We start from the raw sequence: 72,089 nt of genomic DNA, 5'->3' as shown, positions 1-72,089 counted from the left end.
TTTTGTCCCAGCCAAATATAGACCTATACCAGTGTGTTGTTTCCTGTGTTGAGGTGTGTGGGTGGGCTGCAGTGGTGTTTGGGAGAGTAGATAGGGTGTTTTCCAAATTACTCATACGCTCAAAGTGATCATTCATTTTGCCAGGACATGATATGACTTCCACAACCACTGAACCACGAACTATAGTCGTCCTGGCAAACTGTATTCAGCATTGATTCTCTGAGTGTTTTTTCATCCTCCATTCACGTCCGGGCCATGCTTTGTGATCCCAGTCTAACACATATATGAATGACGGCAATGCAGATTCCATGAAAAAATAATTATTTTGTTTTTTTGGAATGTACTAATTAATAAAGTATGTCTGTTTGCAGCTATCAATAAGCAAACTAGGTATTGTCATGTAGTCCTTATGACACAAGTAATATCTGCAATGAGGCTGGTGAGCACTGTTTGTTTACATCCCATATAAATGTGCAAGTGAGGATGGCCAACAGGATAGCTCCTATCCCGCAGGCAGGGCCAGCATAGGCAGCATAGGTGACAACCATGGACGCTGTCTGTCCTAAAGGTCACACAACAATAACAAAATCACCTGCTGTAGTTTCTTTAGTCGCCAACTTTCCCATTAACACATTAGTGATAATAACACTGAGTGTCCCAGCGTCCATCATCCGGTCTGTATGTCTTATGAGTCTTTAAGAGCCTTTAGACCTTTAGTGGCAACTCTCTCAGAAGACAGGTTAGTGTGGTGGAGGGGGAGGGGCAACTCACACAAAGAGTGCAACCTACAACAGCAACAACAAGAATAGGACTAGAGAGAAAGGGCATGAAAAAACAGCAACAGACAGACATTTCAAAGGGATGTTCAGGGAAGAAAGAGAGGAAAAGTGAGCAGTAGAAAGAAAACAGCTACCTTTGCCTAGTACTGAAGCTATAACTAGTTAACGATCCTTTTTGTGAGTGTCAGTTATTCAACTTGAGCCATATAGGTAGTGCTGTTTTAATCCTTTACATTTCCCTGCCTGATTGATGATGGATAGAATAACTGATCATTATTCATTACTGAAAAGTGGGATGACAAGTGAACTTTTATTATTATTGGTATTATTTTTATTATTATAATTAGTGGGCTAGATGAAAGCTTGCACACTCATTTACACTATTTTTATTTATTTATTTTATTTTATTTTTATTCCAATTTTTTTTTACTTTTATTACTTCCACATACTTTCAGTTAGAGACACAAGCTTTAAAATATTCAGGTACTTTAGCAGATGTGGATGTGTTCCACTTTTTGATTGTCATCCCTTTATTTTTCCCCATAGATATGAATGGTGGAATGTTCAGAAATGCTAGAGTGAATTGTTGCATCATCGGCTGGCGATGCAACAATTCACTCCAGCTGGACAGATTAAATTCATGGTAGTTAGTGCACTTCACAGACTTCCACTACTACTGCTCCTACTACTCCTACCGCTATCACAACTCCTCCTCCCTTCACTCCTCCTACTCTTACTAATATTCCAACTACTGCTACTGCTAGCTACTCCTCCTTGTTCTTTTGCTATTCCTCCTTCTACTGCTCCAACTACTCCTCCTCTTACTAATCCTCCTGTTCTGTTACTCCCACAACTACTCCAACTACTCCTCCCCCTCCTTCTGATCCCACTACTCTAAGTACTCCTCCAAATAATCCTACTGCTGTTTCCGGTCGTTCAACTACACCTGCCGCAATACAGTGCCCCCTAGAAACCACATTTTAACCATCTACCCTAGTAACCAATCAGTAACCACCTAGCAACCACTAGTAACAACATAGGTGGGGTTAGCCTAACCCTAGCCTAACTCTACCCTAACCCTAACCCTAGAAGCCATCTAGTAACCACCTAGCAACCACCAGTAACAACCTAGCAACCACCTATTAATCACCAAGTTACCACCTAGCAACCACTTAGCAAGCAAATCAAGTGGTTAACCTAGGGTGCCATGTGTATTAGACAGCATAGACTGGATAAGTGTTACTTATTTAACTTTTCTCCATGAAACAGTTTTTCCCAAAACTCAAAAATATATATATTGGTTTTGTTTTTAGACCAGATTCTAACATCATGGAAGTGAATAGAGAATGAACCAAACTCAGAAAATCAATACTGAATATGGTTCCCATGGCCAGATTATTTTCTGCGATTCACTGTTTTAGTTTGCTAAATAGTTCACACTAACACAGAATTGTAGCAAAGTAAAACAACACATTAAGTTGGCAAACTATTCATCAGCATTTCCAAATGAAATGTATACTATAACCTACCTATTGTACCTGTAGATATTTTTGGCTAAAAATCTGTAAATTTGGTAGATAGTTTCACAGATTCTGTCTGGATTTTTAATACAACATAAGGATCATGAGGAAGTTACCAACATGTATATGCCTTTTCTTCAACATAGTATACATACAAAACAAGAAAGATTGCTAACTAGCTCCCTGGTTACCACAAGAATTTGCATAGCAACCGATTAACCATTGCTAGCTGTTCTTTATGGGCATTAACAGCTCAACTGGAACGCGGCTTTGACCAATCAGATTGCTTGGCTGAAAGTACCTGTCGTATGAATCTGAGTAACATAATGTTGAACAGATTTTTGCCAGCAAGCCAATTTAGTCCAAAAAACAAGGGATTGAATACTTTTGTAAACATGAAACTGTAACATTTTTCCTGTTTACACCTTCACATGAATGTATAAAAAAGGCTGCAAAATCTGACCTATTTATTTGTTATGGCTGTAACCTCTTGTGGTCAGGTAAATGTCGAAATGATGGGTACCCAAATTGAAATCAACTTTTCACCCACTTGTCCTCAAGCTTATCACACAGAGATAAGCTTGATAGCCCTAAAATTGTTATATTTTTTTATTTTAACACCAAAATTACTAATAACATTTTGAATTGCCACAAGTTCATATTACGCATTTATGGGGCAGTTTACTGTTAAGTCTTTGCCCATGCAGTATGCATGATGTGTTGTTCACCATACATGACTCTATTATGATCTCTATTATGATACATCAGGTTTGAATCCCCTATAACAATCATATTTTGAGACATTACACATAAAAAAACAATCTTAAGAAAAATACTTTCTTTTAATATTCACATGTAGCATATTATGCTGTTCTTTGAGACTTGATTTGCACTTAGTGGTCAGATATTCACACAGCGGTCACTGATGATTCTTCAGTGAACAGGCCTATCTACTCACTCCTGAAACACGTGTTTTTCTTCCCATTAGACACGTTTTACAAGCAACATTCCTCCCTCCTCAACAATTGGACTGCATCAGTTCCTGCTATCTCCCCATTCGAAGAAGGTGGCGAGCGAGCTGAGAAGGGGCCAGCCTGTGCAGGGGCATTTGGGTGGGGGGAAGGGCATGTCTGCTGGCAACGAGGGTGAGTAGATCAGTGCGGCTCAGTGTCTGTGAGGCAGCGATAAGATTCCAGGATTTTCCCAGTGTGACAGGCCTGCTCACCAACCCTAACACCCCTCTGCATAGAGACAACCACCACCTGACCCCCACCCCCTGGGCTGCTACACCTCACCAGTCAGGAGCCACAGTCACCTGCAGCCACACCCAGGTCCTCTCCACTCTCATATGATACATAACTAATTCAAATTCATTTGATGCATGTCCTGTTTTGTTTTTGTTCTTTCACTGGTAAATGTAAAATAAAAGTACATCAATGAAATACTACGTCCACTTTACAGCACATTTCCTCTGCTCCTACACCTTCCACAATCGTGCCCCTCTCTCTCTATCTCTCTCTCTTTCTCTCTCTCTCTCTGGCTCACTTCTCTTTCTTTATCTCTGCCTCCTCCGTCCCCCCTCCCCATTCCCTCTCCCTTGGATGGCAGGTCAGGCAGTGAGCTGTGCGGGCTCAGAGGAGGTAAGGACGCCGCGGTGCACATTAATAATGAAAGGCCTCAGCCACCCCCCCCAGACACACACACACACTCACACACACACACACACACACACACTCCCCCCATCGCCATGGCGATGGCACTAGCCCAGCACTGTCACCAGGGGGGAGCTGGGAATATAGCTACACTCTCCAACCCTCCGCTCACCAAGCTGATCACGAGCTCGTACGCAAGCCCACCACACTGGGCCTTTCACCGCGGATATTCACTAATTAAAAACACTCTGCGCTATGGCTACAGCAGAAATCTGCATCTACTTCCCCACCTGGATATGAATAAGTGACTATGAAACTGTGAAAAAATGATTGAGAATCACCACTTAGCAGGAAATGAAAATTCAGTGTCACAGACCTGAGGCATCTTAGTATCAGTAATGACACTACAACCCTTGTGAGATTGACCGCATTAAAAACGGGTTTCTAAATTCAGCACCATCTCCTTTCGTTTATCCATGTTTTTACTACCAAATTTTACTCTCCTCTTCTTTATGTATGCATCATGCTCATCCATATGTACCACCGCTAAACAGTGAGAACCCAGCGCTCTTTCTCATGGCTTCGTCACAACAGCCTTCTTCTTCATGGCTTAGTTTGAAGACAAAACTTCCCATCAGTAAACTACAATTATCAGTGATTCATTGCTTTCTCTGTTTTTTGTTTTTTTATCTGTGAATGTCATGGAGTAGAGTGAATAAAGATGGAGAAAATGACATTTGGAAGGGTTTTCAGGGGTTTCAATGCAGTTTGAGGAAACACTGCAATCAAAAGTGTTGTTATTCAAACATTTTTTAAATAATTTTGGTTACATTTTAGCACTGCAAGGCTCCATCAGTCACTCCACTAAAGGACGATATTACATAGACTGTGATAGAAATATCTCAATAAAACCAAGGACATCATGGTGATCCATACCACTGCCTGATTTACTTTTAATGAGTTCTGCTTGTGTCAGATTTTTTTTTCTTATATTACCCAATTATATGAAAAGGGAACAACTTTTTTTTTTTCAATTTATGGAACATTTCATACGTAATGTTTCTTTGTGTCAAACCAGATGTTTTAGAAAAAACATGCAAATAGACAAGTAGACAAACATCAGAATTGTAAATTTTGACACGAATACATGCATTCCTTTTTATTCACAAAACCAGTCCAATTTTCTAAATGAATACAAAGATTGGTTATTTTTAAAAGCTGTAGCTACCCAGCAACATAACAAAACAAAAAAAAAAAAAATGAAAATAAAACAAGTAAACGAACGTAAAAAAAAAAAAAAATGAAATCTTGTCTCAGTGCGTTCAGTAGGGTAGACTCAGAGCAAGTGCTGTCTCTTAGTGCTATTGCCCTGAGCAGTATTGGCACATGCTCAGTAGGGCCACAGTAACATAAGGCTGCCAGTTTCACTAAAGGAAAAGTTTGGAAATACAGAGGAGGGAAAGGAGGGTTGATTGGGTGATTGGGGAGATTACAGTGATGATTCTGGCGGAAAGCATCTTCATCCCAGTGAAGAGTCTCTGGAATTCTGCCCAATAACATGACTTTTTCACTTTCGTTTCAGTCCCAAATCTACAGTTGTACAGTTTGAAACATGTTCTTTGTTTTTCAAAGACAACCACCGATCTGTTTCAAAACTATATTCTTCAACAAAACGAATCGTAAAATAGACAAGGGTTTTAAGTAACATAATGGTGAAGAATTACAATAATGTTTGCCATTAGCCACTAGTTTTAAAATATAGCTGTAAATTTACATTCTCTACACAAGTACTGTATCTTTCCACACGTGAACAACATTAACACCAAACACAGAAATTAGTTGATTGTCCACACTCAGTCCGTCATTTCTGTTTGGCAATGAACAGTTCCATGTTTAAGCGACAGAAAAAACCTGCTGGAAAAAGGACGAAAGGTACCAAAATGGAAACATATAAAAGGGAATGAAAGTTGCCATAGATGCTTTTCTTTATGCTTCATTTTTGGTTCAAGGAATAAGTAGGTGCATCCATTACCCGATTGATTAATTTTTTTTTTTTTTCATTTCTGCTTTGTTTTTTGTATAATTTTATTTGTTGCTTGTTTGCTTATGAGCCAGTGTCTGTGCCGGAGACAATCCAAGAGTTGGCATTGCACTTGATGGCAGAGCTTTGGGTAGGGAGTGGAGGAGGAGTCCTACTGGAACCACCGGAACGCCGCTCCTGTAGGAAGCATCACCTTCTTGGAGAAACAGAAGACAGGGAGGGAAGGGAGAGGGGACAGGGGCACAGGTTGGAGTTGTTAATGAAAGCAGCTCTTCAAAAAAGGGAAGCAACACATTATTATGACTGTTTGTAAATACATCACAAAACTACAGATTCGGTGAAAAACTACCGTCTCTTCACACCCAGACACAGAGGCGCACATACTGTTACCCTCTGTTCCTCCTCTTCCTACACTCTGTCCTTACTGCTATTCCACTCTCTCTCTCTCTGGATGAGTAGTATGTGTGAAATCTCTGCATCCTACACTGTCTGGCCCATCAACTCCCCCCCCCACCCCCCCACCCCCCTTCACTATCACAGCAATGGGCAACGGTCCTGGCTTCACACAAAACCCGATATGCCACATTTATTATTTAGTCACCACACACGTCGCTCTCCCACCACCGCACCACACCATCCAAATTGGTGACGCTGCTTTCTGTCCCCCACCCCTCTTCTCAGTGTGCTATCTCTGTGTCTGATTGCGCTAAGCAGGAGTGGCACACATGCATGCAGCTGCAGGGCTGAGCAGCGGCCTGCCAGTCAGGAGATAGAGAGCGGCTGAGGTCCCTGGAGCTGTAGCACGGTTGGCGTCCTGCGAAGTGCAACTCGACTGCAGCACAGAATCTTGCGTTAGCTCCAGCTCTGCCTGGAGCGAGGCAGGAGAAGCTCGGCAAACATTTATGCACCCACACACACTCTCACACTAACCAATATGTATTCAAGTACAGTCACACACCTCCACACACACTGACACGTTAACCAACACTCACAGTACACCCCCAAAATCGCACCAAACACTGAGGCTGTTAAACTAAAATTCTCACACGCCACGGATTCAGATTCACTTTGCCATTAATACTCCACAGCAGAAGGCTTATGAAGGAATCATACATACTGTGAGTGCAAAGCAACACAAATACACATGCACACACGCACACACACACACAAAATTATACCTAACTAATGAAAATGGAAAAAGAAGACATATGTAGCTGACACACATTTTACTTTTACATTCACATTCAGATATGAAGACACTGAGGAGTGGCATTGTAGTATAGCATAGAAACAGATAAGTTTAAGGAAATGTATTCTAATTAAATAATAATGCTTAAGAAGAGCTGTGTAAACTTTATATCATAAGGCTTAGAATCTGTTGGATATTTTTGGGTAACAGAAAGTAAACCAAACAAGTATCTGACTGCAATGTTTCCCTTACAAAGAAGCTGACTCTCTTGCACTGCTGCTATGAGATCATAAGTTTTGAAAACATAGGCTACTCAGAGGCAAATGGCCCATTAGTTCACAGAGGTTAGTTTGAAACCTATATTACTACCAACCCACATTCATTTTCAGGCCCAATTAAACCATTCCTCTACCCTAGAATCAGCAGAACATTGTTCATTTGAAAGCCATTGTTCGTACCAAGACATGAAACTGAATGACAGCTGAGTTTGTGCTCATTTACTTTCGTTTTGAACGTCAACTCCTGCTGACAAAAATGAAACTGTTTCAACTGTTTAAAAAGACATCAAACAATGGAATTATTGTGATGTGTCCAGCCAAATATAGTGCATTGAACTTAATGTGTTAAATTGCCTCAATCTGAGATAATCTGACAGCAGAGACGTTGAAACAGTGATGTTCATAGTCTACATTATGCTTGTACCTTACACTGCAGCTGTGGTGGGAAGAGAATGAGTTCACATCAATCTCTATACTTCATATCAATTTCTCAAATATGTAGCAAACATTGCTTGGTGGATACAGATTTGGATATATTGAACAGATGTTTCAGGGGCTTTTATCAGACTCCTCCTATATTCTTTGTTACTACTGTCTGGTTCTTATCTCAGCTGCTTGTTGGATGTCCCATTCTGATGGAACGGCTGGGAATCAGCTGGCGCGTAGTTTCTCCTAGCCAGACCGCTCTCCATACTTCGTTTTCACTGCACCAGCACGGAGGAACGGTCTGGCAGAACCCATTTTTGAGCTTGGATGGCGCAAAAACACAGTTGGGGTTGTTTGATTATCAAGCAACCAATCGCTTTTGTGGTCAGCGCTGCCCAAGACGCAGAGACAGCGCCTTTCCAAAATAGTGTCGGGGGTGAAATATTGTGGAACCAGCACACGCGCCTGAGAAGAGCCTTTTAAGATATTAACTGAATGAATCGCTGACTTCAAGGGCGCTGGATCAAACTCATCCTTTTCCATCATAAACTTGCTAGTGTTTTGCTGCTAGCTGGACAACTAGCTTTGTTGTTGTAGTTGCTAATTGTAGGGGGATTTTGAAAGAGGGAACACGCAGTGCAGAGTGGAAGGGGAGGATTATCCAAGTGGCCAACATCCACTATGGTAGACTAGCTGCCACGCACCTTCAGCTAAGGTAAAGTATAAAAGTAGCTTGCTCAAAACAAACTACTTTTTTTTTAAGGGACTCATTTATTCTTTAAATTCTATTTTACTGGTTTCATAGGAAGTGATCTGTTTGTTTATTTAGGATTTAGGAAGCACATCAATAAACACTGATAACACTAAAATACATTGTTATAGTCAGGTGGTTTTTGTATGTGTGTGTGTGTGTGTGATACACAATCTGGTCACCGGTAAACCTGACAACAGCACACAACACACATATGTACATAACCTTACATATTCAGAAAATAATTTTTGCCATAAATGACTGGTAATTTTTACATTTAAACATTCTTTCATGCTCCATGTTAAGTGTCTTTAGCTCCTTATCCAGCTCTATGATGACCTTTCTACAGCAGCACTCAGCTGTTAAAAGAGGACAGCAACATCTGGCGTTGCCACCAATGTCGAAAAAATAGTAAGGCTGGACTGACCATGATGTAATTTATGGGAAGAAAAACGACACAGTTCCCTTAATTTAAGTGTTAATGCTATTTTTCTTCATTATCACGCAAGTGTAAAAAAAAATGGACATAGTTCAGCAATCCGTCCTTAAAAACCACTGAATTGACAGATTCAAACATATGTGAGTTGTGGGTGTGAAGTGTCCAACCACTAAAATCAGTGGACATGGTGATTTTCGCAAACAAGTTTGTTTTAGCGCAACATGAAAAGTTTTGTGTGTAGTACACCGCAAAAGTGGAACTGACAGACTAATCACTTCTTCAATGAACTTTGAACTTTAATGAACTTTAATGAACAGCCTAAATTGTAATGGCCTGTTAGAGTAAAGAGAGTCAATTTATGCCCCATGGCACCACTGAGCATTCTGGTTTTTGTTTCACGGCTTTATCGTCGACGGTTGTGAGGATGCCCTTGTGGATGCCCACAAAGAAAAACACTAACAGACACAATGAACACAAAACATTTCCACATACAGTATGTGGGATGTAACACTGTCTCTTTTTCACAAGGAGCAGGAAAGTAAACCTTTCAAACAGCTGAATCAAAACACCAATGACCTCCAGTTGGCATAAACACTCACTGTGTTTGTCTAGCTAAAGGGGGAGGCATTTTCCCAAGCTTGCCATCCCTTCCACAAGTCAATTGTGATTGATATGTAAATATGTGACTGAGACTTTTCTTACTGGACAAATATACACATCTCCTGGCCACGGCAGGAAAATTCACACACACAATCTGATGCATTACAGTCTAAACCCATGAGTCCGGTATCTACTTTATTGTCATATAGCCACTGTTTGGATGTGGTGTAAGGACGCCAGAGTTGATGCTATTTGTCGTTTGCAGGGAGACACTCACTGTTGAGCAGACCATTAGCCTTAATGCTTCACATCAGTTACTTTCTTGTGAACGAATCCAGGCATTTTCACGCTGACCCTTAGTGTTGGTGGACTGCTGCCTGATGTTAGACTAATAATGTCGCTGTCTCTCTCACACACACTACCAGTCAAAAGTGTGGACACACGCATTTTTCTTTATTTTTACTATTTTTCACGTTTTAGAATAACAGTAAAGACAAGAAAACTATGAAATAACACAAATGGAATTATGCAGTGATCAAAAAAGTGTTAAACAAATCAAAACTATCTTATATTTTAGATTCTGTAAAGTAGCCACCTTTCGCCTTTATCGAAAGGCAAAGGCTTTGGAAAGAAATTCACACACAGGCATCAACTTCACTATTTTTATTTGTCTAAAAAAAACACATTTCAAGCATTTAAGCAGAAGCCTTTAGATCAAAATGGCTCAGGTGTGTCCAAACTTTTGACTGATTGCGAATACACTGCTGTTGGCACAATCCAGTTATCAGTTGGCTTGGCTGATTTCCTGCTTGCTAGTCTCTGGGTATGTCTCTCTCTCTCTCTCTCTCTCTCTCTCTCTCTCTCTCTCTCTCTCTCTCTCTCTCTCTCTCTCTCTCTCTCTCTCTCTCTCCCTCTCTCTCTCTGTCTGTCTTCCTTAGCTGCCTCTGTCCACTCCAACTTGTCTCTCTGTCTGCCCAGCAACTTGCCCACAGATCCATGCGTCTCGGTGTCAGTCTGCCCGCCTGTCAGTTTGCATGTGTCTCTGCTGTCCTGATGGTCTGGTGTACGGTGTCTGGGAGGAAGGGAGGAGGATCGAGGGGGAATACGCTGCTCCCATGTCTACATGCCTGATACTGGCAAAGTGGCCCCCAACAGACAGCATGTCCAACACTTGTATGTACAGACATTGGCTGAGTCTGATAACAAATAAGCGTACAGACACAGTCTGTGATGCAACCATTGAATTTCATTACAAAATACATTATATAGGATAGTATAAACATGGAGTTTTATACTATACTATGACTTTTATAAACCTTTAGTTCAGAATTGTTTACATTTGTGTGTATGCATTATAATAATTAGTAATTGTATGTGCAGTAGTGTAAAAGTTACTATGGAATGCTGAATGTTGTTATTCACCAATATTCAATGTAAAAAAAGAGCCTGATCTGTTGTATAATTTATGCTATCATCTTGTCTTACATTTGTTGTATCTGTTGTTTTGTGGTTTGCAAGCTTTGGCAATATATACACATGTATGTCATGTCAATAAAGCTCATTGAATTGAAAAAAGAAATACAAAAACAAAACAAACAAAAACTCAACCCTGATCTTTTTATGTATATTTTATATATATCCTGTTATATTCTTTTAAATATTACACACACACAGAGACATATCCTGGATGGATGTAATAGCTACATTAAATACAAATGAAAACATGTTACACTTCAATTCCCTAACTCTCTCACTCTCTCTCTCTCTCTCTCTCTCTCTCGCTCTCTCTCTCTCTCTCTCTCTCCCCCCTTCTGCCTCTCAGTGAGGAGCAGCAACGATGAGACTGACACCACTGGAGGGTATTCAGACATGCAGCAGAAAGGAACTGCCTCCCCACTTATTTCTCTCAAATGTAGCATTCCCAGAATAAATCCAGACATCTTCAGCCAGTGAGGTATGAGGTGGCAAAGGCCTCGGCATGCTAACTCCCCCTCACTTGCCAATTTTACGCTCCTCTTTGAGCTGCCATGAGCTTTCAATGGAAACCGTCAACACCCTTAAAGTAAGCACATAGCTGCCGGACTACACTTGTATACTAACGCACATACACACACACACTCACACGCACCCACTCACACACAAACATAAACTTCCGTATAAAACAAAACCAAGAAATTTCATCCACTGTTCACTCACATCACACATAAACATGCTGCACAGCAATCAAGACAATGCACCAAACCATTAGACCGGCTGACCGCAAGACACACATTAAAAAAAGACGCCATGCCTCTTTAGAGACCGCACACTCAGTGTAACAGCCACAGCGGACGGAGATGTGCCACTCTATCTCTGTTTGATGGTGGTGGTGTGTGTGTGTGTGTGTGTATGTGTGTGTATGTAACACTCAGGGACTGTTTGAGCTACAGCTGAGGCTCACTGCAGTTCACTGTCCCTCTACAAGCCATGATGATGATCTTCTGCTCTGGCCCAGGTGCTGTCCAAGACGCCCTGAATGTGCAGGAGCGTTAAGGAGAAACAGCAATATCTCTTTAACAGTGGCTCAGTCTGCACACAATACAAAAAATTTATATATATATACATATATATATATATATATATATATATATATGTAGGTATATGTATATAACTGACAATCTTATTTCACTAACTATTTGCACAAAGATAATCCACTCATTATTGACATTTGGGATTTACTGCTGACTCTCTGTCCTCCACTTTCTTCCCTGACACAGCAGATCCTCCATGAATCTCATCATCTGACATTTAGCTTGTACTGATGACATCACGCTCACTGACAGTGTGGTCCGGCCTGTATTCTCTGATCTAATCACCTGCTGAACAAGAGCTGTTGACTTAATAACAAAGCCATTTGAGACAGCTATTGGCCGGCTAATGGGAAATGTATGAGTGTATGAGGACAAATAAAAAGCAGACAAAATTGAAAATGTTGCACTGATGTTAAAGCTCTGTATAGTGAAAGAAAAAAAGGGTCATACAGTTGTATGTACTGTATTTACATCTTTGAGTGTTTCTCACACTAAGTTGGGAAAAGAAGTCTAAAACAGGCTGCAGACCTGTTTCTGCTGGATCCCCCTTAAAGGAGAATACCGGTGTCATTTAGAGTTACAGCCCAGTTACTACTGTCTGTCTAGCTTACATTTCCCCAAACATTTTGCAATGAATGCCATATGTAATTAAACATTTTTAACATTTACTAGTTTTAAAATACAAACTTTACGGTGTCAAACCTAGCTTGACATGTTTTTGAGGGATTATTTCCTGGCGGAGACGTCGATTTCTTCCCGTGGGTGTCAGGTGATTGAGAGTGAGGCTTGGTTCATGCTTTCTGTGTGGGTAGATGCGTGGGAGCTGCAGGCATGCCATTCGTGTACCTTGGCATTCATGCTTCTTGCGCTTCTCATAGGGGCCACACACCTGAAACCTCCAGCACTTTAGTGGCGCTGTACAAGATCTCAGCTCTACACATCCCACAACAAGGAGAAATAACCCCACTGGAATCTGACAGTGTCGCTGTCCGCACTGTTTCAGATTTCAGTTTGTGCACAACTTCATTGTCATTGGCTGCAATTGTGTAAATTTGACTACACACACTCTCTTGCATCCGTTTCTGCGTGAGGCATGAACCAGCTTTAAGCAGAGCGTAACGTAATGCACACATTGGTATAAAAACACTCAACTTGGGCAGAACTAAATAATGATGAAATAAAAACTTTGACAAAGCCATTATCTAGTTTATCTAGGATTATCTAGTTTGGGGGATTTTCAAGTCTGTAGAAGTTGTTTTTCATACTGCACAAAAATGAATGGCATTAAACGGCTTCTTCTGAAGGGAGGAAAATGATCTCCAACCACACTAAAAAAAAAACTAAAAAAAACAACAAAACATTATTATCCTTTAACAACAGTGCTACAACAGTAGTACTGTATATGTTAGCCTGGGTCCCAAGGCAAGACCAGACTTCTCACGTTTGGGTCTGAAAAAAACTTAAATTGCTTTACGGGTACATTAAATAAATTAATAAGTAGTACAGTATATATTTCAAGGTCTCATGAGTAAAGAATTTTTGCAAGGTAATTACAAAATATATCATTAACAAATTCAATAATCATAGTGCTATTACACTCATTAAAGAAAATTGAGCCTTGGCAAGTTTACGGTACCCTGGAGTTCCTTTCAGTGGCATATGAGGTGGCCATTGGCAACATCAGCAGACAGTGACGTTATAAGCAGCATGACCTATATCAACAACGACATTCATGAATATTTAAGACCCCTTGGGTTTGGCATCACTGATGTGAATGACTGGTATTAGGCTAACTGCCACGAGAACATCAACAGCAAATCATAAATTAAAATAAAATTTCTTTCTCTCACCAACATAGAATCTTACCACCTACATAGCAAGCTGACACGTTTCACCACGATTTGGTGAATCATCAATAGAGGGACAAATGAAACCTCTCAACAATTTGCAACTGCATAAGAGCGATACAACACTGAAAGACAACATGCTGGTATTCAGGACCGAGACGCATCAGTTAAATGATTCTCAACATGTAAGAAAGTAATGCTCTTTCAGCCACAATGGCCCATGACCAATGTGTGAGGCAGCAAGTCCAGCCCCTGTACTATAAAGCTAATGAAATGTGTGTGTGTTTGTGTGCGCGCGCGCGTACGTGAGTGTGTGTGTGTTTATTTTAGCAGTTTTGGTTGGCCATTTTGGTTAAGGAGCATTTCATTGTGGATTGATTGTGGATTTCAGCCTACAATTGTCCTCTCTAACCTGGAAGCCAACCTGTCATCCTCAACATTAAAAAACAGAAATAAATAAAAATAAAACATAATTCCAGTTTGTAAACGGAACAGTGTCAATTAGACCAATGGCCTCTCTAATGCCTATGATAGCCACCTATTGATTTATTGTGTAATGCCAAAGTAACACTGTCATAGTAGTCATGAATGTTTATATTAATTTCTTTGTGATGGCATTTTTCTTGAAATTGGTTTTATGAGTAAAACTGTGACTTTGGTCATTCTGTCACTATGGATTGGGTTAGTTAGGCCAAGGAGTGTTATGGAGGTAACCCAGACAGGAAGTTTGCAGGGCCATTTAGCCAAGCAAGGCGTGCCACCGGAGAGAAGGACAGCGGCAGCGAGGGGGGCGCCTGTGCCACACTGACACCTGGTGCTCCAGATGACAGCCCCATGGCCAGATGGACCATGTTACACGCACACACGCACAAACACACACACGCACGTACACTTACACACAAACACATACTGTACGCACATTCATAAATACTCCACCCCTACCTCCACACACGTTTTGCACATTTCTTTACTATGAACACACGCACAGGCAAGCACATGCGGGATGTACACGTGTGCAAATAGAAAATACACCAACTACATACTGTACTCAGCAGTAACTCAAACAAAAGTACAAACAATCTTGTGTTTTAGCCACTGAATGAGCAATGGCCACCAATTGAGAGATGTGGGCAGGGTGATGCTGTGAGTATGGAGGACAGATTAAAGAGACCCCATGGTGCATGCCTACCCAGCACATATCCTCCACTCTCCTCACCACCTGTCACTTCCCTGTTGTAAGCCTCACGCTACCAAAAAGCCCCTCTGTACCACTCCCCTTAAAGGGGAATAGCATTCAGGTATGCAACAGTCAATGGTAGAATTTTGTGGACAAACATAATGTTTGGGTTTTTATAGCCAAAGAATCTGAAATTTGTTTTTGAAGTCTGATGATATATCCCCATCCAAAGAAACTCCCCTTGGGTGTTCATATGTTGAGTTATACTTTTCCAATTCTTTATCTGTGGCCCAACTCCAGATTTTACATCTCAGTGACAACAAGCTCAGGTCTTAGCTCTCTGGTTTCTGACTTTGGGAGAGAGTTGTTCATGTAACCAAATATTGATATGGCAGATCACAGGGATGACATATCTGACTTAATTGAGCGGTATTCCCTTTTAATTCTATTTTGGAATTATGCAGTACTGTACCTAACTCTTTGGATCAAAACCCATTAAGCTTATTTTATGGAGCAACCTGAAGAAAGGCACACCAGATAATGGCACACCATTACCACCCTTTGTCGGCTCCCTCTTACCTCCAGAGCAGCAGACGGCTTCTTCTTCAGCTCCTCGCATTTGCGGAACTTGCAGATCTGGTGGCCTGTTTTGCGATTCCGGCAGCTGCTGCATTGCTCGCAGTTAATCCGCCGTCGGCAAGGTGGGCACATGCCGCAACGTTTTCGCTTCTTTTTACCGGAGTTGATAGCAGAGGCCAGCTCGCTCTGCGCCGGGTACTCGGCCAGGCCGGCCATGTGTAGCGCGCTGTCCGCCAGAAACACTCCAGCCGGCGTCATGATGAAAAGCCCCGGGTTGAAGGGGAAGCCACCCCCTACTCCATATGGGAAGTCAACAGGACCACCTACGGCGTCCGTGACAGACGTACCCTCCAAGTCGCTAGCCCCCGAGCCTGCGTCTCCACCGCCAACTCCCACTCCCATGCCCCCAGGCAGAAGCATGTGCTCCATACCGGCCCGCTTTAACAGTGCTGCTGCCTGGGCAAAGTGCAGCAGGCCATTCTGTCCCTCCAGAACCTGCTCTAGGGTCCGGTCCAACTTGGCTGCTGTCAGTGCTGAGACAGTGGGCTGGGGCTGTGGGGGCGGCTGAGGCTTGGCCGAGTGGCTTTTAGTCTCACCGTTGTGTGTGTGTCCATTGGTGGTGGCAGAGGAGGCCGCTGTATACTGGGAGAGGGTGCGGGAGTTCTTAAGGCTCTTACTGAGCGGCTCGCTGATGATGCCGCTGCGGTTCCTTCGCTCTATAACAGGAGAGTCCTGTTTGCAGCTACTCCGCTCCAGGTCCTCTGTCCGGCCCCCCTCCGACAGTCCGCTAGACATGGTCCAGAGTGTACGTGCCTGGGTTGGGGGTGAGGGTGGAAAGGGGACAGGGGTGAGCGAGGAGGGGGGGCAAAGACCTTTTCTCCGTCCGTTCTGCGCCCCGGCGAGAGTGGCACCTCACCTCGATGGACTAATCAGCCAGCCGACTACAGGCAGGCCCCAGAGCCTTCTGCCGGCACTAAAGCTCAGCCCTCATCCACATGCTTCCATTGGCAATCTGGAAACTTTACACAGGGAGAGAGGAGAGACATGTGTAAATAGAAAGCCCAGGATTAGTCATCGACAACATCTAGTAAACATCTAGTAAACAATGGATGCTAACACTCGGAAAAATAATTTTCCATATTAATTTGGTTGTAGGTAAATGCAACAATTAAACCTAAATATCGTAATAGATGTTAAGTCCAAATACCAGACAAATACTATGTAACAGTCTAAAATTGGTCCTGTTAGGTAAATTAAGCAAACACAATCATTCATATACCCAACACCTTAATCCATGATGTAAAAGCTGCACAAAAATGTGTTTGATCATGAACAAAATAAAAACAAAACAGGATTTTTTACAATTATATTGTCAGTTATTGATGAAGAAAAGCCATTTAACTCGTGTTACAGTGACTATGATAACCTTCAGTAGGCTGGTAAGCTGCAACATTATCTAACACCATTATCTGTATCGAACAGCATTATGTAAAATCATGGTTTTCTTATTTTCATTTGAATATTTTTATATTATTGAGGGGCCAAACACACACATATACAGACACACATAAACATATACACACTCTCACACACACACTAATTGGGATTGGGCTTTTAAATCATGAGGTAAGATGTCTACATGCAAGTTTACTGGTTACATGACAGACACAACAAAGCACTGCCTTTCCTTGAAATAACTTTTCAACAATGCTATTAGTGAAGCGGTCGAAGACGTTGTTACACTTAAGCATTTCTTATCATCCTATCACATGTTCTCATCCCAGCTTCAATGGACCAATAAGCTTGCTTTCCATACCTGCAGTCAGAATACTGCGCTAACTTGTTATAGTTAGTGATGATCGTACATGAAATGATCGGTTTTACAAAATTAAACAGGGACAGGGGTCGTTCGCTTACCAAATATATTCATTCATAGCCCCAAAAATTTGAAAACCATGACAAAATTCATCAGTTAAAAATTGGGATTACACCTCCACTGGAGTATTTCAGAAAACAGGTTCCCTTTCAGCCTAAAGAACAAAGACCCCCGTCCCCTACCACCCTATCATTTGTGCTATTAAAGGTTCAGCTAGTGATATGTGCATGCCGGTCGGTGGTGTGGTGAAACTGTGAAACATGAACATGTGTGTTTAAGTACCATACTAATGTGGCTTGCCTTTTTTGAAAACGCACAATATGAATGACAGTTATACTATTATACAAAAAAAGATTGGAATTCAGTTAAAATTCAAACGCACAAAATCAAAATTGTCATTCTTTTTCTACTAGAGTGATGGGACTCTTCATGTTACTGAAAGTCTAATAAAATGAAATCAATTATTGTCCACCTAAATGTTCTGCTAAACTACATATATAAATCACTGAAGAGCATTTGCAAAATATTCTTACCTTTGAATACTGTGTTACTACATTTGTCTAACTATAAGCACTATAAGGCTAAAATATTCATACACAGAAAATACTTTTGTAGATACAATACTCAACACATTTTTATGAATGGACACAGCAATATGTGCAGAGGGAAAAACGCATCTACAGAAAAGTCAGTGTGCCATTTAAGGGACGAGCTTGAATCTGTGGTGTTGAATGAAAGTTCAAACAGTAATTATCATTGAGTGCTGCATTGTTGAGCTCAGGTCATGTATAGTGAACACCTGTAACTCTTCTTCACCCTGAGGTGTTTGATCTATCTATACTTCTGGGTCCTCAATTGAAACTGAGCATGGCTTGACATTTGTCAGATTAATTTATACTTTCAAGGGAAGCTTGTCATTCTTGAATACCATTTTGAGGTTACATCTGTATTTATCTGTTTTTATGTCCCTTGTTGCCCTGTAAAGCACTTTGTGACTAACCTGTGTTGTTACAAGAGCTTTGTAAATAAATTGGCTTGACTTGATTTGACACCATTTGAGTTCAATCATTTAAAAAAATGGTGTGTTTATTGACTAACCGTTAAATGGTTATTGAACTGAATGTATAACCTAGTGATAATAGATGTGAGAGAATACTTACCTGCTCCTTATTAGACTCTTTCACCCAAGTGAAAGTCTGGGAAGCTAAATGTAGCCAATAACTAATGTAGCCAATAACTAATGTAGCCAATAACTCAGAGACAGTATCAGAGAAGTTGATTCTGTTCTGACTGATCATGTGACCGTGTTTGTTGCTATCATTTAGCTCTGTCACCCCCCTTTATGAGCCGACTGGACACCAGCTGCCACTGTTGGCCTTAAAATTATTTGCCAACCAATTAGTCATAAGGCTCAAGCTTTGAGCGCAATGTAATTAGGCAAAATGCTAGATCAAATGTCTTCTTGAGAGATTTCGAAAAGAGAGGACTAGTTCACAAGGCTAGTGGGACTCTGCCTGCTGGACAGAAACGCGTGCATACACTTGGTTTCAGCGTAAGATTCCTGTGACTGCTCATCTATGACAAGAAAAACTACGCCGCTATTCTCCTGACCTGTCCATGTTCACAAACAAGCATACCACCTCCCACAGAAAAGCTGAGGAAATGGCCGGGCCAGTCCTTATAAGGGAAACAAAGGGAAGGGGAGGGGAAGAGGATGGGGGGGGGGGGGGGTGTCTGTGCAGTGTGTGGAAATTGGAAGGCCAGAATTAGTGGGAGGTAAAGCTTCAAAGGCAAGAGCACAGCCCCCACATTCTCACCAGCTCAGGGGGATGTGGCGCCAGCGAACCAGAGCCAGCTCCACAGCCCCTCAGCCCCATAGTTTCAGTTTCTCCCTCTGTGAGACTGACCAGGGTCCGGTTTCTCAGCAGCATCTTAACACTAACTTCATCTTTGCCCAATTGCAAACAGCATTGCAAATAATCACCGAGTGACACACTGAGGTTTTCGTGGTTTTATGGATGACTGGATCTACAAAATGATGCATCTTGCATTTAGTTTAGTGTAAAAAAAAAAATTAGGAAGCTATGGCTTGTTGAATGTTGCTGTGTTGTAAAACAAACATTTGAGAAAAAGCCAGAGTGTCATGCTCTCTCAATCAAGTTGTATGGTAGCTGTGCTAACAGATTCAGATAGCTCTCACTGTGCCTTCTGACCATGAGGCACTTCTACAACAACATTATTTCTTTTTTATCAGGTTTTTTTATCAGGTTTTATCATGGCCAGGGAGAATATCCAGTTGTGATTGGCTGGGGGAGGACCATTAAATCTGGTTATCATACAGCATAAACTAACAGCTCTGGTGCAACTGTTTGATCATTGTTCCAAATTAATGTGCTAAAAGATTTGGGCATTCCACTCAAGGCATAAACTGGCATATTAGCAACAGCGTGAATAAATGGGTTCTCAAGTTGTCTACAAAATGACCAAACAGCAATCACGGGTCATGAAAACAGTAGTTTCAAAGATAGCGCTGGTCAGCTGTAACATTATAATTTAGCCACGACACCATTATCCTCCCTCTGTCGCAGCAGCTGACCTGCCAATGACACTCTGCCACTGCTGCTTTAAAATCCAGGAGAAATCAGAAGTTCACTAACTAAATGAATGCATGGAAAAAGGTAAATCTTTCTAATTAAAATGACACGTATTGTGACTGCTGTTGTATAAAAGTAATAACGATCTGGAGGTTAGTGGTTGTGGTGCAGGATTGTCCGTGTGTATTCCTGGCTTACTTTGTGTCACTCCCAACAAAACCTACAACAATATTGCAGACACACTGACACATATTATTTATTACTTATACTAGTTATTATATCTCGGAAAATATTAATAATTAGATAAAATTATAAGAATGTGTAATGTGTATTTAAGCACAGTTTAATTTGTATTTTAATGTAAAACAGTAGTCTGACAAGCATTACTTTGAGCTATAATTTTTCAGTCATTAAGAAACTTTGAAATGTTATTATTTTATACAATGGTGTTTATTAAAAAAAAAAAGAAAAAGCAGATAAATATGACTGCAGCTCAGCACACAGTTTAGAGTTAAGGTAGTATAATAGGTCACAGCTAGCATATAAATTAATTAAGTTATATTTGGTACATATGTCAAGTTTGTATATTCATCTATTGTGCAGCCTTGCCTGCTTTCTACTCTCACCAAAGCATGACTTTTTCAGATGCTATTTATTCATCAACCACAGTTTTTGTTACCTGACAAAAGTCCCAAACTGTACTTTGATGTCACCCATAGACAATCACATGGTTGCAACATTTATCACCAATAAGACACTAAGGAACTCACAAGGCAAACCAATCGGGAATGACAAACACTTACACAAATGCTTACTTTGCATGTTTATAGGTTGTATTCAGACTTTGCAATAAGACCTGGCTGAGTTTATATCTTCAAGATTGCTTTTCTGACAGAAAGTAAGAAAATATCCCAGGCAGCCAAAACGATATGAGGCTGTAGCCAAAACTGATGTGCCACAACGTATGCCTTGGTTACCACGTTGTGTAACAAGTGAAAGCAGCGGCTCGCACCCTCTTCTGCTGTGTGTGTGTGTGTGTGTGTGTGTGTGTCTTCCATCCTCCTGACCTATCACTCACAGTCTGGCCATCACCATCAAACCTGAGCATGGCATAGTCTTTCTTTAGCTAATCAGTCCAGTGTCAAGGCTTCAGCTCTAGTGATCTGTGCCCTTCCTCCATATGTGTCAGTTTTCCCCGTCCCTTCACCGCGTCACTCACAGAAGCTCCCTCTAGTTTTTGTGCCGATATGCAAACCGTTCCACTATACCACACAACTGTCATACCGTAGGGCTGAAAGGGCTGTTTTTGTCGTTTTGTCCCTCTAAACATGTTTGCTCAATTTCCCTGTGATTGCTGTATGTTAGACATGATGAGACTTTTCTCCAAATTAGAGCTTCACACTTCCCAGATCCCTGTGTAACGTGACCCCAATTGGCCTGACGAGGGCATTATAATTAGTAGTCAAACACAAAAACCTCTAAAAGCCACATTTCATACACCTTGAGCCATATCAGCACAAAAGTTATTGCAAACATCAGCTCTCCTTGATATTTCCCTAAGGCTTTCTTGTTTATTTATCTGCACACAATTTGCTACACAGGATTAGTGGATTGAGATACAAATCTGGATACGAATGGACCAAATGATCAATATGGTCCAACAATTATGTGTGTGAAGCCATTTTCAAATCGACCAATGGGCTCAGCTGCAGATTGTAGAACATGGGTGTGGCCTGATGAGGCACAAATATCAACCTGCAATCAAACCCACCATATAAATTATCAGTGGTCTCTTGTATAAGTTAGTTAAAAAAGTATAAGTTCATTAAAAAACTGCAACAGAAACGGTCAGCAATGATTTTCTGAATTTCTGTTCTTTCTTTGCCTGGTGGTCATTATGAACCAAATCAAAATGTCTGTCAACAGCCTCTTCATATTTCATGTACTTGGATGTCTACAACTTAGCCAGATAAAGTCTGCTTGGCTAGATTCGTTTTTGCCACTTTAAGGAAAGTGAATCTGTAAATCTGGGGGTTGGACAATTACTTATTTTTACTGGTCAACAAATCATTCAGTGTAGCCAATGAAATATTGACTAGTCTAAGGAGGCATAACACAACATTCTTAATGTGGTTATAAATGTAATTGCTCATTCAATTAAGACATTTATTGATATCCTGCCATTAAATCACAGCATGTTTTGTTGAATCAGCTCAGCAAATGGAAATTTGTGGATATCGCTTTAAGTGGCTGGACCTGAGCCGATGATGTCACTGGAGCGGCTGGTTTTGAACCGCTGTCATCAGCAAGGACTGCGCCCAAGGTGGGTGTGCAGTGAGAATTTGGGACCATATTGTTTGAATGTGGTCAACTAGATGTAACAATATTTGGCACACATGCTAAATGGGCCAGGATTAGTTTGAGTAAGAAGTTTAATTATGATCTGTCACCTAATAGCTTATAACTGAATGTGATTAGTTTGATATCTGGCAGCTATATCAGAAACTCTGTTTGAAGCATACATACCACATTTCATAAAGACCAGCCTAAAGGGGGCACTATCATAACATGACAAATTTAAAAGACCATATTTTTGCACAAACGGTGTGCATTTTGGCAAAAAACACATCATTTTTTTGTCATATCAGGATGAAACTCTGTGTACTTATCCAGCTATTCCTGCTCTACAGAATCCTCTATTGAGCCCTGAAGATAAATTCTCTTTTTGCTTGCCCGGTCCAGAGGGAAGTCAGAGTGCTGCGCCCCTGGAGCGGGTAGGAATGCAGCGTGTAGCTCAAGGACACTTCAGCAGGGCAGATGTTTGCTGTCACAGGGGCTTGAACCCTGGCCTTCCAGTTGAAGGATGGTCGCCCTGTTTGCTACGGCACCATGCTGCCCAAAACTCCATTTCGAATTTTTATGAAAAACAGTTAATTGCCCTTGGCTTTTGTTAGTTTATTTTTGTCATTTTGGCCAATCTGCATGGTATTAATGAACTGAGATACAGATCTGATTATTTTCCAGTCATATCGAAGAAATAACATGGCTGCTATTAACAATGGAACTTGATATAGTCTGTAACCTATGACAAAATTGGTCATTACTCCAAGACAGTTTGTCCAAACATCATAAAAATATCAAAAAGCCAAATTAAATCTGGTGGAGGTATCTGAATCTGGGCAAAATTTGGTGCACATAAATCATGCAGTGGCTGTAATTAGTGCACGGGGGCTCGCATAATGGCTTGTAAACGCAAGGTGGTTTCACAACAACCACAATAAACCTTGGTCTTCATCCTATTTGGAACATTCACACCCCATTTCATGCAAAATCCATTGGTTGGACGAATGGCTTTACTTTAAGGAATTAACCATTCATAGTGTTGATGATACAAAGATGAGTACTTATAGGGCATAACAGTCACAATGCCACTGGATGAATGATGTTAGCGCTGTGACACTTGTGTGAGCATGAACACCTCATATTTGAACAGTGGCAGCTATATAGATAGTAGTAAACATTATACTTCTTTTTTTTTAATTGCTTAATTTTATGCCAGCTGTTAAACCTAAGTGATTTATGTGACTGAGCAGTTTTTTCAAACAGGTGTGTGTAGTCAAAATTGATGTCACTCTAATGTACTGATGACACTGATGGATGGTTGGTTGTTTCAGTTGTTGACTATAAATGACAGATCAAAATGTGACGGATGGATGGAAGAAAGTGTCTGTGTGTATTTATCTTGCCCATCACTGATTAGCTAGTGTTCTTTAAAAAAAATAATAATAATCTGAACATGAGGGCATCCAGAAATCTAGACTAGGCTAATATTCAATCATGGGTTCTTTAATATTCCACAGACTATTAATTAGCTCCACACACTAGGCTAATACTCAAGCACCATGTCTGTACTGATACCTGCTCACTTCATTTATGAGTTCAATGAAGCACATTCATCCGTTTAGTTTGGGACTGTGATGTATAGGCTACACAGAAAGGAGCAACTCAACGTATGGCTTTCTATGAAACTTCCCTCCTAAATAAACAAATATACTGCTAATTGAAATTACAGATTAAGAGATCATGACCCTACTTCAACCAATTAGGTATCATTTGTAAGAGAGATACCAGATAAAATTAGGTAAACGGACTTGGCAATTAGCCAGAATTAAATAGATAGGTCTGCCACTGTCCGTGTTTGTATGACGAGCGGATTAAAGCAACTCTTGAATAAGTTTCCTTCGCTGACGTCACTACATCCTGCATGCAGGTGCCAGGCAATTGCAGCCAGATCCTAAATAGTGGGAAACATATAGTCTAATTTCCTGCGTCGTTACGAGGTGGTTGAGACGCCAAGCCGATGGAGTTCACTGCATCTCCTGAGACGTGAATATGGGCTACTTAACGCATTAGTTCACCCAATGCACAACGTAAATGCAATGTTTCCCCTCCAGACGCGCAGTCTGCGGGCTCGTACTTGTCCACGGTAGGCTACATTCCCTATTCCTCCTACCTCCTGTCGCCTAGCGCGCGCGCACGTGCACACGCACAGATGCGCACGCACCAAGGAGCTTTTATGCTCATACAGGCGCACACGCGCAGTGGAAGTTAAAAAGCCTGGTGACAATAATTAGACTCAAGGCTTCATCCATTGTCCATAACCTGCTGCGCCTCAGCCTCTCCCTAATTATGCACACAAAAAGTTAGGCAGAAAAACAACCGCACCGTGCACGTTACGACTTAAAATGATTCGCAAACATATGGACCTCTCGGAGCACCGATACCGGCGGCGGGTTGCAGGGGGGATCACTGTAAATCCCGGTTAACGGGGTGAAAGCTCGGGGACTGGGCTACCTGGCAACTTTCTAATGATGACATGAAAAAACAGATAAAGAAAAATAAGTAGAATTCACAGGTCTGCCATTTAGAATATATAGCCTATTCTAACAAACAGCTGTTCCTGACTATCTTTACACGAATAGGAAACGAGCTAGTGGTTTCTATTGTCTGTATCTGTTGTGTTTTAAGCTATTAATAGGGTGGCAGGCTAATGATGGTGGTGTAGGGGAGTGCAGGAGAAAATAAAAGTTTCAAATATACAGGGGGCAACAGAGAAGTGTCACGCTCTGTAGTCAAATATCAGCATGATCCGATTCGAACGCACGGTGATAATTTCTCTCATTTACTGACAGCGTCAAGTTTAGTGCGCACGTCATTAACAGCTGATTCACACTAACAATCGGGGTTAAATAATACACCTATCCACGATGTGAAGCAATATTTGCGGTGGCCACGACTTGTAAATAACAAAGAAAAAAAAAAAGATTGTTAGAGCAAATAGACAGTAGCTTGTGTTTTCCTTTCGCCCCAATACAGCGGTGTTGGGGCATCATTACACAAGCATCGCGGCGCTTTGAAAAACATTTTTTTTAAATCTTAAATTGAAGCCGCACAAAATACCTTTTGTCTAGACTCACTGATCTAAGACCACGGTATCTGCGGTACCAGCATATGGTCTGCAGTCGCACATTTGAGGATATACAGAGAGAGCCATTCCTCCCGGTTCACCCAGCTATAACTTGATCCTATAAGAAGATGACATCCCAACTTTCAGCAGACTTCAACAAAGTATGATCCCCCCCTCCTCCCTCCCTTCCATGTATCTGCATATTTGCAAACACTGGCCCATTTTATTCGCACCTACCAAAGCAGATCCAAGCGGAGGGGAGGGCTCCCACAGTCCGAGCGGTCCGTCTCTCAGCCTACCGTGCAGAATGGTGACAAAAAAAGAAAAGGAGAAAAAAAGCTTATTCTCCGATAACACAATCCTACAGAGTGCCCGCGTGTTAATAACAAATGAGAAAAAAAAATATTCACCGGAAATTATTTGGGAAAACCGTACTTTCTCAGAGGCTGAACGCGTGGGTTCCCCCAGCTTTCTCGGTCCTTGCAATCCCACCTCTACATCCCCGCTTGCAGAGAGGAACATGCAAACACATTTCATAGATTTTTGGAGCTTCGCGGAAAAACCGAACTGGACTTTTCTGCGGCGCGCAGACTTAAAGTTAGGCAGTGAGCCATGAGAGGCCGATGGTTCACAGTGATTTTAGGACAGCTAAGAGTCATTGTTTCAAATAATACACATTTATATATATAGGCTACATATATAAAATAAACTCTTAACTGTTGTAAAATCACTGTAGCCTAAATGACTGCCTCGAGTGGCTTATTTCTTTAATGCAATGGCGCAAATGGTGTTAATATGCCATTGTATTGAGAAAAAACGCATATAGGACTACAGTAAATATTTTATTGTTTATCAACAATAATTAAAAGTTATTTTTCCGCCTATTAGTATATTTTTTGACCAGTAGCTATGTAAAGTGGTTGTTAAACGACATTATTAGGGTAGTGATTTTCTTGATTTTACCATTTAAATTAACTGCTAATGGGTATTTTACAACGGCTTGACTCAGCCAATCAGAACAGAGAACCTGAACAATCCGTTTTACAAATAGAATTAAAAATATATATATAATATAGTAGGTCTATATAATATATTACACCGAAACATGCATTATAGGTAGACATGTAGTCAAAATCTTGAGTCAAGAAATGCTAATTGAAAATGTGTGTTACTAGTATGGAAATATCCAGCTGTGTGATATATAGCTTTAATTAGGCCCATTATGTCTTCGAATACAGTTACAGCGGTGTGACTTCCAGGAATTTATGTACAATGGCATATTTCTCTCTCTCTCTCTCTCTCTCTCTCTCTCTCTCTCTCTCTCTCTCTCTCTCTCTCTACATACATATATTTTCTGTCATACTTATTTGTTTAATGGTAATCTTTCTTTTAACACATTAATCCGCATGTTTGGGAATGTAGGCTACTGGTAAAACGCATCATTTAATGCCAACTCTCTTATAGACTTAAAGCAATAAAAAACCCTTTTCATATAGACGGCGTTGCATAATTGGACTTAACCCCTCACCCAAGTCTCCTATCTTTTAGAGTCCATCAATGTGTATGTCTGCTGATCAAATTTAACATCCCTTGCTCAGCACTTACTTCAAACAGCAGCAGTGACCAGTGTGATGTAAAAACGTCTTGTTTGTTTCCTGAGTCGTTGGGCCTATACAGTCTGCAACCTGTCGCACAATGAGTGGTCAGCTGTCAGAGATGTAGTGGAGGGTAAACACGCCTCAACAGTTTACACACCTATTTATTTCCCCAAAAAACTGAGTTTACACACCTTGTAAGGCTGACAGAAACCTGCACGAGAGAAGTCCATACACCAAAATAAGTGTCAATCTGGTGTAATTACATGATGATAGGGTGTTTGAAGGGAAAAACAAATGAATGCTTTTCTGAAAATATAGGCTATCTGATTTTGTTTAGACTGGTGTTGGTTTGACTCACTGGTGATCACTGCCTGCAGCTCGTATCTTTACCCACCTTGTCTTTATTTACAACTCCCTCCCTGGCCGCTCCTCCTCTCGCTCAGCCCCAGAGTCCACTCCACCTCTTTCGACTGTCCTGTCTGCTGGCAGGCGGCCAACCCAAGTGTGTGGAAATGACACCGCCAGGGCGGCAGAGATTTTCCTTCATTTCTCTCCTTCCCGATCGCAGACTGGCTGACATTGGCTAGAAAGTGGAGCAGCTCGTCAGGGACAATCAATGCGAATCGATCGAGCCGTGCGGTTGAGGCTCCAGAGCTGGAAAATATCGCGGCAGCTGAAAAGGGAGAGAGAGAGAGAGGGAGAGAGAGAGAGAGAGAGAGAGAGAGAGAAAGAGAGAGAGAGAGAGAGAGAGAGAGAGAGAGAGAGAGAGAGAGGAGGGGGTGTTCTACCAACATTGCCAGTAGCCAACCAACCTCCCTGCACACAAATATGCTCTGGCTCTCATAAACATGACACTCACTTAGTAAATACTAAACTCATAGGCCCACCAAATGCGTAATTACGCAGTGGGTTTGTGTACCAAACGCGCACACTGCAAAATATCCATCTTAACAAGTAATTTAAAAATCTTATTTGTATTAAAACAAGCGAGAGAAAAAACCCCACTGCCAATGGGATTAGATTATTTCTCTTATCCCCAACAGATTTCAACTTGTTCAAATTTTTGTTATCTCAAGTGACATTATCTTTGTCTTGATAACTAGTGATCTGATGTTTTCACTTGTTTCAAGAAAATTCTCTGGTGACACTGCATTGGAAACAAGTGAAAATATATGTAGCCCAATCATTTGACAAGCTGTAAGAATCCTCCATAATATCCTCAAAGATTTTTAAAAGGATGAGGAAAGTGGCATAAAAGTGTCCTCGAAGCCACTGTACTGAATAAATAACTAAGCTATCACCATTATAGAGTAATTAACATATCCAGGCTCTGTTCAAGGTATACACAATGGTTACATTGATGACTCACTTAGAAGTACTATGAATAAATTGGATACAGGCCTTAAAGTGTCTTCCGTAGGTTTTGCAACTGGTATCTCCGGCTCATCATATCTCAATGCAGACACACATCAAGCCCAGCTCACCTCCTTTGTGGCTTGTGGCTTCTGGTGAAACAAAGTACCATGAATGGGCTTTTGCTTGGAACAGCATCCTTTCAGAAATTTTACTCTGAGTGTGTGTGTGTGTGTGTGTGTGAGAGAGAGAGAGGGTGTTGTTTAGTATGGGTGTCCAAGAATAAAGAGGTTGAGAGTCAAATGAACTGTAAATAAATGTATTTCATGATCATTTTCAATCAGCCAAGTGCTCCCATTTATTCAGTGAGTACATTGTAATATTGGCAAAATTATTCATTATATTCGGAGAAATACGTTCTTTCATTGCAAAAACTCATTTTATTTGTATTATTGCTCAATATCTGGGATAAAATACTGTAAACTGTGTACATTTATCAATACACAGGATATGATGTTACTGTCCCTTGTGTCATAATCCAAGGTGAGCATTCATAGAGTGGCTCAATTCAGAGTTTAACAGAATGATATAATACCATACAAATGAATACCATAGAAAACATCAACCTATACCATCACACATCTACTGGACCATAAGACAGGCAGCAACATTAGTATAATATTAAAAATAATCTATGATATAGACCTGGGTCAAACAGTCAAACAGTAGTTGGAAATACTTTTTATGGTTTGTTTTTATCTTTTTATGGTTTGTTTTATCCTTGTTAAGTGCCAACTGGGTGGGATGTGCTACACAGGAAAATATGACAGCCAGAAAGGTTGAATTCACAAACAAATATTTGACAACTTACTTGACACCCTCTGAATGGTTAGCCCCGCCCATATCATACCTCATTCATGTCCAAACAAATAGGAAGGCAAAGCCTATTTGACCCAGGTCTGGTCAGTATATAACTTTCAGAGAAAAATGGCATCAGTCATTGAACATTCAATATTTGGACAGTGCACCATAAGGTCAAGTATATACAGTACAATGTAAAATTGGTACAAACTGGGGTGTCCTGGTGTCCTGGAGCTTTGTCACGAGTCATCCTTCTCTCTCTCCCATCCCTCCTATCTCTCTTCACTGTTACTGTCCAATAAAGCAGAAATTCCTTATAAATAATCTTAAAAATGGGTATGGACTGTTTCCAGTTGAAATGGCCCAGCTTTGGCATTTGGATTGGATCCTTTTCACATGGCGGATCAGATAAGACATTGCATATTCAACTTTCATGGTCACATGGTGCTGGTGAGTGGAGGGTTTGCCATTTGAGCCGGGGCAAAGGCATAGACCCAGGAACTGTTGGTTGATAGCTCACTCAGATTGAAAATTGAAAGGAAACAAAAACTCACTTTTTTATTTTAGACATTTTTTTTCTCTTTGCCATGGTCTATTTCTCTCAAGGTGCTTCATTTTCTCAAGAGAAATAAATTTCAAGGTTTCACTAAAATCTAACAATCTGATCACTTCCAGCAAAAAGCAATGCCCCACAGTGGCCTATATATTGGTAGAAAAAAGTAGTGTTGTGTCAAAAATGTAAATAAATGTGTTTAAAAGGGAGAAAATGTATTCAAATGGCATTGAGAATAAACGTAGCATTCGCCTCACATTATAGCCTGCACATGACCTGAGGATACTATTGTTAGTCTGGGTCTAATGAGCAACAGACAAGAAAAAAAACAGTTAAAAGCTAATTAATTAGACTGGCACTTACTTTTAAACTGATATTCCATGAGTTCTCCTCCTTGGAAATCCTGACATCCCCTGCAAACCTTGACTGTTGTCCTATCTTCCCACATGACCCTCAGGATCCTCCATAAGGAGTTCAAGGAATCTCTTGTACACATTGTTAGGCTCTCCACTGGCTGCATGACAACCTGCTGGATCTCCTTGCAACTGGGCTCCCTGCAGTTTGACTCCGTGTTGGGTGCTGGTGGGCACCCAGGAAGTGCAGTGCAGGTCCTGTTCCCTTGCTGCATCAGTTTTGGTGTTAAAGGGGTCATGGTCAGTCTCTTCTTTTGAACAGGGAAGGCAGCCCTCTTCCTGCCCCCTCTGCCCCTGCCTCCTGTGCCATTTTTTTTTACCTCAGGAGGGTTGACAAGCTTCTGCCTCAGGATCCTCAGGTTCTGCCAAAGTGTCCGTCTCTTCCTCTCTTGCTCTCTTAAACACACGTTTAAAAAACCTCATCTCAGAGGTTGTAGTCGCTCTTTCCCTCTCTGTAACTGACAAGGAACGTCTTTTTTTGACCATCCAACATTTTTTTTTAGCTCTTAGGTTTTTTGTCCCTCAATAACTTTGTAATAAGTGCTCACTAATCATTATTAAAGAAGTAGCACATGAATTAGCTTTACTCACTTTACTCACTATGGGCTAGTAAAGGACTAGTACCACAAGAATAATTACTCTCCGTTGCTATGGTTTAATAAAAATGTACTTCATTAGTTGTAACAAAACACACAATACTGGTGTTACTAATGCCCACATATGCCAACTTCTCCATATGTAAGTGAGGTCTTGCCTAATACACTGCTATTTAGCACATATATTTTGATATTTATTAGCACATACTGGTTTGTTACTCTAAAGTTCCAAACTTTCACAGACAATTAGTAAAATAGTTTATACTTCCTAATCTGAAGTGATGGGAAAACATATGCCAAAACATTTGTTAAACAAGGTGCATCCAAAATTTGATTTAGAGCAGCGTTGATTCACAGTAAAACCTGTATTTATTGTTGTAGTTAGCTGGATAAAGCCTTCACAACACACATTCACAAGGTTACACCCAAAGCATATGTTTCAGTTAAAAATTACAATTGCCAGGAGAGAGACCTTTTATTTAGAAAATGTTGCTTAACGCTGCAATATGTCTAAATTCCTGAATTTGTCTGAAATTGGCTTTTCAGTGATGTTCAGGACGGATGTATTGGATGGATACTGTTTGGTGTGTGTCTGTTTGGGCATGGGCAGCAGTGAGCTGAGTTGTGGCTGTTAAGGTGAGGCTAGTGGCCACAGCGCAGGGAAGCCATACAACAACAACAATGGAGGGAACAAGAAACAAAAGAACAGTGAAGCTAAACATGCAGACAAGACACGTTCAAAAACATTGGGATTGTTTGTTTTTTTTTATTGCCAATTGCCTTCGTTCGCCGTCTACTTCTTTAACGCCTGTGGTGGCGTTGCGGACGGCGGTTACCTCAGCCTCAGGCTAGATGCTGGATCCCTTTTCAAAGCAGACAGCTCATCAAGATGAGTGACAGGCTTTGGGGCGGGAACGTGACCAACTGAGAATGAGGAGGGTCTAAGGGACTAATGACACACTTCCTGCCTCAAGGCGAAAATCTTGCAAATTGTAGCTAAAATGATAATAAAATGATACTCTGTTCCACTGCTGTGTCACAAATGAAGAGTATTTGAAGAAAATCTTAAGGAAAATGATAAAAAAAAAACTAAAAAAAATCTCCTGATAATCTCCTGGTAATTAATTGTCATGAAGGTTTAGGACATTTTTGGAACGTTAATATCCCAAATATGAAGTTTTGTAATGCCTGGTGCTTGTGGGTGTGACGGTCATGAAAGGCTATGTGAGAAACTTGTTTCGGATTTTAGGGCCTCATTTCAGACCCAACATACTATATACCCAATGTCACACCAGACCATCAAGTATGGCCTAACGGCTGCTATGTAAACAATTGTCCAGAGTAACTCTTGATGCAATAGCAAACACTGGAGCCAGGTACTTAAACCAGTTTTAAATATGGGACCATCATATGTTATCCTCCTCCTGCTGTCATTTACATAAGGTCATCTCTCTCTCTCTCTCTCTCTCTCTCTCTCTCTCTCTCTCTCTCTCTCTCTCTCTCTCTCTCTCTCTGAGATATTGATAGTAGATAGTGCAGAAAATAATTCTTGGGGATTTCTATTGTTGGTTAAATTTAGAAGCAGTGATTAGAGTTTCACTTTAGTTTCCAATTTTTCCACACATTTCTGTATTTCTATTCAGGGTTTTAGTCTGTGTATATAACAGTTAGGTGATTTAGGATGGATTGGCACAATTTTGCCCCTACAATACCCAGGCTGACCACATTCTTTCTCTCTGTTCTGGTGTTGTATACATTCCTCCTTTTGACCTTCTGAAGTCCTCCATCTCTGGTCTCAGCCACAACCACTGGAGGGGTGGGGGGGGGCATATTACATCGTAGCCTCCAATTGTACATGTCTTTCCTAGGTTGAAGAGAGGGTAAAAGAGAGAAAGTACAAGAGAGGGAGAGAGAGTCATGCATGGATAGATGGGTAGGAGGGAGCAGCAAGCTGTGACTCTGGACATGTTCTGGTGGGTGCACTGAACCCCGGAGGCTGCAGCCACACTCAGCTCTTTGTTGTTTTCACTCTGCAAAGCAAGGCAGGGTACTTTCCTGAGCTAGGGGAGGAGGATTAACGTTGCATGGCCTCCATCTCCAGCTGCACACATGACCAGCACCATAGGAAAGCCCCCAAAGACAGTCCAAAAAAGAGGTGTGAGGGATGAAAGGGGGCAAGGCAAGTGATGAACATCCGGTTTCTCAGATACTGAGGAATGTTGCAAGGCCTGTAAACTCTCCAAATGAACACTACAGCTCACTTTCAACACTCCCCCAGATTTCTGTGGAGTTAGTTTCATTTCTACAGTGCCTCTTCCAGCTCACACGTCTAGCAATTTTCTTTGTTTTCTCTTTGTCCAGCAGGGCAAACACAGAGCTTTGTAGGACTGAGGGCATCCCATTGACAACATTGATTCTCTAACCCCTAACCCTAATCCTCATCAGTATGGACCTCATTTTAACCCATCTAGCTACAAGCCTAATCCTAACTCTAACTTTTAACCCACAACAAACAACAAACTCTAAAGTGGCCCCTTCTCAAAGTGCAGACAAAGTGCACTAATTATTTGAAAATTAAATCTCTATACCATCTTCACAACTAAAGTTAGATCAAGATACTGCTATATGAGGTGTAGTCAAGTTTTGAAGTTTTCCTCAGTAATTAATAATCTATCTATCCATCTATCTATCTATCTATCTATCTCTCTATCTATCTATCATGTAGAAATAGAATTGGACAGGTAAGAGTGTTTGATTAAAAGGCCTATTTAAGTAAAATTTCTTGATACATTTCTTGAATTCGATATCATATGCTTTGGACATGGACTTCTTTTTCAAAAGCAAATATAATTTTCCTATTGGTGCTCAGAAAGCATTTTTTGCTGTATAACTGGTATAGATGAATCTAAACGTGCCAGTGTGGGGCTGACTCGTGTCCTGTAGTGTAACAAGCACACACCCACGTACACACCTGAATTAACATTAATGTCTATTCATATTTGACAACTTGGCAGCATAGGAAGATGCTCTCCATGTATGGGACTGAATTATGTGACTCCTACATGATATTTTAATCCTGAACCATCGTTGTCTTGTTTCTGAGCTTCTCAAGCTGGGAGGCCTACTGGCTACATCCCACTTACTTTACTGTTTTGAATATGTAACCATATTATTAATACTAAAATTACCTTAAGAAAATAATGAAACTGAGAAATATTTTTCTGAGCATGTGATTTATTAAATTTACCAACTATCGGCAAAGAGTTTACCGATTGTTGTTTCTGCTTGTTCTCCCACTGACAAACAAATTGTTCTTTCAAAATAAAGTGAGTGATTTGAACTTTTCAAACGCAACCAAGCATCAAAATGTCATTTTTCTCCATGAACTCATCCTGATCACTCACTCTCAGAATCTCAAACATGATTATTTTTGAATACTCAAAGTACTCTAACCCGCTGGATGACTTCAACATGAATCATATCAGTAAATCCCAATTGGTAAGTGGCTACACGTGGAGCCATTCTGTTCGGCTGAGCCACAAATACACTGTTGAACACACGTGTACAAAAAAAAACAAGCGTAGCTATTTATTTAAGAATGTGCAGTTCAACCAGGACCTAATGAAAGTCCTACAGTCTCTTAGTGACAAAAGCACATTTTGTAGATTGCACTTGCACTGTAGATTGAGTCTTGATTCACACTTGAGAGAATTAATTCATATAAAGACAATTATTGGCCTACCTGCCTTGCCAGTGACTCCAGTGCTACTGTGAAACTATTCTTTCTTTCAGTCAAAAGACACGCTGTTTAACCCTGGATGAAACACTTGCACTGAACAATGCTTGGTAACTGTCAACAAAGCTCACATGAGCTGCTTCACAGTAGTAGTGGAGCTTCACATGACCGCTACTGAGCAGTCCAATTTCTGAACAAAATTAGCCAAACCCAAAGGCAACTGCGAGCCATTTACAATGCTTATTATACTATTTGTGTGTATATGGCTGTGGCTATAGTCTAAGAAGTACTTTGTCAGTGCAGGGTGGGGCCAGGACAGCCACAGTTGGCTATAAAGTTCTCTTGTTTGTACAGCAGAATCCAATGAGTTTCTGTTGTGAAAGTGAAAAAAAGTGAAAAAAAAAAAAAAAAAGGACTTCCCAAGAACTGCTAAACCGGAGGTGAGGGGGTCCAAACTCATTTCAAGATGGGTTCTCAGGATTGTGCAAGGTGTGATTAAGTAACCAGAACAGTTAGAGTGGTTATTTGGGCAGTAGGCTGTCAAAAGTACCATGAAGTGGAAAGATTAACGTATTCATGTGCCAATACACTTGTGAATTGTTAGTATTATGAAACACACCATTTTTCCTGTGATTTAATGCAGTTAATGTTACAGTGAGTAAATCACTTAAAGGTAATTATGTTGCTACATACAGCTGGTTAAACTACAGTATATCATGAGTTGGAATAGGACCTCCTCTGTGTGCCACTTTCTCCTACTGTAGTGCCAGGAGAGCATGCCAGTAAAAATAGCGTCTAAAGGAGGGGTCGACAGGCACGTTTGCCAACAGGTCATTGCCACAAGATTTTATAATACTGTACGCTCTAGACCCAGAGAGGTTTTTCAAGTGTATTTGGTTTAAAAAGTTAGCCCAAGCATGGTCCTTCTGAGCACACATTGCTTTCTTGTGGCCATCTGCTATTTTTTGCGCCTGAAGCACCACCTGACATCAGCCTTCTCCATCTGTAAATGTGATAGTCAGCACTTGAGTTTAAGGATCCAAGGAATGTGTCTTTTCAAAGCAATGCTAGACTTTTTAGGCAGTACAACAGGGTTGTTAGTTCGATGGCATTTTTGTGTATTATACCTAATAAAATATGGCTCAAGAATTACGGTCAAACATTATCCAGTTGGGCCACAAAACTAAACTCAGAACAACTGAACCAGCAAGAATTCCAGTCTACTTTCACCATCATTCTCTGGTTTACCTGTCCCAGCAATATTGGCAACTTCAAGGACACACCACGTGCACCTACGAAAGATATTGGACACTCTATCAATGTTATGGATTTTGTGGTGTGTTTTCTCATCCCACTGAATAAGTCAGTCATACCTTATGTGAAGCTCACAGCTCCACGCTGCAGTGGGTCTCTGCCTGATGAGCAACACTGGCTCCATTTCTACGCAGCCTGCCGCTGATCACATGCTCACCCTCTTCTGTGAGGGCAGCAATTGTTTTTCTTCCCTTGACTCACAATATGAGGAAAAAATGCATGACTAATTAAATCAACAACTTTGTACCACTAAAGAAGCAGTGTCATTGCCTTCTCAAATTATCATGTCTGTTAAACTGTGAAGTAGCAAACTTTGTTCCTCATATTACTGGTATCAGCAAACCAGTTACTGCTGCTGTTGCAAAATCAGTGGTATGGCTCCATCTAGTGGCAAATTATGTAATGATTTCTGTCATGAACTCTACTTAAATTATTTGTCTATTTGGTGTCAACAGATAAAAAATTGCGGGGCAGATGAATGTGAACAAAAAACTGAAATGCATAAATAAGCCCACATTGAAAAAGGGTTCTCCTCATGTGGCCCCCAACATCCAAATCGGTCCACATTTAATGATACTTCAGTAAGTCTGTAATGCAAGTCATGTAGTCAAAATGTAAAAGAGATACAGTAGTATAATTATTCCTATGTTTCACAATGTATGCCTCTGTATGTAAAGACTGTGAGAGTCAGAGCTGGTTGAGTGAACATTCAAGTTATCTGAAGAAAGGCCCCAAAAAAAAAAAATGTGATTAAAAAAATTAAAACATAAGGGGTAGGGTTGGGTATCAAAATCGTGTGCTTTTTATGTACTGCCTAAATTTTGTATAATCAGTTTCTTGTGATGACCACAACTCATGACCTGAATTTAATATAGCCCACATGCAGACATGCCAACATGAGTAATATTCACTTTCTGGTAACCTATTGCTTCAAACAAAGGTGCTATGTTGGTAGTTCTAGTATCATCAAAATGTCAACATTAGTTTAGTTTTTTGTAGTGTAAAAGGCCTCAAGACATTACTATTTATTTGTATTTACTGACACATCTTGAGTCTGAAGATCAAAATACCAAAGGCAGATTTAAACCACTAGACTGAAGAATTAATCATATAAAGTCATATTAATCACCATGCCTTTCAACTTTTCAATGAGATGTAATTCATCAGTATCAGGCTTAGATAAAATATAACGTGCTCTGTCATTGGTCAAGTATCTTACACTCATACAGTGAGCATTGTGGTTTGATATTTTGAACTGCACCTGATGTGGCCTTATATCAAGTGCTGCTCAAGAAAAATCATTCAACATCATTATCCACAAGGCCAAAATGGCATAATGATCTCACGTCGGCAGCATCCAAAAATCAGACCAAACAAACAGAGATGATATCTGAGAGTGACCCACAAAAAAGACACAACAGACTCACAGCAACTAAGATACATGAGCCCCAACTGTTTTTGTTCCATGTGATGTCCTGTACGTCTGTGTGAGCACTGTGTCACTTTTTTTTTACATGTTTGTGTCTAAATTCTTTGTACATGTCATGTTCTTGGACAAAGTGATTCTCATTATCATTCTGATTATAAATACTTCAAAGATCCTCTTGCAATGATCAATGATCTTCCATTTGCAATACTTGCCTATAACCTGCTTGTTAATGAAGGTTATACAGCATATTAAGGCTATTTCGTTGCATTTTACAAATAGTAATTGAGATGGTAAGCATTTGTTGTGTGAGAAATATATTTTAACATGGCCGATGGCATGAGCCAAAATTGCCACATCACAAGGGTAAGGTGTAGTTCGATAAAACCTCACTTAAATGGAAAGAAAAAGTAATTGGCATGCACTGAGTAGGGCTGCCTGAAGCAAATTAAGAAAAGGAAAAGAAGCAAGAAAAGCAATGTTACTTAAAACATACCATCCATTTCCAACTCCTTCAGAATCAAATTGAAGCTGTGAACAAGAACAACAATGCGATCAAAGGTATTAGTAACAGGGGCAGTGGTGAGGACGAAGAGAAAGTCATGCCCACGCTGCTTCAGACCAGTTGTCATGACATAAATAGTGATAAACCTAATGATGAGGAAGATAGTGGTGGCCACCGTCTGTTCACATTTGGATGTTACTGAATTCTTAGGAGAATAAAGAAGACAACTCTAGGTGTGAAGACACCACTGGCCTTAGTGGTAAAGCATGTAGTGACATTTCTCAACTGATTTTTATATGAGTGATGGAGGGAAGGTGGCGGAACAAAAAAAATATGAGATAATTATTAGGTATTCTGCTTAAAACACTGTGGTAAAAACTTCAGTGGTTTGCAAACTGTCACAGGCAATCAATAAAGCAAGTAATATGACAAGAAAGTATACAAGCACATGTAAAGATTTAAACAATTTATTTTTCCTCGTTCTTTAAATTTAGTCAAAGTCAACGGTATCAAAGCCTGTAACCACTGAAGTCAACAACTCTTGCTTTGCTCCAGTCTCTTTACATTTTCACAAAGAGCATTTGGCTGTAACAGTTTACACATAGAGATAGACCTAATAGAGATTACACACAGACCCAGATGGAATGGGTCCTGGGAGGGAGAACAATACACAGAAATTACCTGTTAAAATAGGGTGAAACAAAGTGAGAGGGGAAGCAGAAGTTGCTTGTTCTCAGGTTTGGTTCCTCTTTTTTATTAAATCATGTTATATTCTGTTCTTTTCACTATTTGAAAAGATGACATGTTTAATGCAATAAATTCCAGTTTCACGCATGCAGTTCTATTACTACCTGCTGAGTAAAGAAACTACATTCCTGAAATATTCTACAGCAATTATGCTTGTTCTTTTGCCATCCGGGCACAAATGATAAGTTAAGTTAGTTAAGTTCTTTAAAACTAATATCTATTGTATTTGTCTTTATGACCATAATGACTGTAAACCCATGAGGATACCTGTGACATGAAATGTAATATTTAAAACACATGAAATGTCTATATAGCACAAAGCTTACTGAAATAACAACAAGGTTGCAGCATTACTATTAAATTGTAAGCCATTTAAAGGGGCAATAAGTAATCTATGACTTCCATTGACCTCTACTGGTGACTAGTAGGAACTGCAACAACACTGACAGATCTCACAGGTCTAATGGGCATGGGGTCACATTTACCCATCATCATCATACTATAAAGCAAGGAATTTCCATCCGATCTACTTCACACTTGGCGGGTGTATTGCTGGGGACCCAAGGACGTGCAGTCTCGGATTGGACACGCGACACGTTCAATATTAATAAACTTTGAATAAACAAGCTGCTCTGTGCAGCAGCGGGGCTCAAGGCGAATGGGCACTGCACTAGTTTACCTAATTAGAGCAGAAATCCAACAGAAACATCTGGTGAAGATAATAAAATAAAATATACTGTAATAACCTTTTTATACATAAATATAAACATATTTGTGCCCATGTTTTGTGTGTGAAGCCTGCAACCTTGTAGTCAGTAGCTCTCAGTAGGTTTTTTTTTATTTGATCTTTACACGTCTCAAATAGTTGGCGCTAACAGTTCACACATAGACCTCACTGTAATCTCTCTGTCCAGCGCACAATGCAGCTGTTGGACAGGCTCTACCAAAGTGCTGTGGCAAAACCACAGTAAAGTAAGAGCCATTAGGGATTATGTTGACGGATAAGGCTGAGAAACAAGACTCAAGGAGTGAAGCAACTGCACTCTTAAACTCTATTGGCCTCACACACGCTTGAGCTTCAAACCATTTGGCAATAATTTTGGTTCCATGAAATTGTCAAATCCAAATTTTGGGTTGTCAACACATTTTTCGGACCTAGTTTTGAAATGGTTTGAAAACTATGGAAGGGTTTTAGCTGCAGGCATGTACAATTACATTTTCATTTACATTACAATTAACGATTTTCAAAATGTTGTCCTCTCTATCATGTCATTAGGCTTGTGCACACTTAATGAAAACAATTCCAATCTTGCCTCTGAGAGAATAAATTAATCTGGTGAGTCTTGTTTATCAAAATAACTACAGCAGAAACTATACATTTTAGAAGACATGTTTGAAGATTTCAACTCAGTGACAGTAATTTAAAATATCAATGACACCAGTCATGTTCTTCTCTTTGACCTGGTTACTATAGTTACATCGTCAGTGGCAACACTGGGAACATTCTGTGATGATTTTTTCTATGTGAATGGGTACAGTCACTGGAAAGTTTTGAAAACCACAGAGCAAAACCCTTAAAAATGTGCAAGTGTCTTTGAAGCTGAAGGTCCAGTGGGTTAGTGTTAGGGTCACTTTCATGGCAAATGTCTGAGAGATTATCAAAGCCACAGTCCAGATGATAAAGACAACATAGAGCTGTGGGTAAACAAACCCCACCCATAATCTTGCATTTGCAAGCCTTGAAAGTTTTACAGAAAATCACTGAAAGAGGACCATTAGATTGTCACTGCAAGCTAGCTAGGTAGGATGCACTGTCATAGAAAACTAGCTAGTGTTACCTAAAAAATATTTCAAATGACAATAAAAAATGTGCAAATATCATCCAGTTCAAACATGCTGGCTGAGGCTGAGGTCATCAACATTATAGTGAGGAGTGCCCCAACCTACTGGGCTTCATTGATCTGCTGCTAACCCTGCCAGCTTCAACATTCAAGTGTGAGAGGAACTTCAACTCTGTGAAAAGTATCAAAACAAACTTGGGAGCCAACATATAGCTGCATCAATCCTGATCCTTGACCACTGATCATTGGCTGAGGAGATGAGCTAGGCACAGTGCCACATGGCTTGTGGTTGGCTAAGTGGATAATGGGGCGGAGCCACTGTTGGCAGCCTTGAGGAGGAAGCTTCTTCCCAGTCAAAGGGAACAAAAGTCCCTTGTGCTGTGTACTTTGTGAATCAGTTCACCTATTCACACTTTTTAAGAATACCACAGTATTGTTTGTGAATGGTCAAAAATATTTGTATTTATTCATTTTATTTCTGTCCATCCTATGCATTTTTTTTTGTTATATATTGAACCACAATTCACTCCATACATTTAATTAACAGATTGTTGTAGAAATATTTAGAATTTTATTTTGTAGCAAATACAACTTAAATATTTTGAGAAAAGTCAAAAAGTTGGGAGATGACAGATACTTTGTTCTAACTAAATTCTGATAGGTCACTCAACTGTCCACAGGCAGTAATGTATAAAGTTCACAGAAACACTCTGCATACATTCTCCATTTAGACAGCTTGCATAAAAACTGATAGTTTGTCGCCACCAAGTGAAATTTATCGGGTACACTTACACTAGTAAATAGATTGCATTAATCCAATTTCTGACAAAATACTTGTACTTTAAGTATAGTGTGTGTGCGTGTGTGTGTGTGCGCGCGCGTGTGTGTGTGTGTGTGTGTGTGCATGCCTGCGTGCGTGCACATATGCGTGCATATCATAAAAACAAAACAGTAGCTATTTGAAGATAAAATAAAATTGAATAGATGCTATAGCTTGGTAGGCTATAGGCTACACATGTTGAACCAAAGCCTATCCGCTCTCATCTTCAGGCGTACCAAAATTTCGAGAATACCAAAACATGGCGCGCCGTGCGTGCGTGGGGCAACCCCGTCTCAGCCTCCATCTGATGGCAGCATCAGGCAGTCCCGTGAAACATTTGCGTGGGAGTTCCCTTCACCGCCATGTCGGGATGGTGCACATCTCTCTCTCTCCCTCGCTCTCTCTCTCTCTCTCTCTCTCTCTCTCTCTCTCTCTCTCTCTCTCTCGCTCTCTCTCTCTTTCTCTCTCTCTCACACATCCTCCCCCACATAACAGCTTAGCACAGTACAGCAGCAGCCCTTCCAGCATCCAGCATCCAGCATCCATCCTCCTGGCTGTAGCAGCAGTCGTACCCGGCGCAGGCACCGCTACACGGAGGGGGCGCATCGTCTGAGTGATGCCACAGCATCCACCGCACCTCGACAAGAAATACTGAGACTTTATCCCGAAAGGAGGAAGAGAAAACGCTTTAGCCTCGAAGACAGCAACTGCCCATGAAGATGTCTAACGCTGACATCGTCTTAAACGCCACCGATCGGATGGTAAAATGTAAGTTAGCCTGCGTTTTTCGTTTGGTTATGGCTGTAGATATTACATAACATCTGAAATATTTAGCTCTTTGTGGTTTGGCATTATTTGGCGTTTATTTAATTGATACTGTATGTGCGGCCATCAAGTTGGGCTCGTAATTATGGTAGTGGGCTACTGGACCTTTGATGTTGATAAACATTCATGTTTTTCTTTGCTACACAGTCTTCACGGAGGATGGGGATAGATTTGAGTAGTTTTCCGAGTGATCCGGGATATAGGAATTTGTTTTTTTTTGTTTTTTTTTTGAAAAATGGTTTGCTGTCACGATTTGACTGAATCTTGGCTTGGGGAGGCAGAGGGGGAGACGGGAAAAACAGCTGAATTGCCGAGGTTGTGGTTGAAGCTGGGGCAGTGATGCAGCAGGATTTCACAGGCTGTGACAGGGCCAGTGGGAGAGGAGGAGGGCATGAAATTGACATTTAATGAGCTATATTTTATCAGCCTACTGTTTTTGAGTGAGTCATTTTTTAGTTTGAATTGAAAAGGTCTATGTATGTAAAATCGCAAAAGCTGCATCAGAGGATGTGGAGTAAGCTGTGCTATCAGAGAATTAGTGAGAATGCAAGTTGCATCAATGGAGGATGATAAATTGCTTGCAACTGAGCCATAACTCATTTAGCCCTGCTCATTTTGACCATGCATCAGCTCATAGCCAGCGCTAGTCTTAATAAATTCACATATGTTACTGTAAGGGCCATGCACTGCTCAATCAATATTTGTGAGCATGGACAACTTTGTAGAGTTGAAGGAAACATGTCTAATCTATAGGCTACTTTCACTGAGATCCTCAGACTCCAGTTGCTACATTAACAGTTGTTACATCTGAATTAGCTTTATTTAAGGTAATTTCAAGGCAGCACTACATCCGTATGACATAACAGACAAGTGGACTGGATTTTTGACCAGTCAGTCCATAGTGAATGTTCCCTACTGCAAACTGAACTGTTGTAGCGCAAACATAACATATTCAGATACTAAAATTCATATGTGCTTACTTCCAGTTACAGAACAGTTAGATCTTTAAAAAAAAAAAACAAGGTTTCAGGGCACCACTCACTCCATCCTGAATTGCATCTAACTGCTGCACTGTCTGCCATTTGTCTGTCACCTCATCATGGCTTGATATTTACCAATATGTCCACAATCAGAGAACGGAGTTGGTCTAGAATGAGGTCTGCATGTGCTCTCTCCAAGTCTCTTCTTATGACTGTTGTTCAGTCAGTTATTTAGTGCGTTTCTTTGACTGAGAAACTCACAATAGAGACAAAATGATCCTTTCATAGGCATTTTTGTCAGTGTTTTACCTCCACATCCAGGTAAGAGCATATTCAAAATAATTCAGACAAGAGTTGCATAACAGCTGCATACAGCACATTCAAGAATGGAGATTCAGCTTTCATAACGTGGTCATGTAACATCTGATATTTGTGATATAGGGTTTCCCAGTTGAACCAAAATATATTTATTTGTTTCATCTTTGCTATCACTTAGCCCCATGGTATGTATAATACGATTGCTACACTATCAAGCTATCTCCTGTATCTGTACTGTGTTCTGACAGATGGAATCAGTATTCATGAATGCAGCATACAGCTGATATGGACTGGATCTTATGATAGCCTACTGTGGTCAATAGAAATTGATAGAGTGATTTATTATTTGTAGTGATATCCTATCTCTCACATAACTACACCATCTAACACAGATTTTAGTGGCAAAAGAAATGCACAGCAGAGATGGAACCAAGTCACAGATTGTTAAATAACTGAAACTTAAATGAATAGGTCAGGCCTGCCAATACATTTAGTTTCAGTTACTCACTGAGTTGGACTTGTTGGACAGTAGTAAACTCAGCTTCGTCTCACCATGCTTTGTTTTGTAGGTCAGATGTTAATGATTCCCATGCCACAACGCTGATGAGTTATGCTACAGTTTGGAGATTACTTGACATGTTTCACAGTAGATATAAAATAGTTCCTCCTACACCTGAAATGTCATGGAGGTAAAATAAGATGCGAGAAACTGCATTTCATGCTCAAAGGAAGATATCAAGTGTCTGGTGATACTTGTCGAGTCAAAATGTTTACAGTTAATGTATGTGGTGTATGTGACTAACTATTGAGCATGGATTACTATAAGCCAATTAATTTGTCCCAGTATACTTATCCCCCAAGTAAAGAGCTATCTGAAAGCTGTAAACGATGGTGCCAGCGATTAAATTGACGAGAGCTAAGTGTGTGGCTTGGTCGAGAGACACCATGTGTGAATGGAGCGAGCGAGCACTAACAGCTAATGGGCGAACGTTAGCCCGCTACTTTTCCTCCCTAGATTTGTCTAGTATGGGTTTGCGAGATAGTTATCAACTCTAAGTACAAGCTACTAACAGATTCTGACACAGCACATAGAAATGTTGTTTTATCAAGGAAAGGAAGGTTATAATAAAGTTATAATACAAAAACTCAATTGGGTTTGCGTTGCGGCATCTTTGTTGTATCTTTGACTGATTGATAGGAAGCCCAGCCAATGACAACATTTCATTATGAGTAACCATTAGACAAATACAAACATAAAGTTAAAAGCATTACAATTTTTTGTAAATATTGAAACTGGAATCACAAAGACAGATTTTTTTATTTAATGTTTGCAAAACTTATACGACCATGGTAGTACAAATTCCTTCCTACAAAGATTGAAAACAGTTTCAACCTTTCAAAACTTAGCGTTAATCTTTCGGATTCTGGCAGTTATCTAACTCTAACGCAGTTTGACTAGCATGTTGTGGCGATGCTGAAGATTTTCTAATGATGTTGCTCCAAAGAAAGAAGCTAACTTTGAAAACCTTTTTACTTTTTTGATTTTAATTCAATTATAATTCAGTTTTCCTTTTATTCATTTTCCTTGCTCAGGCTTAGCTTGGCTAAATGTGATGAAACATATTTTGTTAATTGTGTTTACATTCAGGGGTTCAGAATAATATAGTTTTGGATTTAAAAAAAATATATCAGGATTTGATGAACTGTTGAAATTAGGTTTTTAGCTTTTAGCTGGCTGAAAAACATTGAAACAGAATTTGAAGTTCACATAATTCCTTTAGGGACGTAACAGCAGCACAGCAATTACAGTGTTGGACCTTCAGCAAGCCACTGATGCACAGGTGGCACAAATTGCTGGATCTCTATGTACTGTATGTCTATGTACTGTGTGTTAGCAGTATGACTTAAAGTCTCGATATGAAAAAGTCAAATGAAAGATATCAGGACAGCAAATGAAACTTTGGGTACCAGGGATAGCTGATGTTGACTGCTTACTGTCGACAAACTCAAATACATGTACTGTGTGCTTATAACTGATAATGTTCTATTAAAATATAAATATCAATTTAAAATCACTTCAGACAGTCATAACTCATCAAACAAGACTAAAATAAACTGTAAAATGAGAAGGGAACATAACAACCTAACATGCACTAGTTTATTGAATCAAGCTTGCAAAAGGGAGAAACGATTTTCAGGAAAATGTGTTTGTCGTAGAGAACGCACACAGCCATAACCTCATAATATAGAGAAGCCTCAATATAACTTACAAATTTGACATGTGGCTACTGTATGTGTGTTTCTCAACAGCATCGATGTGAACCTCCCATGCAAATTGCAGCTTTCCATGCTGGCACTGGCTGTACTCCAACAGTCAGCTGCTGCTGCTGTTGCCCAGCAACATATACCATAGTTCAACTCTACTTGGGTGCCCAGTAGAAGTGAGCTTAAATCTCTCCACCATATATCTGTGTGTTTGTGTGTGTGTGTGTGTGTGTGTGTGTGTGTGTGTGCCTGTGTGCATACGTGCATACATATGCATATGTGTGTAAAAATACATCATTAGTTAAGTATCTGGGTTGCTTTGTTGTATTTCTTTGTTCTAAATGGGATTAATTCTTTGTTGAGGATGTAACAGTACCATAATAGGCCTTGTTTAGTGTATTTTAGCAGTAACTTTAGTTGTTAAATAGGAGTAGGGAGCTGGTGATTACTGGGGATTTTATTAGATTTTTCATGTGATATTTTCATTTGCCAAGATGCACACAGCTGTGAAGCATGCAATTAAGCTAGTTTTGTCCAACTCTCAAAAACTTACCTGAAACTCCCACAGCATAGCCAGTATGCTACTGTACTGAATCTTTATGGTCAGAGCGTTCCGAGATTGTGGTCAGAGTAACAACTGCAATCAACTTTTCTATGAGTCTTTTCTCCATTTTCACTCTGGTTGTTGTTGTTGCTCTTGAAAATTGTCCCCATCTTCTCTTTGTTGTGACTGTTCGGCTCTCAAAAGGTAGTTGACATCATGCCTGCGCCTGAACTTTTCTCAAGTTTAGAAAGTGCCACGCGCCCACTTGTGGCCGCCCCCCATTCAATTTACTGTTAAAAAGGAGCTGGCAGTTTGAAAAAAGTGGAATAGGGTGACCAGGTCTTTATATTATTTTGCAGACTGGGAGTCATGTGGTATGTTTGTATTATGACAGTTGTGATTGATTCAGGCAACGATTTCACACAGAACTAATGCTGGTTGGGGGAATACGCACAGATTGAGACAAATCTAAGTTGATTTTTGTCTGACTTTGTAAATTTCTCTGAGAATGCACATCAAATACTGTATAATTTATTGTATGGCCAGTGTTTACACAAGAAGTGGGGCGAGATTACAGTACCAGCAACTGATTTCAGATCAGTTTCTACTGGCATACATCAGCGGGGCGAATAAAAGCTAAATTGATCTCTTACCAGCATTTGGGGCATTAAGTCCAAATGCTATGGTTAGCAAATGCAAAGTCTCTGGAGAATCTTGATGCACTGTGGAGGCACCAGCCTGTCACATAGTGCCAGTAGTTGTATATAAAGGTAACACAATACATTTCAGAGTACAATAATATCTTCAATCCATAAACCACTATGTAAACAAAGCCAGTGGTTGCTTATTGCACCCATAGTTTTGGGCTTTAAATAAAAACGGTTTAATGCTTAGGAGGACCAAAAAAAGAACATTATGGAAAATTTGTCAATGCACAGGCATGAAAGATGAAAGGCAAGTGAGGGGTTCAGAAAAATAGATGGGTGATTGTGCTGAGTTTGTACTTGCTTGAAAAATCCATTGTCAAAACACACATCATCATCATCGCACACACACACACGCACACACACACACTGCATAATGTGAATGACTTTACTCCAATTTAAATCCCTTGCTAGGGCTAGCCTTATTATCCTAGGAGCAGGAACTTGAGATTCTCTCTTTTCCCCCTCTAGTCTAACATCCATTATTAAAGAGCATGTTGATCATGTTGGGTTTAAGCCTCAGCTTTGAGATTCTTCCCTCGTCTCCTCTTCATTTGCCGCTGCTCAGTGGCCCTGTTTGCTATGTACTGTATAAATCTTACAAGCATAGCCGTACTACTGGATGATACTATTGCTTGTGTATGTGTGTGTGTGTGTGTGTAACTGTTTTATTGACTGTTGCCACATTCCTCAGGACTTATTTTTCTTCTCACCAGAATTATTTACAGCTCAGAAATGTAGCGAGAGTTATCTCCGCTAAGCCAGATGATCTGTAGATTTACTTTGACAGGAAGGCCCTGAAAACAGAACTTGTATTTCATCAAAGTGAAAATATACAGTAAGTGAAACAAACTGTTGATGTGTTAAGTTCTCAAACCTCAGATGATTTTTCATGGATGAAACAAAATCTGATTTGGCTTTCCATACACATTATCAATTCTGCGTTATACGTTTAGGTCAAGGATCCAAAATGGAAGCTGCGATGGTGTTAGTTAGCTTGATGCTCTCAGATTGTGATGGGATACCAACAGTCTTAGTACACACAGATCAGCACCAGAGCTAATAAATCACTTTTGCTGCTACCAAAGTAATGATCTGTGATTGGATTTCACAGTTTCACAGGATGTGTGCTAAGTAGGTGACTGGTGCATTTTCATGGCCACAGGCTCTAGCAATCCAGGGAGAGCTTGATGAATAGAGCGCTTAGATGTTAGCTGAGTTTTATCCAGCACTACCTAAAAACATCGCTACACTTACAAAGTCACCAGACAGCTATAATACAATCATTTTTATCATTTGTTCTTGAAAAATACTTTTTTGTTTCTCAAGTCCATTTACTGATCTTTGTCTGCTGTAGTTTACTCAAACTAGAGTACAGAATGTCGTATCAGCAGGAAAAAAAAACAGTCAGGCTTTCATTTTCCATTCTTTACATCATCAGTTTACAGCATTGCATAAATGATGATATACTCTGTAAATATCCATAATTAAAGTAGGTCACATGTTTGAGTATTTGCTTCAGACAGTTTACAACAAAGCACACTTGTGCTAGACTCTAATACATTTTACCCTTTTTAAGTGAATCTTATACAATTCCATTCAATATAAGTTATGCAAATGCCTCCAAAAGGCTGAAATATATTATTTTAGAATTATTTTTTTCAACTGCATATGCTGAACATCATTGTGAGGGATATTTAGAGGAAGGATTGTTATCTTATCTGGTTTGGTTGTTTCCTCTCTTACTCATTTTCTTCTGTACCATGTTTCTGCAGAAAATTCATTAATTAATTAATCAACGGTAAAGAGGGAACTGTAGGGAACATTGCATTTAGGCGTAGTACCTGTTCATGACAAAACCTGGTTCCCTAAAAGCTTTTTGCTATACAGTCTCTTCTGGCACCATCATGAGTGCTAAATCCATGAGCTATGCTGCTTCTGCATGAGTCTGTTAATAGCAAACTCCCAGACAGATAATGAGTGTGAAGCTTAAGTTGAAAATTGAATGACTGATATAGTAGCAGTGAGACTGTTTGGTCTCCATAACTAATACTCTTGAACTTGAATAGTTTAATTTAATCCTAGTAATAGTTTAATTTAAATCTGCAAATTGCTTCTTCCATTTTACTGTCCCACTACATATTATGCGAAGCAGACCAGTACTTTGTAAACATTGTTTTGATGCCAGAGATGTACATATAATTCGACAGAGATGGATGCAGCAGCGCTATGATGGAAGAGATTTTCTCAAATGGGATTCCTATATGAATATGAATAATCTGGTGTCTGCATTCTGGAGTGGTATTTGCCTAACCTCTCTCAGAGTGTGAAAATGTATTTGAAATCGCTCTAACAGATGGCCATAGTTACTCTGATGTCCCCTCTGATTGAATGTGACCATGTGTCTGTGCTCTGTCCTCAGCTGTCCCCTTCCCCCTAAGCCACCGCCTTACGATGAAGGAAGTGTTTGACTGCGAAGGGAAACCGCGTGTGGACCTCCTGAAGGCCCACCTCACCAAGGAGGGCCGGGTGGAGGAGGCTGTGGCTCTTCGCATCATCAACGAGGGAGCAGCTATCCTGCGCCAGGAGAAAACCATGCTGGACATCGAGGCGCCAGTCACAGGTAGGCATTTAGACATTTGCTTTTCACTTGGCCCCCTCCAGCTTGGGTCAGCTGCCGGACGGCAAGTGTGCAACTGGTAAGGATTCAGTGTCTGGGGCTTGAACCTGAATCATCCACTTGTCTAACCACTACTCCACCCTCCCGCCTTAGTTTGTGAAAGTTTAGGACTGCCTAGTATTCACATAGTTATGTTCTAGAACTAAACTGTTGAACACATGGCTTTGTAACAAAATGTAACAAGCCTTTCTAGAAATATCTCCAATCAATTATACTGAAAACATATCTGGTTAAAATAAGTGTGGCATTGCCTTACTGATTGATGATATTGTCACCTTTTGATGCTGAGGAGTTTAGCTTGTATGCCAACTGGCAAGATATCTGTCCCATGTTAAATGCATGAACATTTATTATATGAGACTGTTGGCTGAGGTTGGGTCTGTGGACAAAAGATGTTAACCATGAAGTTGCCTCTTTGATAAGAGAGGTAAGTGGGTTAGTAGAACTTTGCTCTGAAAAAAAACCCTCAAATATTTCAGGGTAATCCTACTAGTATATTATATATATGTGTGATTGCAGGATGGAGATTTAGCAGAATGGGTATCATAGAAATGCTTGTAGGATGACCTACACTAAACTTATGGCTGTATTTCTATATATAGTCTGTTTGGAAGAGAATCTGACAGTGAATAAAAAGAGAGGCATTGGACTTGAATGAGTGAAAGGACATGGAGTGAGTGTGCGCATTCATTACCTATAGTACAAAAATAAACCGAGCAGCTGACTGGAGTTCAAAGGAAGATGAAGAATAGATAGCAAAGGAGGACTCTGTGTGTGTGTGTGTGTGTGTGTGTGTGTGTATGTGTGTGTGTGTGTGTGTGTGTGTGTGTGTGTGTGTAGATTCACACAGCAGGAAGCTGTCACTTCGAGGTAGAATCTTAATTATCGCGTCACGTAGGAAATATAGTTCTGCAACACTTCAGAGGCTCTATGTCTCTTTCATAGCTCTTCTCATGAAACACCAATATCCTGCCCCTCCGCCCCTCCTATAAAACTGCCTTTCTCTCCCTAACTGAAATCCCATTGGTTTACACTTTTGACCGATCCCTCCCTGTGTTATATCCCGCCTTAATATTCTGTTTCCATCGGAAATAGATCAAATTAAGGAAGTGTGATGCCATTTCATTGTGATTCTGACATGAACCTTGTCGGCTCCATCTTTTGGCCCTGAATTGACCCCTTTCCGGGTCAAAGTGATCACACTCAACAATAATTCTGACTTATCTACGCCGCTGAGCACAGCGCTAACTAGAGCGGCAGTAGCATGTAGATCAGGAGTGTCAAACTCATCTGACTTCACTTCACTACATGCAGACCAGAGCAAAATCTTTCATCACATTTTAAACAAGTGAAAGCTAACAGTGCTAGTTACAAGCTTTCCACATAGGAGTGTATGGGTGAATAATGCAATATTGTTTTCACTAGCTGCGTTGATGTTATATACACTGTTTTTTTATTTGTTGCTTAGTTAAAGCATTTTAAACAAGGGTATCACAAATTTATTTCAAGCAAAAAGATGCCTTAATTTGACTGGGTCTTCCAAAATAAAAAAATGAGTAGGCCAACAATGTTAAATTACAGAGATAAAGTAAAGGTAAAAAAATAAAACGGTATCTGTACACTGTAGCAGATAGCATAGCTTATATGTACCTGTCATTCTCTCCTTCTGATCACTCTTTAACATGTCCTAGTTATATTCCTAACTGAAATGACCTGAGTCACATACAAATGTAATTTTCATCCTCTGCATACAAGCCAACCATAGTTGCCCATCACAAATAATTTAAAGATTTCTTCTTCAAGCTGAAGTGACAGCATGATTCATCGTAATTGCTTCTAAAGGTTCTAAAGTTCATCCAATTGATAAGTTGTGAATGCAACATCCAGTTGTAGAAGAGTGTAGGCAGTTCACACATACAGTGCTGATGACTAAAAGTGTTGTGTTGTCATGCACTGATCACAAAAATCTGACACGCTATACGATGCCAAACCCCTTGGTAAATCCAGCTTTCCACCAAGCGATAGCACTCTGCTCACATGACAGAACAGTGGTGTAGTCGAGTATATCGTCACAGACTTTTATTGGGTTACACAGACATGCAACTCGAAAAATGCATCTTCGCCCCCTAGTGGTAAAATATGGTAGTGTTGTCTCTCGCAGAGAGGCCAGGTGGAATGGAGCCCTGTGGAGAATTTGCATAAAGGCCATGTGAATGATTGAAACCTCCAATTACAGATTGAATTACTGATGTAATACAACCAAGGTAGAATTTGCTCTAAAGCTTGATCATGTTTTGTTTTTGATAAAAACATTTTACTCTCTACTTTTTACCTCATGAATAATTCATGTATGTCTGATGATGTCAATTATCAATGTGATTTCCAGTAGTAGCAAACTTTTTTATGGCAGTGGTGTTTTGCTGAGCGTGGAAGGGTTTATTTAATCCTGTTTTGTCATATTCTATGAATTAACTGTAGTTATTTAGATCAAATTACAGCTGGCAAAGTGGCGGTTGACAAGGTTGCTGGCAGCAAGTGTCATAAATGGGTCATGCAGACACGGGAGCTAGCTTCTTATTATTCATGAACCCTTTTAGTCAATGAACGCTGATTAGCCACAATGCTAGCATGGACATGTACAAGCACTGGTTCTCAGAAGAAAAAAAACAAGAAGAAATCATCTCGCCATTTATATTTTTGTATATGTTTACACTGAAATGATGTCGTCACTTAAGGCAATTTCCAGTCTAGCAACTCGTTAATGTTACAATAGACCATTAGCTGTTGAGCCTCATTGACTTCTATGTGATGCTGGTCTCTCCAGGTCTCTCTGTCCATCAGAGGGCGCTCCAAACACTCGACTGCAAGCAAGCTAAATAATACATTTGTAGAACTACCCTTTAGTAGTCGCAGGACTTGAGTTGAAATCTTTTTTTTTTTACATTTTTCAACAGCGTGTGCTCATGCTTTACGCTTGGGCCTTTTTGTTCAAATCAAAGTTATAAGTTTATTATTCTTTCATATATGTTTGAAATACACCTAAACCGTTTGCACTGTGGACATCTGGTTTTGGTGCATGTATCAAAGTGTTGTTTTTGAGGCCGCACGCCATACACACCACATGCACATTCACACTCACAAGCACTCTGTCGCTCCTGTACACTCCATGGATTCAAAAACTTCAATCAACATCACCCAGTAATACGTGACATTCAGTATGTGTCTTCAGAAGTTATGCAACTAAGTGTGCTGTAAGTGAGAGTTCGCACAGCGTTCCAGTGGTTTGCCTGAAAGTCACTCCAGTGTTTTACAAAGAAGGAGGTGGCAAATGGATGAAATGCACATTCACCTCAGGAGAAGTCAGAGGCTTCTTGCCTTGACTGGCGTCAGGAAAATGGAGGCTTTATGTATTAAGCATGAAATATGGATGATGATCTGAGTATTGTGTATGGGCATTTGTGAGGATGGAGCTGTATGGAGGTATGTTTTATCTCTTGAGCTAGAGCTATGTTTGAATGTCTCTGCAGCGGTGTGTGTGCACTGTGTGTGTGTGTGTGTGTGTGTGTGTGTGTGTGTGTGTGTGCATTCATATATTATGAGGCATTTATGCACTTGTGAATCTTTACTTGCATGGATGTGTTGTTGTTGTTGTGTGTGTGTGTGCGTGTGCATGGGTGTGTGTGTGTTTGATTAGATTTAGTCACACAAGCAGTCTCCCACTCACATTGCTCTAAGCTTTGAGTGGGCGAAGGCCACTGTGGAACTGATAGGGGAGACAGAAAAGAGAGGAGATGGAGGATGAGGAGGAGAGAAGGAGACAGAGAAAGATGATAATGAAAAATTGAAGGCAGTGAGGAAATGAAATGTAGGTTTGCACTCCGGAGCCGCAGTATTCACCTCGAAAATGTATGTATCTCCCAGGGGGGCTCGAGCTCCCACAGTCCTACTCAGCCTCCTAGGGTGGCTGTTGACGCTGGGAAAAGACCAAGGGAACATCTCCATGTGAAACACTACATCAAGGCAGGAGGAACTGGTACCATTTTTTATTGTTAAAAAAATCATATCATCGTGGCAAAAACAGTTTACAACCTCTGCCCCAGGATGTCGTGTCTCCCCATCGCTCCACACTACTTGTCCTCACAAAATACAACTTTTTACAAATTTGAGTATAGACCCACAGTAGCCAGAGATAAAGGCAGAGTGAGAATTCCCCCAGTGTTCATGCAGTTCGTACTAACATTCAGTAAGTTCAGGGAGTTTAGAATCGTTTAAGGCTATATGGTTGTTTATGGTTGTGTTTATAAAAGCCTATGTTTATGGTTACATAACCTGTAGGGAAACTCTATTTATATGTCATTATTATTGATAGGTCTTTCTAAAACACTGACTTTCATGCTTTAATTTTTCAACAATAGCAATGGCAATGATTACAAGGCAAAAAACAACACACAACGAATTTGGGGGATTTTTAACATTTCAGTCTAAACCATACCCACTTCCGGTTTAAGCCCACCCACTCCCAGATTTAGTGGAAATACTATTCAAATAATTTAGTTCGTTGAACAGTTGAACAATTACAGATATAAATACAAATAGTCGCATCTTCGCATTGTCTATCTAATTATATAACATGTAAAGGGAAGCAGTTGTGCCCAAAAATGGTATTGATACACACCTCTGGAGCCACGTAGCCCTGCTGGCCGAGCATGAAATCCTGTCTCTCTCCTATCTGTCTCCCAGCCTTCAGCCTTAGTAAATAAAAGAAGTTGATTGCCTGCTCTCCTTACAAAAGCAGGCATTACACATTTGCATGGACACTCACACATACACTTATTCTGTACATGAGGACTTTTCTCTCCACTCACATATACAAATAGAGACACGTGCGCCCATACACTCACACACACACAAAACTCAAAATTTCAATTGGGAGAATCCCGTAATTCTGAGATTTTGTAACATTTGCTCTCCTTTGGTTGTTTTCCAGTGTGTGGGGACATCCATGGGCAGTTCTTTGACCTTATGAAGCTGTTTGAAGTGGGAGGATCACCAGCCACGACACGGTACCTGTTCCTTGGGGACTATGTGGACCGTGGCTACTTCAGTATTGAGGTAAGATCCATCAGAATATTATTAAGTCATTGAACGAAATTTCAGCTCCCATTATACATTGTTTATGAAACATCGGTAAGCATATCAAGGCTTACAGATAAGAATTTACCCTACATATACACTCAGTGTCGTAATATAACAAGTTCAATCTAGTCTCAAAGGCCGACTTAGCTCTTGTTTGAAGCTAAACTGATTGCGGAACAACACCGGTGCTAATATGCAGCCAGAAGCCCCAGGAAGGAAGGAAGGAAGGAAGGAAGGAGGGAAGGAAGGAAGGATCGGATGAAGAACAAATGAACAAACAAGCAATAAACGCAGACACTGTGAATTTGCATTAAAGGGAAGCTCTCATCTTGCCTTGAAGGCGTGATTTTCCCCAAACAGACATGCTCTACCAATTCGTGAAACTATCAGACAATCTATGTCAGCTGTCAAGATCATTCAGCAGAGTTGTTATTCCGGCATTATACATTATTCAAATTAAAGCAACCACAGTCAGCTAAAGGTTGATTTTAAGCTTCTCTCTGATTTTTGGCTCACGGGCAACCATAGACCAGGGCAGGGATTGATTTCATGCATAACATATCTTATATCATATTGATGTTTCTAGCTGTTTGCTGAAATTAACACTTTGCTCTGTATATTTTTTTGACAGTGTGTTTTATACCTTTGGTCGCTGAAAATGCTCTATCCAAAGACGCTATTTTTACTTCGAGGAAATCATGAATGTAGACATTTGACAGAATATTTCACCTTCAAACAAGAATGTGAGTACCTTTCAGTGCTTATCTTGTTATTTTTTCTCTCTGTCTCACGAATGTCATGAGTAGCCTGGAGCGCTTTTTGGTGGAAATTATAACTGGTGTACCTTTCTTTAGAGAGGGTGAAGTTAATTCCATATGAGAGGATAAAAAAGGGACGGATTTTGCTTTGAATAATGGGGAATTGAGAGTTGATGATAAAACACATGCACACACACGCACAGACACACACACTCACACGGCCACGAAGGTAAAAGGCTTTCTCTGGGTCTCTCACTATAATAGTAACAGAGCCTCATACCCAATGAAAGTATTCCCTATTTCCCTCACCACCAGTGCCACTGAGAATACGTATGGTGTAAGAAGCACTTAACTATTTTAGGCTGATTCTTATGTTGGCACATGAAATGATTAAAACCTTAATAGCCTCATGTACAGTGAACTGCAGGGAAAATTCAGGGCAGGTTTGTAGGCCCAGATTATGAAACAATGTAGGAAATTAACTAATCGTCATTTAGTTGTTACTTAACCATTCAATAACAGTTAATTAATTAATACAGTAGTTATATATATTATATAGTCGTTGGCTAATGGTGGTGGTTGTCCCCCACAATGAAATCAGGGGAGAGTTTATGGATCGGTCCAGGTCCGTCCGTCCATCTGTATGTCTATCCTTCACGCACAATATCTGACTGGATTTTGGCAAAACTTGGAACGATGCATGACATTGTCCTGTTTTCAATTTTTTGAATTTCACACCACGTTTGTTCAATTGTCCATAACTCACTCGTAATATCTCAGGCGCCACTGATTGGAATCCGACAAAACCTGGGAGAATAACGTGTCTCATTGCTCTGTTCTTTTTTTTTTTTTTTCAAAATTGCACTGATTGGCCTTAGGGGGCGCTACAATGGTTGTTTAATTTTTACTGATTGGCCCAAAGGGGTGCCTGCATCATTCATGGGGGACAACATGTTTACTTGTTATGAAGTGTTACCACCTCTATTTCTTTTTATAATAATCTTTTCTATTACTGACTTCCATAGCTTCCATTCAGTGCAATCAGTCAGGTTCCAACAGAGAACCATGTGCATACTGTATAGATAAGAGTCCTATTTCTCAAATGACCCATACCCATAAAACCACCAAGTCAGATTCCTTGAATGTGCAAACTTACTTGGCCAAAAAAACTGATAATGATCACCAAAACATCATATTATTGCTAATTATACTGACAAAACTGATTTAATTTCTCTCTTTGTCATGCTCAGGTAAAATCAAGTACTCAGAACAGGTGTATGACTCATGTATGGATGCATTTGACTGCCTTCCCCTGGCTGCTCTCATGAACCAACAGTTTCTGTGTGTCCATGGTGGTCTTTCACCAGAAATACACACCTTAGATGACATAAGGAAGGTAACAACCTACTGCCTCAGTGTTACCAGGTCTTGCTTTGGTTGTGTGCAGTTTGTGTGAGTTTTCATAAGTTCAATTTCTGCTTCTTTATGTTCAGTTGGACCGGTTCAAGGAGCCCCCAGCCTTTGGGCCCATGTGTGACCTGCTGTGGTCTGATCCTCTGGAAGACTTCGGCAATGAGAAAACCCAGGAATATTTCAGCCACAACACAGTGCGAGGCTGCTCCTACTTCTACAGGTGAGCTGTCCCTTCTCCATCCCTGCTCTGAAAACTCACTTCAAAAGAACTGCATGTGTTTTCGAAATCCCAATTTAGTAAAGGATACAGCATAGTGTTGCTTTAATGCAATATCATCTTGTGTTGTGAGCAATCCCCTACATCACACATATTTCTGTGCTGCTATAATAGTTTGTCACTATTCAGACAAAATCAAACAGGTTTACTTACTGTTGAACTTCTTCAGATATCATGGGCTTATTTAACACTGCAACATCTGTTATGGGAGATGCCCACTTGTGTTTGACTGAACACACTGTTCAATCAAATTTTATCCCATTTGGCACACATCCTCCATCACCTTTATTAGTCAGAATCTAAAGTTTGACTTGGATTGGTGCATGTGGGTGTGGCCTCTCGCATAATGCTTATCGTACAAGGAGGGTTATACACTACTACAAATAAAAAACTATATATGCTCATCAGGACTTCTATTTTGATCATACACACCAAATTTCAGGCATGAGCTACAAGGACTTCAGTGTTATGTGGAAGGCTGCATTGCTCCCACTGCCTTCAGGCTTTGTTAGCAAAACAATCTTGAAAATATAAACTAACAGCTAGTCCTTGTTGCAAGTTTAAACAGTCTATAAATATGCAAAATCTGCATGTAACAAAGGGTGGTTGGTAATATAGGATTTGACAGGCAGGAAACATCGAGAGGCTGCTTCCCAATTCATTGGAGTTCTTGGTGATAAATATTTGTACAGTTGTGAACTAGTTGATTAATATTCAGTAATCAGGTCTCAGGGTAATAATCAGTAATCAGGCCTTTTCTGAAAGAAGATGGGATAAAGGGGACAACATGCAACAAAGGTCATGAGCCAGATTTGCGAGATTAAACATGAAGTTATCAATTTTGACTGGAGCAGTAGCATCGTATGAATCTTAATCCGATCTTTGAGGAGGATCGCCGGACTACAGGGTGAAATTCGACAATGTTACACAGAGGCCTTGCAACAGAACTCTTAATATCAAAAATAGATGTTAAGATTATGAATTATTAATAGATATCAAACATTTATTGCTGCCTAAGCAAGACAAAAAGGAAAGAAACAAACAAAAGACAAACACTTGACACCCAGTAAGGACTAAATAACATGGGAAGGGAAGGGTAATTAAATGAATGGAATAAATGGACATTGGATCGAGTGAGTGAATGAATGAATGAATGAATGAGCAAGCAACCATAGGCTTAAGACCTATAGGTTGTGTCTTGGCTGTAGCTCCTAGAGATCAAACACTATATACCTAATACGATTTGGTTTCTACACAAATCTGTAGATAGACTGTGTAAAAGCAACAATCTGGTTTATACTGCCTTGTGGTTTGCTCTTTTTGATAAGAGGTTGTCTTTGTAACTTACAGAGCAAATTGCTACAGACAAAGAGTTAGCTGGATGAACCTGGAGTCAAATAAAAACAGAGAGACAGAGAGAGGAGGATGAAACATAAAACATAATGGCAACGCAGACTGAGAATGTGTTTGTTTTCATCTGTGAGTTAACAACATTTCAGCCTAACATACACTGTCACCAATAGTTGACGTACAACCACATACCTCAGTGCCAGAGCATGAGTGGGGACCGTTTTAGTATTATTTTGAGAAGGAAGACTTCCAGCACTGTGGACATAGGTGCTGGAGAATAAAAGTGGAGATTAGATGGCAGTCATGGCGATAGTTTTCTTGATGAAGGTCCAGGACAGCGCAGACCTCGGTGCAGGAGCTGCAGTTCTGTTCAAATCACAAAAGTAAAGTCAGGGAAGATTTCCTCCTCCACTGAAGAGGGATGACATCCTGGACATTGTGTGCAGAATAATGGCAGTTCAGATTCACATTGTACTGTCGAGAACTCAGCTGTAATTCCCTTTTGGGTGCTTAACATCCAAATAAGTCAGGGATTGCAAGGCTTTTGCAGGCACATGGAGGGTTACAGTTTTATGATATACTTAAAAAAAAGCAAGATTGGTTTGTTACTTTGAGAGTTTGAAGGCACCTAAAGATTTCACATCTTAATATTGTCTCAGGTTTAGGTCTTAGTTCCTTTGTCTCTTAGTTCTGTGTTCACAAATATGTATTGCTTTTTTATTGCCTAGATCATAAGAATAACATATGCATTTGTAAACATAAAAACGTGAAGCCCTGTCAGGTAGATATGTAATGACTTTCCACACTATATACTTTCAGTATATACTTTCACACACATACATAGAAACACCTACACACACACAAACACTTTGGAGAAGTCACAAAAGTTTCTGTATTCCTCCCTTGGGTATTATTGAAAGATACAAATGAGCAGAAAACTGGTTTGGCACTATGGTGAGTCAATACTGCCTTGAGGCAGGTCACATAGTTTGTCAGTTTCCTGCATTTAAACAAAAAAAAACCCAGCTTTTTTATGGAGGCTATTCAGGTTATTAAAGGAAACAAGGACACACAGTGTCACAGAAGCAAAGCACCCTACACAGTTCAGCAGTGTTGCAGACCAAACAGTGTTCTCAGCCTCCACTAGGAACACATACAGGTAACCGTGAGTCAGTGAGTTACTTCTGGATCCATGACGTGCTTTATATCTAAAAAAAAACACCCTAAAACACATTAACACTGTTAAAAAAAACAGCTATTGGCAATGTACCTTGTATCCCTGGGTCCATTTTATTGTTTGGTGGTGTATTGTTCTTATTCCTGTGGATAACTGGCCAAACATATATCATTATTATCAGTATTTCCAGCACAGCTACAATGGAGTTTGGTATATGAATTTTTTCAGATATCTAAAACATCAACATTAAACATCGGGTTTTGGTGTTAGTCCCTCAGTTTCGAAGAGCAAGTTCTTTCTAGACTCACCATTTAGCACCAACATTAAACAGTTATACAGGGAGAAATCCACTGGAGGAGAGGCAGAGAGACCAATTTCTTTCCCTGACAGTAGCCTCAACAGACCAGAATGCAATGCAGCCACAGCTTGCATCTTTGGGGATCTGTTAGCGGTAGCATGTGCAACAGAGCGGCCATTTCAGTGTCTTTTTGGTAATGCGAACAACCAGGCACGGCTCACTGTGACACTGTTCTCTCCTCACTCTCAATTTTTTCTCGAATGGAATAATTTACCACGCTATCATTATCACTCTCTCTACCTACACATATACAGCACAGAGAGCCCCCTCCTCTGAGGGTGTCGAAAGTCATGCTGGGAAATGTAGAAAATCACTAACTGAAGTAGAAGCAGAAGAAGACGAGGCAGGTTGAGGGAAAGTTTTATTTTCAGTTATCAGTTATTTTCCTTTCAGCCTCTTACTGATATCCCATTATTATCACACACACTGAGGCATTGGACAGCATTATAGTGCTCCTAAACACGACTTACATAACAACAATCCTATACATTATATTCTTTGCAATATAGAGAATTGCTTGCTCCGCAGAGCCAAGGAGAGTGTTTGAAGTGGATGGGGCTGTTATTACAGAAAATACAGTATTTAGGGAGTCATCAGTGGCGATGACTGAATGGATGCTTTGTTCAGTTCTTGTCAACAAAGAATCATCACTCCCTTATGTCGCAAGTCCCCCTTTCTGAAGAGGTTACATGGCAAGTGTGAGCTTCGCGCAGCCTCTTTCCCTCAATGATGAACCAGTTATGGAAGATTTGCTACTTCAGGAAAGAAAATGATTGCCTGCAGTACGTAACCTGATTATTCTTTGCCTGACAAAGGTTTGGAGTATATTTATGTGGAGGCTATCCACTGCAGGCTCTGTCCCAATACTATATGATGTGCTGTAGTGCAGCAATAATGCTTCAAGGCTTTGAATGTATATACGTTGTGTGTTAATGTTTAGTCTTCAGTCACATAATATATCTTGTCTGCACTATATGTGAGGTCCTGTTACATTTTACCTTGAACCTTGTGTCTCTCTTGTAATATCTCAGCACCGATTAGACCAGTTCATTGTCTGTACTGATTGTACTTGCCAAACTGATTGTGATTCTGATTAGGAACATTGTTATAAACATGGACATTTTACTTGGATGCACACCACTGAGTTTTTCTGTTTCGGAGGATGTGAATGTGAGGACCACTAGACCGACAGATGGGCTTTCTTAGGGAAAAAAAAAAACCCTGCATTCTCAGTTTCACACTCACAACACAGCACTTCCTTCTCTCTGTGTCCCTGTCCCTCTCTCTCTCTCTCACTCATACTCACATGTCAGATCTCTTGCTCTCTCTCACTCACAGGCTTACTGACACACCATTGTGCCTTGTGCCTCTTCTCACAAAGAGAAGAAATGTGTGCCACAGACAAGCAATGTGTGTGTGCTGGATTGATACAAAGCACTTTCTTTCCGAGTAATCAATAGATACCGTTGGGCTGGACAAAAAATAAATGAGTACATAAATTGGGATTTGATTTTTTATCTTAGCACACTTAACGCCAGTGCTGCGCAGGTGACTGTGAAACTGAGAATACAGTTTTGCAGCTATGAAAACTGCACTCATCTCTTGGGTTAGTTTTCCTCAAATTAATTCATCTGATGTAAAAAAAATAAATAAATGTCTTTATTTATAACTTTGTAATGCATTGTAGATTTGTTTTTAATAGAAAGTGTTATATAACATTTCTTGAGACCAGCATTTGCAGTTTGTTCAGGCTGCACTGTCAGCCATAGTGCAAAGCGTTATATTCATGTTAGTGTGTAACACAGCTATTCCTGTAATTTATATTCTGACCGCCGAGGGAATTTTTGTCCACGTGGCCCAGATATATGAGGATGGCACAGTTTTGCCAGGTGCTCAGGGCACAGCAGTCTCCTTGTTTTTCTTCCGGCGTAAACCTTTGAGCACTTAAATATTTAAAACACTTCTGAAAGTTTGATGCGTCTGTGGATGGCAGTAAGGAAGTGGAGTAAGAGGGGATTGTTGCTGGGTAGGATGTATGTTACTGTAAGTCTGGAATGGATAGAAATCACATTTTAGTATGACCGCGGCATCAAAGACAATAAAATAGCTATTTTTAATTTGCAACCAACCAGTAATTTTTCATTTGCAACCAAAATGCAATCTAGGTTTATATAATCCATTTGGCTGCATGCGGTTCATGCTGATAGGTTACTCTGTGTATCTTTGAAGAGGCTGCTTATCACTGTGCATATCCTCAAGGTTGGATTGCACAGTGTGGCGCTGAAGTGGGGGTCTGAATTGGTGAATATGTTGAATATAAATTATGGCAAACGGCAGTTAGCAGGGTGAGACTATATAATGAGGCTGAGTGGGATGAGGGTGAGTTCTGAATCGCATGCTTCTTGCTGAAGCAGTGTGTCTATAAAATGCCCGCACAGCATCTTTAGAAGAAGCAAACAATCAAAATAATCAACTGCAGTGTGTCCCATTGAAATGAATTTAGGTAAACATTTGTAGGTGACGGGCTCGCAGCAGTAATATCTTGGGTGTAGGCAGAGAAGTCAGGGGTGCGTCTGATTTACATTTTATGTTTCAGACATTTAGCTGATTCTCTCATCCAGAGCAACTTACTGTACAATGAATGAGCCTGTAGGGGTTCAGTGCTTTGCTCAAGAACATTTTGTTATGTATGTTGATGCACACACATTTTGCCAATAATGGACCATATTCTGAGCCTACAATGTTGCTTCTCTCGTCAAACATGGTTTACTTAAGTCATCACATACCTGAACAAATTACTAGTAAGGATGGTTAGTATGCGAGAGATCAGGAGATCATTAATAACTCTGAGAAGGGCTGTTTCAGTGCTATGTTGTTGACATTTTTTGAACAACTTATTTCTTCGGGAGATGTTTTGATACCACATACTCCAAAATTTTGGAGACACAATGTAACTTTGAAACAGGTCTGTAGTTATGACTGATGGATCAAGGGATGTTTTGGAATCGTCAGGAACACAACAGAGAAATCAACGGGTTTACGAAGGAGTTACAAAGACCCACGGCCCTTAGGTAAATGACAAATTTGGATGGTGTTGAATTCAGAGCTGTAATCAACAAAATCGTTCTGACATATAATCTCTTCGTATCTATGCGTTTCAGAGAAGTGAGGAAGGTCCTGAGAGATTGCATTTTTAACAGCGCTATGATTTTACTAATCAAACTGTAATATAATCTTTTTGCTAATCAAGTAGATCAAGATTCTCAGGATGACACAGTCTCTGAATGACATAACAAGACATTTTAGGTATTACATAACAGCCATGGTGAGAGCCGCTACATGGTGGGCTATGTTCACACTGCAGCTGAAAGTGTCCCAGTTCAGATTTTTTTCCCTCCTGTGTGACACAGATGTGATGTTTTTAGTGAAGTGTGAACAGATAAAAACACATGGAATCTGATAGTTTCATTTCTGATTGTCCAAATCCTAAATCTGATACATATCTGATCCGTGGCCATGCGACCGCAGTCTGAACGGTCACATCAGAATTCATGTGGTTTTTATGTCACTCTCCATGGGACAAATCATTGTCATCATGAAATATGGAGGACAATGACTCAAGCAGCCAGTGGGGAAACTAGAGGGGACATATTGTAATTGACTGGTGTTTGGCATGGAGTGTAATTTCGGTGTCTTGCATGACAGACTGCCCAGACATGACGTCTTTTGCTGTTGTTCATTTGCACATACGGGTCACTTCAGGATGGAGATCCATTCAAACTGATATCAGATGTGAGCCACAAAATCAATGTGAACAGTCAGACAGAAAAACAAATCTGAGCGAAAAATCGTAATTGAGCACTAAGGCCTGCAGTGTGTAGCCATTGAGACATGACATGCTGGATTTTTTTAGGCTCAAGCACGATGACAGATGTCTTAAAACAACTCATGACAACAGCAAAGGATGGTGAATGGTTAAAAGTGTCAATGAAAACCATGGCCATCTGGTCACAGCAATACTTGAAGGTACAGGACAGAAGAGGTGGAGGAACGCAGCTGTCAAGCAGGGCAGCTCTTAATGATGAGGCTTAAAGGTTTTGGACATAAACCATTTAATGTTGGGGTTGGAACTGGTTGGCAGGACGCTGGTCTGGTTTGTTTGTTTTGTATTGCAGCAGCTAGCTGTTGGATAGCTTAATCACATACTTGCATCATCCTCAGCAGGGCCATGATTACACATGAACACATTTATGAATGATAAATCTTTGTTTTTATGTTTTGCTGTTTAGTAAGACAATAAATATTATTAGTGACCTGCACCTTAACTGTAGCATTTTGTGATGTAAAACATTTTTTTGTCCTGTCGTTTTTGTAAAATTATAAATTGTGACACTCAATTGAAGGTATGTGTTCATAATCTGTCGAAGAAGCAGCACTGCAATTTTATTCTAGGGTTTAATTCAGTAGGAATTCATCAGTGACATCTCCTAAACCCTCTTCCCTTCTCTCTTCCAGTTATCCAGCTGTATGTGAGTTCCTACAGAGCAATAACTTATTATCAGTCATCCGAGCGCATGAAGCACAAGATGCCGGGTATGTATCCCCTATAGCACACACCCACACACTCACACACATGGACACAAACACACTCAATTCATCATAAACATGACCCTAACAGCAACATATTGGAATACATAAATGTATAAGAACATGCTCTCCCTTTCTTCTGTCTCTACCTCCACCTGACCTCCCTGAAGCTACCGGATGTACCGTAAGAGTCAGACCACCGGATTCCCCTCCCTCATTACCATCTTCTCCGCACCAAACTACCTGGATGTTTACAACAACAAAGGTCAGACAATCGCTTTGTTCATTTTACACCTGTCTTTGTTTCAGGTTGCAGTTTCACTTGCAGTTCAGTTAGAATATAACCTGTTTCTGTCTGTATCATGTTTCTGTGCGTATCATAGGATGCACTAGTAATATTTTTACGCATCAAGCAAATGGGCCTGAATTATATTCAGCTATGGGAAAAGAATATATTGGGATAAACTTCTTTTACCTGTGGGTGATTCATTTAGTTTGGCTGTTTATATGTTTGGGTGTTAATATACTCTCAGTCACCTCAGTAAAAACCCTGTTGAAAAAAATGGATCATTCCTACACTGAGTCATATTGCCCTGGTTTACAGGCCTTGAGGGATTCAGTTACTGTTAGATTCAATGTTAGAATGACAAAACTAGTGACCTAAGTAACTAGTTTTATGATGGAGAGGTGCGCCAAATCCAGTATCTCTGTAACAGCTGCATCTCGGCCTTTTAACACACTAGGTTTTATCGGAAACTGTTTGACAAACAAAAAACATGCAGTCAGAAGCAGTCGTTTAAGCAAAAACAGCTTGATGATGAGGTTGCGGGAGACTGGCAATAATCATGTAAGCCAATGGCTATAATCACAAACCGGCATATAATGGAGCCACGCAACAGTAGTGGAGCATTTGGCATTTCAGAACGCACGACAGGATGCAGACAACATGACTACTCTGGGCTCCTTTGACTTATCTAATAAACTGGTTTTAACCGAACAAGCCGGAGTGCATGTGTTAATGTAACTGCATTCCGCTTGTAAACGGGAAAGAGAATGCATCAGGGAGCCTCCGCTTGTTTGTGCTCTCAGATCTGTGTCTTGGTTGCCATGGGCTATGGGAGAAGGGGAGCGTGGGAGGGACTGTCGGCATCGCTGACTATCTCCATGTGGCTTTATCTCTCTTGATGTAACAGTGTCAGCAATGCTTGGCCTCAGTTGGGCCATCTAGTGGCTCATTGTCTAATTTTCTGCTCTGTTGTATCTCACACATACTGCACACACACACAAGGAGCTACACATGGACACAAAAATAATACTAAAATGTCTCTGAACAATATGACTGAAGATTAATTATTTTGGTGAGAGCTACAAAATAATGTTGTCCATATGGCCAAGAAAAAAACTTGGACTTTGTACAGGAGGATTTTGGGCACCAGACACCTAGGGTAACCAATAGGTATTACAATAACAAAAGCTTGCACATTCTGCATTTAAAATTAATCTGTTGAAATACTTGTGCTTAAGTTTCTTGGGCATAATTCTAATTGTAAACCTTTGTGTACCTTTTCCCTATATGTATTTTTGTGGTGAAAAACTAAATACATTTAGTTAGATGAATCTACAGTAACAAAGAACAATTTCTTGTCACTGTTCAAATAGTTGCTTTTGACTCTGTTTGAATACAGTGGTCCACAGTGTGGTCCATAATTGTTTTGAATCCATCCTCATATTACTTATGATGTGTAGTGACAGTATGGTTATGAGAATTAAGTGCATACTGTCAGCTTTGATTTTACGGAACGGTATATTCAGCCATTTCAGATGCATAGTTAAATATCTTTTTGGTTACAACATATTAAGATTATACTCAATCAATCAATCAGTCATTTTTGTATGTATTAAAATCACAAGTTAAGCAAGCAATAAGTCATATCACCAGACAATGTATTTGTGGATTCAGTGTCAAACCCCATCTAGCTCTGACGCTCTGTACATGCTTCGTTGATTCTTGGATCCTAATAAGCTCATTGTATGTTGGTACAGGTTTTTGACTCTCTCCTGTTCCCTCCACAGCTGCTGTACTGAAGTATGAAAACAACGTCATGAACATCCGGCAGTTCAACTGCTCACCCCATCCCTACTGGCTGCCCAACTTCATGGACGTCTTCACCTGGTCTCTGCCCTTTGTTGGAGAGAAAGGTATTCAGTGTTTCTAGAACAAAGTCTTCTGATATCGGTGTCCAGTACAATATCAGTACAATATATGCCATTTATGATTGACCATATTTACCTTTTACCTTTATGGCTCATGGCTTGACGACCATCCTCCTTTTCTTGTTCCTTCAATCATTCTCCAGTCACTGAAATGTTGGTGAATGTGCTGAGTATCTGCTCCGATGATGAACTCATGAATGATGAAGATGAGATCTTTGATGGTGAGAACTGTTGAAAATCTAGAACTGCCCAGATCGTATGGATGAGGATATCTATTTTAGGTGTAGTGGAACATCGGGCCATGAATTTTTCTCCTTTTCATGTCTCTCTGCTGAGCCATTGCCTTTAAATACTGTGCAGCTTTAATTGAGTTTTGTTTAAGATGACGGTGCGTTCCAGCGTAACTTTACACACTCTGAATCGAGCCCTAAGCAAATAAGATGGAAACTCAGCACTATTAGCTTGTGCAAATAACAAAAAATCACACTTTGCCCATGCAACACAATCTTAGTAAATAAGGGCCTCTGAGTTTTGTGGTCCACTGAATGACATGGACCACATGGCACATCATTTTGCTTTTTCATAATATTAGTTGACTAGATAATTATACTGAGATTTCATAATATTGTAATCTATTTTTCATTGCAGCCAATGCAGCTGCAGCACGCAAGGAGGTGATCAGGAACAAGATCCGTGCCATTGGGAAGATGGCAAAGATGTTCTCAGTTCTCAGGTGTGTGTGTGTGTGTGTGTGTGTGTGTGTGTGTGTGTGTGTGTGTGTGTGTGTGTGTGTGTGTGTGTGAACAGGTGTGTGTGTGTGTCAGATGTGAGTATATGTATGTGTGTGTGTATGTGTCAACTGTGTGTGAATGTGTCAGGGATGCATATATGTGTCTATTTTGTTGGTAGAGTTCAGGGCATAGCAGAGTTTTTTTCTGGTTGATTTGGGTTCAGTGGAGCTTTGTGACCTGTGTGCCTTTCGTTGCGTCTCTTGCAGAGAGGAGAGTGAAAACGTGTTGACGCTGAAGGGCCTGACGCCCACTGGCATGCTGCCAAGCGGGGTGCTCTCTGGAGGAAAACAGACTCTGCAGAGTGGTGAGGACGAGGCTCAACGTGAGCCTTTTCTCTTTCCCTCACTCCATCCTTTTCTTTTATTTCCTCATCACCCCTTCCATTGTTCCTATCTCTCTTTCTCTCTCAGTCTAACGCAAAGCACCAAGCATTGTGGCCAGCCCCTTAAGATGCTGCACTGAGTTATCACATTTAGGTTACTATGGAATCAGTCTGATGTAAACTCTTTCCTGTGTGATATGACTTAGTTAGCACTGCATTTATTTTACTTAATGGAAGGTTCCACCGTCGGATACTCTTACACTGTTAGATATCATCAATCTGAGATGCTCAATGCATCCCAGGAGTTATTTAATGTTGAAGGGTTGTAATTTACTCTTTTGGTGTGCCTACTTTTCCTCAACCTGCCTCGTCTACTTCTACTCCAGTTAGTGATTTCCTACATTTCCCAGAATGCCTTTCAACAACCCCCAGAGAACGGACGTGAACTTGTTCTATTCTGCTGTGTATATTTTCTCAAATATTGAAAGCAATGGTTGTAAATTGTACTTCCTCTTCCAGTAATAACAAATATATCCATCACTGTGCTTTTACTTTTTACTACAGTTTGCTTTACAAGTTATTGAAGGTGGAAAAATGAATATCCAGCGGATATCCAGTATCTAATATTAAGATAACTTTACTTCAAATTGTATATTTAGGTGGAGAGAGCGATAGCAATATTGATAGCTGTCATTGCCAGTCAAGAAATGTGAGAGTTGCGCCCCTTACTCTATACAATATGTCTTGTGGCTGCATTGCTTTATTGTCTATTGAGGCTATTGTCGGTGGAGAAATTGGTGTCTCTACCTCTTCTATGATGGATTTCTCATTGTATAGTTGTTGAACGTCACCGTCGGTGCAAAATGATGATGATGCCCTTACCCTTTGATTCTGATGGACTGACGCCAAAACCTGATGTTTACTGTTGAGGTTTTAGATCATTGAAAATTGTAGCTGTGCTGGAAATATCTTGACATGATGTCACATTGTCTACGTTTGGCCAATTATCTGCATGAAATTAAATGAAAATGGACCCAGAAATGCAAGGTACATTGCCGAAAGCTGTTTCAGGGTGGATCTTTTCTTTAAAATGAGTCTGTCATTTCTGTCCTCTTGCTCAAAATCTTTCATCACAGTCTCAACTCAACCAATTTCACTCTTTCTGTTACAGTCTCAGTATCTCTTTCTTTCTGTAGGTCTATTTTTCTATCTGAATTTTCTGACTCAAGTTGAGCAGTCCTGACCTTAAAGTGCTACCAGTCATACACCCTAACTCTATAGCTTACTCATACACAGAGAGATCCCTAATTTGATGCATGCAACCAGAGGGCCAGGCCCTACGGTTTTCCAGACTATCCTGCCTCGCCCTGTTTAAACCCAGATTGACACTAATTCTGAAGACTAAGTGAATGTTAATGCACTCCTCTGAGTCTGGCTGCACTGCTGGTGCACATGCATCTCTCACTGGCCTAATACTAGCTGCCTTTTGCTGGGGCTGTACTCTACATTTGCATGGCTTTATCAGGAGTAACCTGCTCCCCTCCTCTCCCCCACCCAGCCACCATTGAGGCCATTGAAGCCAACGAGCCAGAACCTGAGGACGGAGAAGGTAAACCTGCATTCCCCCTCCCATCCCTCTCAACAAGCTGTCCTGCTAGTGAAGCATTGAGTCTCCCTGCCAGTGACAATAACACTTCATCCACACAGTAGTTCATACAGTAATAACCCCATCAAGCAGCATTTCAGAGGAGAGTTTGATACAGATATGGGCAGCACTTTATTTTGCAGTACCATGGTGGAAAAGGTTCGATTCAAGAGAGCAATTCCATTTGGAACTGAAAAAGATGTATGATCATGATCTTTATTTTGATAATGATCAGAATTAGAGTAATAGTTATGTGTAATATAGGCCATCTTGTACACAGTGGGTCCTTTTGTAAGGAATTGTTTTCTAAAGGATCTAGACATATTCATGATAAATTAAATCACTGCAAAGTCAAGTGCTCCGAAGTGATGCATGATAGTTTGAAGTACTTATGGTTTTGGGCTTGGCCGGTAAATGGCCTCTATCTGGTTGAAAAATGTGATGCATGCAGTAAGAGAGCAGGAGACAGGCCAGAGCATCAACATGAAATATGCATCTTGAACTTTAAAGCCTCTTTTGTGTACCATGAATATGTTTTTTGACATATCATGAGTCCACCATGATATGTCTCGGCTAATAATGCCCAGTGACCAAAGAACAAGGAGCCATGACACAGCATTTTACAGCAGTAGATATATATATTTTTTTTATCTATAACTACTTTTAGATGAGAAGCTGGATTTGGATGTTTAAAAATGTGAACATTTCTCAGTTGGATGTCAATGAGGTGATATATTTATATTTTAGTTTATCTTAGTTGACTGCTGTTTGGTTGTTTTTACCAGTGTGTGTTTGAGTTTGCTTGGATAGTTAAAAAGTATTTTATGTTTTCCAACTAGCCAAGCATCTGCATCTACTGTCGATTCGTCTAAATCTGCTAAAGTCATTAAGAGACTGTCAGATTTTTATTTGGTCCTTGTTGAATAATGCATTTCTGAAATGCCTGGTAGTAACCTTTATAGACTGATGATACATCAAAATAATACATAATACACCTTTATCATGAAAGACTTAAATATAAGAAGAATCAAACTAAAGTAAAACATTAAGAAAATAGCACAAATCTCCGAATAGTGCTACTCAAAACAATCACAAACTACTCAAACTTGTTACCTCATCAAATCTTCTCATCCAATATGAAAATACTTTATTCATAATGAAGACTGACCAACAATACTACTCAAGCACACTTTGTCACACATCCACACACTTTCCATTACAATTATTTAATTGCAATATAATACATTAAATTATCAATACTTTTTATTGTTCTCTAGGCCCAACCTATTACTCTAAACAAATGACTAACACTCCAAACCCTCCAAACCCTTTGCTGTCTCAATAGGCGGTGCTGCTAAAAGATGAGAGGTGTTGGTGAGAGGTATCCATGACTGTCATAGACAAACACTCAAAAAAAGTGGAAGTGCAGCATGAGATAGATTATTTTGGTTGAATTCATTTGACATTGTGCCATTACAACATGAGACTGATCCTCTGTATGTGCCCCCTCTCTTCTCTGCTGATTTTCTCTCCAGCTATCCGTGGGTTCTCCCCCCAGCACAAGATCAGCAGCTTCGAGGAGGCGAAGGGCCTCGACCGCATCAACGAGCGCATGCCGCCTCGCAGGGACGGGGTGAACCATGTGGGTCAATCCATGGGAAAGATGAATATGTCAGAAGCAAATGGCACCGATGACAACAGCAACATCCAGTGATGTGCTGTCTCAGCCTCAAAACCGTGCCGCTGTTGCACTGTGCAGCAAGACATTGCCAAATCGGGAAATCAGGCCTCAGAACATAAGACAGAAATAAAACAGGCCCACAGACAGAATATGAAATCTGCAGCAAATCTCAAATGGGTGAAAAGGTAATTTATTTCATGACAGTATGTCATCGCACAGGTGGGGGAGGGGGGAGCTTAGGGCAGGGATGAGGAGAGGCCAGCAAGCTGCAGCTTGGCTGTTTGGCTGAAAGAGTGTGGTTGAAAGTTGTGTCTGCCTGTTGTTCCCTTCCTCAGTTCAATTACAGACTGAATTGGTGGGATTTGTGCAGTTCTGAGTGCTATCAAATGTCTGCTCCTTCATTATAGGGCCTGACAGAAGACATAATTGCAGTATCCATGCCACACAAATCATTTTACTATTTTATTAAGAGTCACTCACAAATTCACTTCATGAGGAAAATAATCGTTTATCATG

General features: G+C 40.3%; 2 protein-coding genes across 2 annotated transcripts; one reads left to right on the top strand and one right to left on the bottom strand.

Moving 5' to 3' along the window:
• Positions 1-5,088: 5,088 nt before the first annotated feature.
• Positions 5,089-26,135, bottom strand: cxxc5a (CXXC finger protein 5a). Its single transcript, XM_071547164.1, has 4 exons — positions 26,023-26,135; positions 16,765-16,867; positions 15,849-16,661; positions 5,089-6,188 (listed from the first exon to the last, which is right to left on the bottom strand). The coding sequence occupies exons 3-4, from the start codon at positions 16,641-16,643 to the stop codon at positions 6,144-6,146; spliced, it is 840 nt and encodes a 279-aa protein (XP_071403265.1). The 5' UTR covers positions 16,644-16,661; positions 16,765-16,867; positions 26,023-26,135; the 3' UTR covers positions 5,089-6,143.
• Positions 26,136-42,261: 16,126 nt separating this feature from the next.
• LOC139667668 (protein phosphatase 3 catalytic subunit alpha-like) lies at positions 42,262-71,606 on the top strand. Its single transcript, XM_071547152.1, has 14 exons — positions 42,262-42,316; positions 49,607-49,807; positions 54,852-54,976; positions 55,632-55,743; positions 57,009-57,154; positions 57,252-57,391; positions 64,849-64,926; positions 65,091-65,185; positions 66,994-67,119; positions 67,278-67,355; positions 67,783-67,867; positions 68,132-68,229; positions 69,806-69,856; positions 71,428-71,606. Exons 1-14 carry the CDS (start codon positions 42,262-42,264, stop codon positions 71,604-71,606), a joined length of 1,569 nt encoding a protein of 522 aa, XP_071403253.1.
• Positions 71,607-72,089: the final 483 nt, after the last annotated feature.

This window comes from Centroberyx affinis, unplaced genomic scaffold (assembly GCF_046629955.1).
Source record: "Centroberyx affinis isolate AG114_WGS23_722 - 3 ecotype Tasmania unplaced genomic scaffold, CSIRO-AGI_Caff_v1 ptg005694l_1, whole genome shotgun sequence".
NCBI classification, from domain to species: domain Eukaryota; kingdom Metazoa; phylum Chordata; class Actinopteri; order Beryciformes; family Berycidae; genus Centroberyx; species Centroberyx affinis.
The sequence above is the reverse complement of the archived record's forward strand: the minus strand, read 5'-3'. Positions and strand labels throughout refer to the sequence as shown.

Excerpts from the sequence above, each read along its gene's own strand:
- cxxc5a (XM_071547164.1), bottom strand. The coding sequence starts at position 16,643 with ATGTCTAGCGGACTGTCGGAGGGGGGCCGGACAGAGGACCTGGAGCGG. Across the intron at positions 6,189-15,848 it reads AGCCGTCTGCTGCTCTGGAG|AAGGTGATGCTTCCTACAGG; the intron begins GTAAGAGGGAGC and ends TGTTTCTCCAAG.
- LOC139667668 (XM_071547152.1), top strand. The coding sequence starts at position 42,262 with ATGAAGATGTCTAACGCTGACATCGTCTTAAACGCCACCGATCGGATG. Across the intron at positions 64,927-65,090 it reads CATGAAGCACAAGATGCCGG|CTACCGGATGTACCGTAAGA; the intron begins GTATGTATCCCC and ends ACCTCCCTGAAG. Across the intron at positions 67,868-68,131 it reads AAGATGTTCTCAGTTCTCAG|AGAGGAGAGTGAAAACGTGT; the intron begins GTGTGTGTGTGT and ends CGTCTCTTGCAG.